Source organism: Carettochelys insculpta, chromosome 10, assembly GCF_033958435.1.
Source record: "Carettochelys insculpta isolate YL-2023 chromosome 10, ASM3395843v1, whole genome shotgun sequence".
In the NCBI taxonomy this organism is placed as follows: Eukaryota; Metazoa; Chordata; order Testudines; family Carettochelyidae; genus Carettochelys; species Carettochelys insculpta.
The window spans coordinates 48,696,444-48,763,656 of NC_134146.1; the positions used below are offsets into that span (position 1 = coordinate 48,696,444).

Sequence of the window (67,213 nt, forward strand, 5' to 3'; positions counted from 1 at the left end):
GTGCACGTGTAGACGTAGCCAAGGTGAGAAAAGCTTGAAGGGAATACAAAGGGAATACAATATGTATCAAGCATGAAGCCAAGCAATAGGGGCTGCGGTCAGACACCCGGGGGTCCCGGCTTACCACCTGAGATGACTGCTGGAGTCATCTAAGACTGAAGGGGGGAGGATTGAGCCACAAATGAGAAAAGGGATTGGAGCCACTGTCGGGGAAGAAATAAGCTGTCCCATATTTCTCAGCGCACAGAGCTTTGCTGGCATGTTTTGTTCTGTGACTTACTTTGGTCTATTTATTGGCACCTGCAGCCGCTCCCAGCCTAATTTTTATAGCTAATGAACTCACTTCTGTCTATTACTAAACCCAGTGTAGCTAATTGTCATGGGGTGTGGGGGAAACGGCCGTGGCCCCCTCCTGTCATTGACGACGGGAGCGAAGAACTTACGCACTCTCTCTGGATAAGCTTGACACGTGGTGCGACGGGGCTATCTGGGGGTTCGGCCCCGCCGGGTCTGTGTCTTCCCAGAGCCGAGAGGCTCTCAGGGGCCGTGTTACTTTTGCGGGGGAGACCTGAGCATCTGGCGGGGGGAGGGGGTGCCCGGAAGCAGCTGTTTTCAACCCAGCAAGGAGCAGTGCTTTGAAGAGAGACACGGCTGCTATTAGGTCACAAGCTCCCGTGGGGACGACCCCTTGTGTGCTTCGCCAGGGGCCAGCGTCCAGGCACGTCCTGCTAGCGCTGGGCAGTGCCGCCTGGGAGAACGACTGGAATGTGTGTTCCCGGGGGCTGGCCTGGACCAGGCGGGGGGGAGCTGGGTGGGGAGGGGCACCTGGCATGATGCAACGTCTCCAGCCCCTATAAGCCTGGGCGTTCCATTCCAGCTGCGGGCAGGTGGCCAGCCAGCGGGAGGAGCCCTGCGGTACCCTTTCCCTCAGCCGTCAGAGCACCGCACCGAGCCATGGGGACACGGAGCCGGAGCCCACGGCCCGTCCTAGGGGGCTGGCTGTGGCTGCTGTACGGTAGGGGTGCGCGCACGGTGGCTCAGACAGGCGCGTGCCAGCGACTGTCCCCTCCCGGGAAGGGCTGTGGTTTTACATCCACTCTCCCCCCCCACCCCCACCCCACCGCCCTTCGCCAGAGGCCCAACGAGGCAGATGTGCCATCCTCAGCTGCCGGCTGGGGGAAACTGAGGCATGGCCAAGCACACAGGAATTAAGGCGGCGCCGTGTTTTGCAGGCGCTGGGCAGCCTCTGGCAGGGTTAAGCCCCCAAAGAGGGTGACAACCGGTTCGCCTTAAAGCCAGCGTTTGGTGCCAGGCGGGTGCCAGGTTTCCGGAGGCTCCGTGCATGCTTTGCTGTGTGCCAGGGACAGCTGGGGTGTTAGGCTGGGCTGGGAACATGCCATGGCCGTGGCCACCCAGCACCGCCACCTGATGAAGCCTGAGTTGGCAGCAGCAGAAATCAGCAGGGGTGGGGTGGGGGGGTTAAAAATGCCCCCAAACTATGCCTGTGATGCACGTCCCACCCCCACCTTGCAGGGTACAGGTGGTTACCCTGGGAACCCAGGTGTGCTGTGGTACTGGGCGGCAGGGTCAGGACTGAGCCGCTTGGCTTTTAATGGCTCTTTGCCTGATGTGGTCCTGCCTTTCTCCCCAGGAGCCTCCCTTGCAGGCCTCCCGTTATGGGCTGGCTCCCCTGGGACTGCCTGAGCCCAGCGTTGGCACTGACTGCTCAGAGGGGAGTCCATAGCCCACTGCAGGTCCCTAGAGATCCCCGGGCCCATGGCAGGTGCCTAGAGATTTGCCTGTAGTGGGTGTAGCACGGGAGGGTTCTCTGCCTGGTGTGTCCCATCTTGGCCCATTCAGGTGGCTGCTCACAGCTGGGAGACCCTTCCTGCATCCTGCCGGCTCTCCTGCCCACCCACATTTTCCACCTCCCTGACCTGGGGCCCCTCCCAGCCCCCACCCCAATCACCCCAGCTTTTGAGCCACCCTGTGCCCCCCTCTGCACTCTGCCTGGAGCAGGTGCCCTGGCGCGGGGGTAGAGGCAGGCCTGGGGGCTCCGCCAGACCTACAAGCAGGGGGGCACTCCTGCAAAGGAGTATCCAGCCCTGCCGCCAGCCACAGCCCCTTCAGGCTCAGCTCTTGCAGCAGGATGGGTCAGTGGAACAGCTGGGTAACACCCAGCCCAGCCCAGCCCACTGCTAATGCTCCAGGAGCGACTGGCTCCTCGCCCGCCCCTTGCAAGGCAGCTCCCGGCTAAGCCAGCTGGCCGAGAGCAGCGCCAAGCCCCCTGCCCACCCCCTCTGACAACGCCAAGCACCCATTTAAAACCAGGCTGGGACAAAGCGCCCCTGAGATGGAGTCACTGCCCCTTTTCAGCATGGGGTGGGGAAGGGTCTGTAGCCTGCCCACAAGCCCTCTGCGGGGGGGCGGGAGCTGCAGGTAGGTGCAGAGCTGGTGCAGCCGATGGGGGGCGGGGGCAAGGGGGCGCGACATCACAAGCTGCTCTGTGGCCATTGCCGGCTGGGACGTGGTTCCTGGGACTGTCCTGCTCAAGACACACCTGGATTGTCGGTGAGGCAGGGACTTGGAGAGTCCCCCAGCATAAGGCGGGGGGGCCAAGGGGGATGGGGCCACCTGAGTGTGCCACTTCGGGCCCCATCCCGTGAGTGAAGTTTATCCCCAGCTTTGGCTTGGGGGAAACGAGGCTGCCCAGGTGATCAGGCCCCTGTTCAGTTCCCTGTAAAGACATTGACCAACCAGCTCTCCTGTGCCACCAGAGCCAGCTCCCACTGTTCTGCTCTGGCAGGGAAACTGAGGCACCAGCCACCCGCGGTGGATGGCCGGTTTCCTCGCTGGCAGCGCCAGAGGCAGGAACTGAACCCCAGAGGTCAGGCAACCTGAGGAGGCTGCCAAAGTGGCTGCTTTGCTCAAAGCCAGGATCCCCCCAGCCCCCACCCGGCCGCCCAGGTGTCAGAGTGGCCATGCCAGGGGCTGGTTGCTCACAGAAGAAGGTGCCAGGCCAAGCTCATCTGTAATGACCCGGGGGGGGGGGCGGGGTTTGCACCAAAGCCTTCAAACAAAGGCACAAGTGTGACAGCAGCCCCTGGCCGAAGGAGAACCCCTCCTTGGTGGGGTCCTCCCCTGCCCTGGCTGCCTGGAGTCTAAGTTAATGGGCTCTGCTGCCTGCTCAGTGTCCCAGACACGGCTGCACAGAAAGGCTGGGAGGAATTTGCAAACCAGGCTGCACTGATGACCCTGCCTCGTTAGAGTGACTCCCCCTTTGCTTCCTTTCCGGCAGCCTGCGCAGGCCTGGGGCCCGGATCTGCCGCCCCCAAAAGGCAGCTCCCGCCGGCGGACTGGTCCACCCCTGGAGCCGGGTCTCCCTCAATGGCAGAGGGTGGTTGGCTCCCAGCTGCAGCAGCCACGGAGACAGCAGGCACCGGGGCAGCAGGCTCTGCCTCAGCCCTATCCGACGTGGCAGCAAGCACCCCAGGGGCCGTGCTTTCTGCAGAGAGCCCCGTTCCAAGCCGCCCAGCCGGTGCAGCCGGCGCCTCCTCACCGGCAGAGGTAGAGACGGCTACGTCGGTGCCAGCCCTGACTGTAAGTCCTGTCCCCGTGGTGGACGGGGAAACAGCAGCTCCCCCGATAGAGCCAGAAGCTGGAGCAGCCGAGGGCCTCCCAGAAGGAGCAGCCGTTTGGGCAAGCGCGACAAACCCTCCGGACAACGGGACGGGTGTCACGACGCCAGCCGCAGAAGCAGCAGCCGCGTTGGCTTGGTTCTACTCCAGGCCACCAGAGCCTCACCCAACCCGCTTCTCCCCATCCGGGCTGGAAGCAACAGGAGCCGGCCCTGGCATGTTCGCCAGCGTCACGACCACCTCGCCAGGGCCTGCAGCTACCCCAGGGCACTCGGCATCCTCCACCGTGTCCACAGGCGGCTCTCGTTCTCCAGCCTTTGGAGGGACCGAGCCAACTTCTGCAGCGTTGCTGTCTCCAGCTGCAGCTGCCCGCACCCCTCCCACCGAGGGCCCTGGTTCTGAGACCGACAGGCCAGGGCACAAGGGATCTCGTGCGCCCGATTCCCCTGGAGAGAGCCGCACAGGAGGGACACCTGCCTTGGCAGGTGGAATGTCCCCACCTGCCTTTGTTGCTTGGGGGGAAGAGGTGGGTTCCCCAGGGCCTGCAGAGACCAAGGGAGAGGGACTCGCTCCCAGGACATCCACTGGCATTACAGGCTCCGATCGCACGGCTCCGGCAAGCCAGGGGGTCATTGCCCCTACGGGTGTGTCAGGGTCAACCGCAAACGAGGAGCCCCCAGGGTCTGCGGTGGAGCCAAGCAGCCGGACACATCCCTGGCGCACAGACGCAGAACGGAGTCCGGCTGCCACAGAGGCCCCAGCCGCAGGACATACAGGGCCTTGGTCCAGGGCTAACAGTTCCCCGGAACCTGGCCCCGAGATGGCCACACCAGCGTGGCCAGGAGACCCGCTCCCCTCACCCAGGACCTCCGGCTTAGAGACGGAGAATGCAGGATTCTCCTTGGCTGGGTCCTCTGCTGGTTCTCCTCAGCCCCCCTCTGCAGGGACTGCAGCACCCACTGCTCCCAGGGCAGGTATGGACGGAGCAGCCCTGGCCCCGCCGGCCGCAGGCCCAGCAGGAGCGCACCTCTCTGGAGGTTTTGTGGGCGGGTACGTGGCTCCCTCCTTGGCAGAGCTAGAGAGGGAGGCGGCCACAGCCCCCCCTGCTGACACCCAGCAGGGAGCAGGCCCCTCTCCCCGGGGTGCAGAGCTGAGCCCGGCGGCCATGGCTGAGCTGCCCACGGGAGACCCCGGAGTGATGGCTAGAGCGTCACCTCAGCCCTCCTGGGCCCAGGAGACAGGCCTTCCGCCTACCCTCTCCAGAAAGGGTGGGGAGGCGGCTGGGCCACTCGCCACGGCACATGGAGAAACCCCCCATCCCAGCCCCAATGTCCCAAGCGCAGCGAGTCCCTCACGCCCCGTCCCAGAGCCGAGTCCCGGAACCGCAGTAGCTCTGCCTGCCGGAGAAGCAGCCGCTTTGGCCAGGGCTGTGGCAGCCCCTCAAGTGCCCCTCAGCGAGGGGACTGTGGCGGGAAGAGGGGCTCCTTCAGGCGGGACCTCCCCGTCTGCCTTTGCAGCTGCCAGTGTGGCCCCGGCTGAGCTGGGCAATGCCGGCCAGGCCACAAGTCACTTGCCCGGTGCTCTGGGCTCTCCCCGGCCAGCTCCTGCGAGAGAGGCGGCTGTGGCCAAAGAGGGAACGTTCACGTCTGTCTTCGCAGGGTCAGGGGACCCAGCCTCTCTCCCCTCCATCTCTGACTCTGCCCCTCCATCTTCAGTGGGCGACAGCCTGCTCCCCACGCCTGCCGCCGCAGCAGGGCGAGGGGACGCGGCTGGTTCCACACCCACCGCCCACAAGGAAACGGCAACATCGCCTGCCAACACCATGCCTGAAACAAGACCCTCGCCCGCCCCGGCCAAGGCAAGTCCAGCCGGCCGGGCAGAGCTGTCCCCGGGAGAAAGAGGAGCCGTGGCCGGTGCTCGGACCACCCTGTATTCATCCCCAGGGGCTGTGGAAGCAACAGGCCTACACGCCCCAGCAGGAGACACATCCCCAGCTGCCATGGCCTCTCCCTGGGAAACCACTGCTGGGCCCTCTGCGGCACAGACTGAGCAGCTGGGATCTCCGACGACCTCCTTTTTGGGGTCCCCATCGCCATCGCCACAGACAGTGTCCAGGCCAGCTGGGACGGTGAACGCCGCAGCCTTCCCTGCCAGCAACTCAGCTGTCCCCAGAGCATCAAGAGGACCACTAACTACACCTGGCGTGGCCTCCTCTTCTGCTCCCTCTGTCCTGGGCTCCAGCTCCCCTTCCCTCCACTGGGAGAAGGGCCTAACGCCACCACAGCAGGGAGCTAACGTGGGTTCAGCTGATGCATCACACAAGTCTCCTGCCACAACTTCGGGGCCCTCCGGTGGATGGGCAGAGACCCCGGCTCCCCTCGCTGGACTAACAGGTATGTCCCAAGTGGTAGCGAGTGTCCTGAGATGGGACTGTGGCTGACACAGTCCTTTCTGGGGACTGCCACCATCCCACGGTGCTCAGCTCAGTCCCACCGGCTCTGTGAGCTGGGCTGGGGTCCCCCAGGCTCTGATTTGGGGCATGCTGCGGGGCCTGTTTGCTGGGACGAGGAGGGCAGGTGTCATGGTGGCCTGGTGGAAGCCATGTTGGTTTTACGGAGGCCTGTTATGAAGGGTTGCTCCGGGCAGTCTGCGAACGCCTTGGTTTCGAAACGAACGTGATGATCTCAGCCCTTGCAACGGGAACCTCGTGACATGTCGCTAGTCTGTGGTGTGTTGGCCCAGCCCCACCACACAATGACCAAGGGCCCACCAGGACTTTGTTGGCCAGCGCAGGCCTGGGAGAAGAGCTGATCTCTGACTTTGCAACCCAGCCTGTCCCATCTGCAGCTGGCAGCGGGAACAGAGCGTAGCAGAGGCCAGTCAGGCGCTCCACTCTCTGGCCACATGTCAGGCAGTCCAACAGTTAACGTGGACCATTTGTGGCTGTCATGAGTGGCAGAGGTGGTTAAAAATCCCACCTGTGAAATAAACGTCCAGGTGAGCCGTGCCTGATTCCTGCTCCCAGCAGACCTCTCTCCCGAAATACCGCTCTGGTTGTGTCAACGGCCCTTCGGTCCCATACCGGAGCTGGGGCTGAGCAGGGAGAACAATTTATTCCTCCCATGCATGGGAAACATTAGCAGGAACATGGAGCTGTGCCTCTTCTTGGGATGGGTGAGATTAATGGGTCTGGGGCCAACAACCTGGGGTGGGGGCTGGGTTTGACTCCATGGGGGGGCGGGGCCTGGGGAGAATGGGTGGAGCTAGAGCTTGCCTGCCCCAGCTGGCCGTTCACCCACCACCCATGGCAGCCGGCCCGTGCGCGCGGGGCACATCTCAGACACGCTGAGCGAGCCTCGGATGCCGCCTTTCAGCCTGAGCGTGAGTCGGTGGAGCACAGCTCTGCGGTTCCCATTTCATTTCACAAACTGGCACCAGCCGGTCGCCCTAGTGCTTGGCCTGCTCACCTGCCTCTGTCCGCGCCGGCGCCCCACCTTGGCAGACAGCCCAACCCGGTGCTTGTTTCGGCCCTAGGGCTGCGCGAGCTGTGGCTGTACAGCCTGGCTAGTCACGAGCGTGTGAAGTACCCAGCGAGGTGCCTGGCCTGGCTCCGCATGCAGCACGAGCCAGCGCGCTGGAACAAGGACTGGCCCGCGTGCCCCTGTTCCCTGGCCTCCGGAGCACTGGATCCACGCTTCCGACAGAGCAGAGGTGAGGCGTGCTGATGGGGCCAGGCTGGCGGGGCCGTTAGATCCAGCCCTCGCCTCTCCCTGGGGCTCTGGGCTCGCTTCTCCAGAATGGCGCTGAGCCAACGGCTTAGCCACGGTCCCCTTCATCCGCACAATGCCCCTGGGGCGGGCGGGCAAGCGTTGCTCGGTGGCGCTGTCCACAGCGGGGAGACTGAGGTGCTGCAGGGTCCATGACCCTGCTGCCCATGGTGCTCGGAGACACGTCAAAGCCAGGCCCTGCCAGCCTGGTGCCCAGCCCCTCATGGGTCCCTTGGCACGGGAATTGCCCCAGTGCTCAGCTGCCTGCATTGCACCTGGCGCCAACCTCAGCTGCCCTCTGGGTTTTACCCATTATTGTGGGCTGGGGACTCCCACCCCCAGCTGCCTTTGCTGCTGGCGTGTGGGCAGATGTGGGAACAGGGGACCCAGGGGCTTTTCGGGGTCCCCAGGGCCTGCGGCAGCTCCATGCACAATGCCCACTGATGGGGTGCGTGTCTGAGGCCGCAGCCCCCCATGAGCAAGGAGCCCCATTGCATGGCGGGCAGGCAGGCCCGGAGGAGCTGTGTGAGAACTGGCTCTCGAGACACCTGAGCCAAAGCCCTCGGAAATCGGGGGTGGGGGACATTTCCCGGCCTTCGCTGGCCTTTGCAGCAGGCTGCAGCTGGGGCCTTCGGCACTGCCTGGCTCCAGGACCCGTCCGTGCCCTGAAATGGAACGGTGGCTCCATGCAGGTCCGGCGGGCGTGACCGTTCTGTACGCAGCCTCCCCGAAGCAGCACGGCACTGGGGTGCGCTGCCTCTACAACAGTCGGGAGGAGCTTGTCAAAGGGTGGCAGGACAGAGCCTGGAAGGCCTCCGGCCAGCGGTCCCCATCCCACGGTAAGGACGGCCCAGGGGGTTTGGCAGCTTCCCCTGCCCACCGTATGACGGGCCAGTGCCCTGGGGCCTGTGCCAGGGAAAGGAGGCGCTTTCCTGGCGTCCGGAGCCATGAGCCCAGGTGACGCCTGGCCGGTGTGAGTCCCACCCTGCGAATGGCTGGTGGCCCCAAGCGGTTAGTGACCCTTTGGGAAAAGCCTGGGTCTGCCGTGGCCGCCCTGCTCGCGCCCTGCCAGTTAGCCTCACGCAGCCGCAGCTCTGGATCCATGGGCTCACACTGTCACCCAGCGAGGGCTCAGCCTGGGCCGGCAAAATGCCCCTCTAGTGCCAAGGGGGCAGGAGTTCCCCTCCCCAGCCAAGCACACACCCCCCTGCCCCTTGCAAGGTTCGTGAGTTGTTTCACCCCCACTGCACTTCACTTTCGCCCTGGCCCTGGGGGGAGCCGGCCATGGGCCTGTCAGCCGCCCCGAGAGCGCTGGGGGGTTCAGGGCACCCAGGGCTGGCAGTCGGCTGGGTTGTACCCGTTCTGTCTGTAACACAGCGCTGTACCTGCCATCCCCAGACCCTGCGCTGGCGCTGTACGCCTGGTGCTGTGGGCAGCCGGGCAGCCCCCAGCTCTGTGCTCGGTACAGCCCGAAGAGACCCGAGATCAGCTGCGCTGGCTCCCGGCTGCCAAAGCCAGGTGAGCGTGGGGCACTGAGGAGCTGGGCCGAACCTGCGCGTTACCGGTCTGGGCGGGCTGATTGTCAGGGCCCCATTTGCCAAGTAACAGCCCCAGACACCAGGCTGGGGCACGTTCTGCCGCCATCAGGTTGCTAGTTTCACCACTTTAAGCTAGGGGCCACTGCATGCCTGGCCTTGCAGCCCCCCACCAGGGACTGTTGGCCTCTGGAGCTGGGCGGCCCCCATGGATCTTAGGGGCCATAGGGCCCTGCTTGTGCCTGGGTCTTTGGGCAGACATGGGCCAGGGCAGCGGTGGGGGGCGAAGGGGCTCTGACCAGCCCTGGACCTCGGCTCTGCATCGTGCCTGTCCGTGCTCAGTGCTTCTGGCCGCGGTGGGGCTGGGGAGGCTAGACTGGGGTGGGGGGTCACTGATGGGCGCCGGCACTGCCTGTCTTGGCACCGGCTCTGCTTTTGCCTGCATGGAGCATCACTCGTCCAGGCTGCGGGCTCCCTCGTCGGCAGTGCCAAGTGGCGGCTGCTAGTGCTGGGGTGGGGGTAATGCACTGGGCTGTCGCCTCACTTCGCTGTTGCTCTTGCTTGGCACCACCAGGGCCGTCCTCCGCGGAGGCAGAGAGCGACTCGGAGGAAGGAAGAGGTGAGCCGGCACTGGGCCAGGCCGGGCTTCGTGCTCCTGCTGCTGCTTTGGGCCTGTGCCCTGGGCCCCCAGCTCGCCAGCCGGCACAGCAGCTTGCAGGGCTGGGCGCCGCGGGCAGAGCTGGGGGAGCTGGAGCACAGGGTGTGCTAGTGCAAGTGTGTGTGTGTGAGAGCGAGCGAGCGCATGAGCACTTTGTGTGGCTTGTAGCTGTGCTGCCCCCTTTGGGGTTCCCTTCTAGCCTCGGTTCCTGGCAGCTCTGCCAGCCCTGGGCTCTGCCAGTTGTGGCCTGGGGCGAAGGCCCTGAACTCCAGTAGGTGGGAGGTGCTACCTGGGCGGCTCCAGGACCAGTTCATTCGGGCCCTGTGTTCTCCACGGGCAGGGAGCCAGAACCAACCGCTCTGCTGGTATTGTGTGACCCCCATTCCCCCCCCCCCCCCCGGGACACGTGTCACTGGTCACACACACATGGGCCACGGCTGCCTCTACAGCGTGGAACCTGGCCAGGCTGTGCCTGGCACGAGCCGGCCCAAGCTTAGCCCACGTGGGCTGTTCTGCAAGCCTCGGGCAACCAGCCCCCCCATGCCCGGCTCCGGGGCAGGCCTTGCTGTGAATGATGCCCAGCCCGGGCTGCTGCTTCGTCAGCAGACCCCTGAGGCTGTGTTTGTGCATTACAGACTGAGGCGCCAGCTACTCCTGGGCCGGCCTCGCCCCTCCAGGTCCTGCGCTGCTCAATGGCAGCAGGGAAGCAACTCCAGGACCCCCTCGTGGGCAGCAGAATGGAGCGGGTGGTCCTGATTCACACGGCTGGGGGGCTGCCATGCCGCGGGGCTTCGCAAGAGGGGCAAAAACCACGTCCTGGGAGCAAATAAAGGCTTGGAAGAGACTGGGCATGGTGGTGCATGCGCCTGCAGGGGGTCGAGGCACAGCCGGGCCGACCCGGCAGCTGTGGGGCACTTACCATTTAAACCCCAGAGCAGGCGACCAGCCAGGCCTGTCCTGTGACTGGGGAACACGCTGCACGGAGCTGGGCACAGAGCCGGGTTCTCTCCCAGGCCCGCAGCCCCTGCGCCCACTGCTTGGACAGGGGCTCTGCCCTCGTACCTGTAGTTTTGGCCCAACCCCATGGCTCAAGAAGCCGGGGGCCGGCTCAGAAAAGAGGCTGGGGTGGAAGTTCCTCTATCCATCCGGGGAAGGGCACGACGGGCTCTGCCAGGCGAGACTCCACCAAGCCGCCCGTGTCCTGGCTGCGGCTGGGGCCGAGGGCAGAAGCTGTGGGCCCACGCTGGGGGCAGTTTCTGCTGGCTGCCTGGTGAGGCCCTGATCCTCTATCCCAGCCGTGCCCACTCCTGCCAATCCCCACAGACACCCGCGCCCTGCGCCAACTAGCAGCAGAGCAGCCGGTGGCAGTGCAGAGCGGCCTGGCCTGGCGGTGATGGGCCCTGGCACACACAACCCTCGCCCCGGAGACAAGGCGGCCGAGCTCAGGACGTGCTGCCCCGTGGGTGGCTTCAGCAGCAGCGTTCGAGCCCCTTCCTAAGGCTGGAGCACCGGCCACTGGAGTTAGTGGTTGGCAGCTGCCTGAGGCCACCCATGGCCTGGGCTTCTCCGCTGGCTGGATCCACCCCCCACACCCACAGCCGGGCCAAGGCCCTGCCCCAGCCCTGCACTGCCCGCCTGCTCCCAATGGCAGAGGTTGGGGCTGATGGGTTGGTGCCTGGTGGGTTCCAGGTCATGGGCAGCTGAGAACGAATTCAGGCTCTGGCTGTGCTCAGGGTGGCCGCGTCCCTCAGCAGGAACCAGCCCCATGGCCCCTGCCCTGCTGGGGGTTGGGCCAGGCCGGCGCTGGCTGGCTCGTGGTCGTGCAGCGCCCAGGCCAACGAGCCCTGAGCTCAGCTGGCACCGCTGGACACGACCGGCGCTTGACACCGGCGGCTCAGACCGCCCGGCAGCGCAGCAAGAGGGCGGCTGGCTGGGAGGCCCATGGGCAGTAACAGCCCAGCCCTGGCCAAGCAGCAACCGGGCCGCCCGCCCTCGCGGCCCAGCTAAGCTCTGGCCCAGTGGGGTGAGGGCTCAGGACGCCCTGCAGTGGGGTGCCCCAGGCCCAGCCTGGCGCCATTCAGACCCAGCCGCGGCTCCCCACAAGCCACACCATGACTCCCAACTCCCCGCAGGGCCCCGGCAGAGGGAGCACCCACCCCGGGCTCTGTAACGCGGAAGGCACCGCATGACGCGGGTGGGAGCCAGGCACCCCCATCCGCAGCCATGAGCCAGGTGTGGCCGAGGCTGGTGCTGCTGGCACACAGCCAACTGGGGGGGGGGAACCCCGCTGGTCCCCTGCAGAGGCCTGGGGAGTGTAGAAGGCCCAGCCCCCCTGGGGCCGGGGGGCACTCACTCCCACTGGGGCGGAGGCACAGGCAGAAGTGGGGAGACCGCAGGCAGGAGGGGTGAGGGGGTTCCCCCCCCGCTCTGGCCTGGGGCCCTTAACCCACTACTGCTGCCCTGAGCCAGCACATGGCCCCGAGCTCTGCCCAGGGGCGGTGCCAAGCCAGCCTGCGGTGAACACTGACGCGCACCAACCCCACCCTGTCCAACCCGCCAGGCGTCCTAGGGCGGCCGAGGGGCACAGGCCCTATGGCCTCCCGTTCCCTGACAACTGCGGCCCATAACACGCTTCACAGACGCGTGCTGGGCCCCACCACTGGCCTCACTCCAGGAAGGGGGAGAGGAAACTGAGGCACACGGAGGGGCCAGGATGTGCCCGAGGTCAGGGACAGGCTGGGGAACGGAACTGGGTGTCTGGGGCCCTGGAGTGGGTGCAACCAGCTCAAGGGCCTTAATGGGGCAGCCCCAGGCACAGGTGGGAGCCGCTCAGCTGGAGCCCTGCAACGCAAGCCACAGACGGGCTGGGACACCCCACCAGCCACCCCCACACTGCGGCCGTGCATGTGGAGCCGGGGGACCGCCAGGGCAGAGCCCCCCCTGCAGGGAACAGTGGACGGCTGCCATAATGGGCTCAGGCGCAGACCTGTGCCCTCTCCCCCGCCTGGGGCACTGCCCCCAATGGTGCCCATCAACATTGCCCCAGCCATGCGCCACCGGTGCCCATCTTCCTCCGCCTGGGGGCGCTGCCCCCCATGGGGCCCAGGAACACAGCCCAGCCCTCTGCCCCCGGTGCCCATGGGGGGCTGCCCCCCCGCTCTTCCTTCCAGCCATGCCCCTAGCCACTGCCCCGCCCCTCCAGCCCCTCTCCCCTTCTTGGGCAGTGCCCCTGGGCTCTGCCCCTCCCTGTGCCCTTGGGCACTGCCCCATGTCAGGTGTGATGCAGGGGGAACTGGGCTGTGCCAGGCCCTGCTGTGAGCTGTGCCCCGGGCGCCAGGAGGGGCTCGCTCAGCAGCACGCGGAGGGCAGAGACGGGCACAGGCTGGGTAGATGCTGGACGACGGGCTGCAGGGGATGCCTGCGCCCTCCTCTTCCCAGCCCTTCCCCACTCCAGATGCCTGCCAGGCCCTGCGCCCCGCGCTGCAGCTCTCGGCAACACGGGGGCAGCAGACACGACTCCGACCCTCCGGCACCTGGCCCTGTGCAGCACGGCTGGCGGGAGAGGCGGGTCCCTGGAGGGCGCCCTGCGGCGAGAACGGGGAAGGGACAGCGCTGGGCTGGGACAAGCGGGCGCCCCGGCACCGGAGCCCCCGCGTGGGCTGAGCGCCGGACGCAGGCAGGGGAGCACACACAGGCGCCTCCAGCTCCGCTCCCATAGAATGTTTCTCTATATATTAAAATTGCGTCTCTCTTTACAAAACACTGCCAGGGGGGCGCCCCGCGTGGCCAGCCTGACCCCGCAGCTGGGCCCGCTCCCGCCGCTTCGCCTTCCCGCCGTCACCGCCTGCGGGAGCAAAGGGAGAGGTCAGCGGGGGCCCGATCCTGAGGCAGCAGGCCCGCCGGGTGCCAAGGGATCGGGCCCTCTGCAACTGGCTCGGGCGGCTGCCCGGCTAGTCCTTCCCTGGGAGCTGCGACTGCCCCACCCCCTGGGCCTCTGGGGCAGCCGCTCTGCTAGCCGCTGGAGCAGGGTCTGCACAGCTCCTAGGGAAAGGCTCCTGCAGGCTGCTGGGGCAGAGCCTGGCGTGAGCCCCTGCTCCTCCCCTGGCCTTGCGCCCACAGGGCCAGCCAGCCCTGCCCTACCCCCCATCCATCCCCGCAGGGCCGCGCCTGGCCAGGGTTGGGCGTCAGGCTCCGGGGCCCACTCAGCTCATGGCTGCCAGGCCAGGGCTGACTCCACATGGGGCGTCTGCACCCGGGCGGGGGCTGGCCCTGCCAGATGATGGCTGTGGGCTCCTGCAGAGGTCCCCAGGCAGCCCCGTGATGGGGGGTGGCAGCTCTTGTGGGGCCCAGAGGTCAGGCCCAAGGGGGGATACCCAAGACCGGCGCCGAGGGGGGCGTACTTCTGCCTGGCTGTGCTGGAGGAGTCCAACAGGTGGCAGCTGGCCTGCTCCAGGTTCCAGTCAAACATCTCCAGCACCTTGTGGCACTCCAGCCTGGTCTTCAGCCCCAGGCAGAAGAGCTGCTCCACCTGCAGGCCACAGCAGCTCAGTGAGTCGGGGGCCCAGGCTGGCTCCCACCATCCCCCGGGAGGTTCTGAGGGGCAGACAGGGCTGGGGGGCCTGGGCTGATGGTACCTGGGTCGGGTGGGAGGGGCGAGTCCTCAGCTCTGCTCCAGGGCCCACTGGTACCACGTGCCCACACAGGTGGCACTCCAGGCTCAGGCAGTCCCAGCAGCCAGGACGCCGGTTCTGGTGCCCACCCCACACCCACAGCCTGGCTCGGCTGTGCCAGCCCCTGGCAGAGGATACTGGAGTGCTGCGGGGTGGGGAGGGAACCTGGTGCTGTGGCCACTACCTTAAGGTACTGGATGGCCCGCTGGACGCTCCAGCTGTGGTTCTGCAGGGCCGCCTGGCACTCCTCCGTGGTCACGCCGTGCACCGTCTCCTGCACCTGTGGCAGAGCCCTGCCATGAGTGCTGGGCCTGGCTGCCTGGCACTGCCGGGGGGCTGGGGGAGCAGCGGGGGGTGGGGTTCACAGCCCACTGAGCTGTGGACAGCTGGGAGCTCTGCAGCATGCCAAGGGCAGGGCAGGACGGGCAGCGGGTGGGCAGGCAGCCCTGGGGCAGCTCATTTCTCTCCCTGCTGGCTCTGAGGCAGCCCGGGGCCACGTGCTTGGCCTGCGCAGGCAGGTTTCACATGCTGTGGCTGGAGGGACCGTCAGCCACCCGCGCAGACTTGCTGGGAGGCAGCGCCACAGCCACCCCACTTACGGATGGGGAAACTGAGGCACGGGGGGGAGCAAATTGCCTCCTTTGACTCAGTGCCAGGAGGACCCAGGAGTCCTGAGCCCTGGCCACCTGCAGTGACTGGTGGGTGCCCAGCTGGGTCAGCAGGGAGTGGGGTGGTGTCCTCAACCTGTGGCTCCCTGTTCCCGCCCCCCGCCACTCCCCATTAGGCCCCAGAAGCAAGAGGCTGCAATCTCACACGGGCCCAGCAGGCGGCGCCCCAGGTCTTCAAAGTCAGTGGCCTTTACACCTTGGGCTGCCCCAGGGCCCCACTTCCTGGGGAACTTGCCAGAGCTGGGGCCTGGCCATGGGGCTAAGGGGGGGACCTGGGGCTGCAGCAGGCAAAGGCAGGGCAGCGTGCTCCCTACGGCGTGCGGAGGGAAGGGCTCGAGTCGTCCCCTGCTCCCGGCAGCCCCCAACATGCGTCTGGCTCTGGTGCGGATCTGCTCTCTGCCCCTAAGAGCTGCCCCCACCCCATCCATGCCATGGGGAGCTCCGCTCCACCCCCTAGGTGGCTGCACTGTAGGCCCCAGCACACTGGCTAGGGAGATGCCCCCCTCGCGGGCGGGGCAGGACACCCCCAGCGTGCCCCCAGTTGGGGGCGCACAACACAGCAGACCCCGTTCAGGGTACAGCAGAACCAAGGCTGACAGCGGTGGGCCATGGGTGGCACAGGGCACTGCCGAGCATTCATAGCGCCAGGGAGCGACCCCGCCTATCCAACGCCTGCCCCGGGGCTCCTGCCCACGCCCAGATCCCCCCCAGGCCCGACTGGGGAAACAAGGCGCAGACGCAGCCCCAGGACGCCAGCGGAACCCAGGAGTCCTGGCGGCCAGCCCCTCCCGCCAGCTCAGTGGAGCCGACAGGACCCAGCCCTGCCAGCTACAGGGGTGCCTGGGTCAGGGCTGTCTCTGTTGCCCTCCTGCTCCCTACCCCAGGTGCTCTGCCCTAGGATGGGCTCGGGGGGGCGGCTGGGTCCGTGGGTGCTGGGCCCAGAGGGGCTGAGTGGGGTAGCTGGCACGGAGCTCAGCTCAAGGGCAGAGCCCCTGTAGGGTGGGGGGGCGCTAGCCGCAGGGGGTAGCCCGGACCCCTCTCTCAGTACCCCTGGCACCCCAGGCACATGGAGGCAGGTGGCTCTTAGCGGCATGGCCCTGTGGGGCCAAGGCCGTTTCACCAGCTACCCCCAGGCAAGGCGGCCTCCCCCTTCGCTGGGCAGAGGGAGCCACACAGCCAGCTCGAACTCAACACAACGGAGTTAGGCCTGGCGTGCCGGGTGGGGGGAGCTGTGGAACCGGCCCGCGGGGCACCGGGAGGGTCCATCCAAGCAGCATGGGCCTTGTGGGTGCACTGCCCCACAGGAGTGGGACAGGCTGGGTCGGATGCTAGCACCGGCCAAAGGGGCTGGAGTTTGGGTCCCACTGAGTGTGTTGGGCACAGGGTCCCCACCTGGCCAGCACCACCCAGACTGTGCTGTACAGGACTCCCCCATGCAAGGGACTCAGCCTGTTCTCACCCACTTCACTTGCCTGCTAGGCCTGCGCAGAGTGGGGAAACTGAGGCACGAGGCCAGGCCACGCCCCAGGTGAGGCTGCAATCTGCCTGAGGCGTGAGCTCTGCTGGGCTAGGCCAGGCCAACCCGTAACTGCGGCAATGACCCATGTGGCTCCCAGGCTGTGCCCCAGTTGCCCCCCTCCCCGCCGCCCGAGGAGCCACTCACCAGCCGCACTTTCTCGGCGGCCCGGCAGCCTTCGGCGCCCTCGTAGCCCGTCTTCTGGAGGGTGCCGGGAGCCCGGAGGGTGCCAGCGCTGCCGCTGGCGGCCGAGCCGTCGGGGGACTGCACCATGGGCCGCACGGTGGCGGTGCTGACCACGCGGGGTGCCGGCTCCTCCTTGAAGAACTTCTCGTACTTGTCCAGGTAGGCGGGGCGCTCGGGCAGCAGGTAGTAGTGGGTGCTGCTGACCTTGCGCCCGTCCCGCACGATGGGCAGGATGCAGGGCCCCTTGGTGCCCTCCTGCTCCTGCGCCAGGACGAGCTTGGGCGTAGCGTACTTGGGGTCAGAGGCAAAGCTCTGGGTGGTGGGCATGGCCTTGCCCGGCGAGGTGGACAAGCAGCAGCCCAGGGCCAGCGGGGAGCAGAGCCCGGTCCTCTGCTGCGGGGAGCCCACCGGCAGCGCCATGGGGCTGGGGGTCCGGGAGGTGGGCTGGGACAAGGGGTCTCGGGGCGGGAGCTGGGGCGGCCGGTCCTCCTCGCCCCCCGAGGCTGGGGACAGCTCCCCCGAGCGGCGCCCGGCCTCGCTGCGGCGCAGGGGCCGGGGCGGGATGGGCACGCGGGGCGGGACCTGTGGCTTGGCCTCGCCGGGACCCCGAGGCACGTGCAGCCGCTCCATGCACTCCTGCTGCAGCGCCTGGAAGATCTGGGTGGTCTGCGCCGGGCTGGGCTGCACGGCCCCGCGGGGCGGCAGGAAGAGGTTGTCCTCCAGCGGCGGCGCCGCGCCCCGGCCGGCCCGGCCGCCCGCCTCGGCGCCGGTGATGGCGCACACCTCGAAGTCGGCCTCGTCCTGAGCCACGTCGTCGTAGGCCGGCGGGGGGGGCAGCGGCCGCGCGTCCCAGTCCACCACCGGCGTGGGGTGCAGGGGCCGGGGCAGAGCCCGCGTGGGGCTCTGCGGCGGCGTCTTGTCCAGCAGGGAGCAGGCCTCCATGGCCAGCCTGGCGAGAGAGGGGGCGCCCGGCTCCCCGACCGGCGAGGGGGTGGCGGGGGGCGGCTCGTCCCCGAAATCGATGAGGGGCGCCTCGCTGCAGGACTGGTCCCCGGCCCGGCCCGGCTGCCGCTCGCCCACCTTGGTGCCCGACACCCAGGCCGCCGGCTTGGCCAGCTTCAGCCCCTTCGGGGGGACCGGCTTCCTCAGGCACAGCCGCTTGAGGCCAGCCGACAGTGGCTCGTCCCCCTCGCTGACCGGGTCGTAGGAGGGCTCTGGAATGCAGAGCCGGGGAGCTCAGCACCACTGGGCGACCCCCAGGCAGTGCCCCGCCCCACCCGGAGCCCTGGGGAGACCAGCACCCCCAATCCCCAGGGCCCTCCCCAGCCGGGCCCACCCGTGCCTGCTGGGGCGGGTAACACTCGCGCCCGACCCCCAGCCCCTGCGACCCCCTCCTGGTCTCCCCTCTCCTCCCCGCCCCCCAGCTCCCCGGTACCCGTCAGTCCCGACCCACGGCCCCTCCTGCGCGCAGCCTGCCGAGTCGACACGGATGATACGGACAGCCGCTGGCATTCAGCGGCTCACTCCTGACCTGGGCAGGATGTGACCCCCGGCCCCTGCTGTGTCCCTTGGCCCCGGTTAAGGGCTGCCAGGCTGACGTGAGCCCCGCTTTGCCCTAGAGGTCCGGGGGGTACTCAGCGCCTGCACCGCATGCGTCCAACGCCCCCGCCCGAGGCCTGGGCTCTGCTCCTGGCCTGGCCAGATCTCACCGCAGCCCCTGCCCATCCAGCAGCCCCTCACCGGCTCAGTGGAGCAGAGTCCAGCCCAGTCACAGCCTGCCAGGGAGCCGGGGCTCAGTCACCGGCAGGTGGGAGGGAGCCCCAAGGGCTGGCACCAGGGGAGCCTGGGCGCGGGGCAGCAGAGCGCTCACCCTGGGAGACCAGCCCACGCCCGCCAGGCGCGATGGAGGTGAGCGGCTCTGCCGAGGGCGGGGGGCGCCGGCTCAGGGCAATGCCAGGGGCACAGAGCCGCCCTCACTGGGGCTGGCTCTGCCAAGGCCCAGCACTGATCAGGGCAGGAGCCTGAACTCACTTGGGCCCCTTGATGGCATGGGGGAGGCACCTGAGCAGGGTCTGCCCTCTCTGTTCCCTCGGGCGTCTGACTGTGTGTGGGGGGCTGGCTGGCAACATGGCCCCCAGCGCCCCAGGGTGACCGGCAGCCCCTGGCACTGACGGTGTCTGTGTGCGGGGCTGGCTGGCAACATGGCCCCTGGTGCCCCAGGGTGACCGGCAGCCCCTGGCACTGACGGTGTCTGTGTGCAGGGACGGCTGGCAACGTGGTCCCTGGTGCCCCGGGGTGACCGGCAGCCCCTGGCACTGACGGTGTCTGTGTGCGGGGCTGGCTGGCAACATGGCCCCTGGTGCCCCAGGGTGGCTGGCAGCCCCTGGCACTGACGGTGTCTGTGTGCAGGGACGGCTGGCAACGCGGTCCCTGGTGCCCCGGGGTGGCCGGCAGCCCCTGGCACTGATGGTGTCTGTGTGCAGGGACGGCTGGCAACGCGGTCCCTGGTACCCCGGGGTGACCGGCAGCCCCTGGCACTGATGGTGTCTGTGTGCAGGGACGGCTGGCAACGCGGTCCCTGGTGCCCCGGGGTGACCGGCAGCCCCTGGCACTGATGGTGTCTGTGTGCAGGGACGGCTGGCAACGCGGTCCCTGGTGCCCCAGGGTGACCGGCAGCCCCTGGCACTGATGGTGTCTGTGTGCAGGGACGGCTGGCAACGCGGTCCCTGGTGCCCCGGGGTGACCGGCAGCCCCTGGCACTGACGGTGTCTGTGTGCAGGGACGGCTGGCAACGCGGTCCCTGGTGCCCCAGGGTGGCTGGCAGCCCCTGGCACTGACGGTGTCTGTGTGCAGGGACGGCTGGCAACATGGCCCCTGGTGCCCCAGGGTGGCCGGCAGCCCCTGGCACTGATGGTGTCTGTGTGCAGGGACGGCTGGCAACGCGGTCCCTGGTGCCCCGGGGTGGCCGGCAGCCCCTGGCACTGACGGTGTCTGTGTGCAGGGATGGCTGGCAACGCGGTCCCTGGTGCCCCAGGGTGGCCGGCAGCCCCTGGCACTGATGGTGTCTGTGTGCAGGGACGGCTGGCAACGCGGTCCCTGGTGCCCCGGGGTGGCCGGCAGCCCCTGGCACTGATGGTGTCTGTGTGCAGGGATGGCTGGCAACGCGGTCCCTGGTGCCCCAGGGTGACCGGCAGCCCCTGGCACTGATGGTGTCTGTGTGCAGGGACGGCTGGCAACGCGGTCCCTGGTGCCCCGGGGTGGCCGGCAGCCCCTGGCACTGACGGTGTCTGTGTGCAGGGATGGCTGGCAACGCGGTCCCTGGTGCCCCGGGGTGACCGGCAGCCCCTGGCACTGATGGTGTCTGTGTGCAGGGATGGCTGGCAACGCGGTCCCTGGTGCCCCGGGGTGACCGGCAGCCCCTGGCACTGACGGTGTCTGTGTGCAGGGACGGCTGGCAACGCGGTCCCTGGTGCCCCGGGGTGGCCGGCAGCCCCTGGCACTGACGGTGTCTGTGTGCAGGGATGGCTGGCAACGCGGTCCCTGGTGCCCCGGGGTGGCCGGCAGCCCCTGGCACTGATGGTGTCTGTGTGCAGGGACGGCTGGCAACGCGGTCCCTGGTGCCCCGGGGTGGCCGGCAGCCCCTGGCACTGACGGTGTCTGTGTGCAGGGACGGCTGGCAACGCGGTCCCTGGTGCCCCGGGGTGGCCGGCAGCCCCTGGCACTGACGGTGTCTGTGTGCAGGGACGGCTGGCAACGCGGTCCCTGGTGCCCCGGGGTGGCCGGCAGGCCCTGGCCCTGGCGTCTCGCTGTGGGGAGCCAGCGGCTCCCAACCCCCAGCAGCAAGCTCCCCGCGCAGCCGGCCCGGCAGAGAGGAGACAGGAGAGGAGGAGGCAGAAGCAGAGGCTGACTTACTGGTAAGGAGCAGGCTGGGCTGTGGCGGCCGAGGCGGTGGCTCCCCTGCAGGAGAGGAAAGGCCCCAGAGGCGAGAGGAGGGTTAGTGGGCCAAGCGCAGAGCTCAGTAGCAGGGAGTGCAGCAGGAGGTGCTGCCGGGCCCCAGGGCAGCAGAGTGGAGCTGGCCCAGCTAACGCCGGGTTTCTCCCACACGTCCCAGGTCAGAGGCCAGCTAGGCCAGAGCCCCACTGTGCCGCCTGGTGGTGGGGGGCAGCGGGCATGGGCCACCGCCGAGTCTCCACCCCCTACTCTCAGGCCCCCTGGAAGAGCTGGGCCTACGCATCAGAAGCCTGTCCCAGCACTGCAGCAACACGGGGGTCCCAGGGTCCCCACGGCTGCAGCAGCCTCTGCAGGGCAGGGCCACCCCACAGGCCAGGAAGCTGAAGCCAGGTCCCACTGCAGAGCAGGGCAGGAGGGGCTGCGCCGTGGGCCAGGCCCAGGGGCCGGCATGCGACCAGCCTGGTCAAGGTGCAGAGCGGCCTGTGCAGACCGCATGTCCCAGCAGGCACCAGTGCTGGGGCGGGCAGGAGCCGGGACCCTCAGCGGCACCGCACGCTGGGGCTGGTGGTTTGGAGCCGGGAGGACAGCAGCGCAGCTTACTTCTCGCTCGGCCCGGGAGCTGGGTGGGTCTGGCTGAGCTCAGGTCCACACCTAGCAGGTCAGGAGGGTCCATGGGGTTTCCCAAGTAAAGCCTGCAGGGAGAGAAGATGCAGGCAGCTCAGCAGCACGCCCCAGGCCAGGGGCTCGCCCGGCTGGCACCGGGGGGAGCCTGGCACCCGGACACAAGGCACTGTCCCTCTGGACTCAGGCACAGCGGCCGACAGGCTGGGCCCCTGAGCACGGGAGAGCCACGTGGCAGGGCTGGGGGGAGGCTGCAGGGGTCACCCCTAGAGCGGTCCCAGAGACTAGCACAGCCTGTTCGCCTCTCCCAGAGAGCGAACGCCATCTCTGCCAGCCCTGCCACTCCCAGGTACTGACTGTGGCTGCCCCTCAGCACCGCTGCTCCACAGTGGCAAGCAGTCCTTGTCCAGGGGCAAGGCCGAGCACAGGCAGGGGACTGCTAAGGGATGTGACCAAGGTCACACATTGTGTCAGTGGCAGAGGAAGACACCAAGGTGAGGTCCCCTGATCAGGGGCCACTTGGCTTTTCCTGGGGGCAGGGCTGTACACTCGGCTCCCGCAGGCTGCATGCCGGGTGGCACCGAGGGGCCGTGTTCTCGGGGGATTTCACACTGCCCTGGTCCCACTCAGCCCATTTCCAGGGACCCCAAGTTTCCCCCACCCTGTGCTGGCTGGACCGGGCCGATCCCCCAGGAGCAGCCCAGGGCCGGGTGCAGGGCAAGGTGGTGCCTGGAGATGGCAGAGTGGGGCTGGGTGCTCCCTGGGTGAGCCAGGCCAAGCAGGGTGTGATGGGAAAGCGGGAGGGAGGGATCCGGGCGTAGGTTCACTCTCCCTGGGGCTGCGCAGCCTGGATGCCACGGCCCTGCGCTCTGCACCCAGGCAGCGCAGCACGGGGCTGGGCCGGGCCAGGCCGGCCGTGGGAAAGGCTTGGGCGAGATGCAGAGCGTGATAAGGAGAAGCAGCAGAGAAGGGAGCTCTGTGCCAGAGGGCAGCCAGGCAGGGGCTGCGGACAGGGCACTGGCAGGGCTGCGTGAGGGGGCCAGGGTTGTGCAGGGGCTGTTTGTGGTACTGAGGCACCAGCAAAGCCGGTTTGACAGGGGCTGTGGGTCAGCAGTGAGGGGCACCGGCAGGGCAGGGCTGGTTGTGAGGCTCAGAGAGCCAGAGCAGCAGGGTGGGAGGACAAGGGCCAGGATGAGCCTCTGACTTTACACCCTGGGCACCGATTCCCCAGATGATCAGATCTCAGCGGGATGTACCAAGCAAGCTCCGTTCGAGCCCCAGAAGTGGCTTCCCTCCTCCGGGCCGCATGTGGGGACAGGGGCTTTCATGGACACCCAGCTCTGAGCTGACCTCTCCCGGGAGCTGAGCAAGGACAGGAAACCTCACGGACCAGGTCTGGAAACCCGGGAGCCACCGCACGGGGGGCACGTAATGGAAGCTGAACTGAAACGTACGCTGTGAACACGCACAAGCAGCTGGGGGAACCTCCCTGCTCCCTGAAGTGCAGCCACCCCTGGGGTGGAGCGAGACAGCGGTTTAACAGCTCAGAGCAACACCCGGGGGTTTGGGTCCTGCCCCATTAAGGGGAAAGAGGGTCCATCGCAGACAGGTACCCCCAGCACTAATATGATGCTGTGACCCCAGACTCAGCTGACGAACTCCGGCGAGCCCCAGGGGTTAAGGTGGCTGGAAGGGCAGAGAGCCCGCTAAGGCCGGGGACTGGCACCTGGTGCCGAACTGCAGGCCCGGCTGCCCCAGGGCTGGCGTGCCAGTGCACCAGGGGGCGGGGGCAGGTCAGCTACGCACAAACACCTCGTTAGCGTGAAGGGGGGGTTAGACTTTTCGCTCGGCCCTGCAGCTGCGTGGGTCTAGCTATGTCCCCACGTCCCCCCGGAGGGTGGGGGACTCCCCCTCCCGGCTGCCACGGGGAGCAGGGCCATGGCACAGCAGCGGGCAAAGGCCTTACTCGTCGATCTTGTCGGGGAAGCCCCAGCAGTGCTGGGGGTTGGTGTCTCCATGGCCGGTGTGGATGAAGCTGTTTTTCAGCGGCTGGCTGATGTCCTGGGCTGACAGCCCTGCCACCGAGGTCACCGTGTTTCGGGGGAACTGCCCCACCTTCAGGGTCCGCTTGTTCTGACCTCGCCACCAGTAATTCTCCGCCCTGAGGAGCAAGGAGGCCTGTGTAACTGAAAGCGCCCAGCCCCAGCCAACAACCCCAGCAGGACTTGGGCACCACAGGGTGAGCCCTGGGGGAACCCCCTTGGCACACCCCGGCTGCATGACGCCCTGTTCCCCTCCCAGGGCCGAACCAGGAGTCCTGGTGCCCAGTCCCACGCACGCTCCCTTGTCCCAAACTCACGGGATCGCGCATCCAGGCCTGCGCGCAGGCCACAGCCCAGGCAGGGGGTGTAACTGGCCCATCACCGGCCCCGGCAGGGCGGTGTAACTGGCCCATCACCGGCCCCGGCAGGGGGATGTAACCCAGCCCGTCACCCGCCCGGGCAGGGGGATGTAACCCGGCCTGTCACCGGCCTAGGCAGGGGATGTAACCCGGCCTGTCACCGGCCCACGCAGGGGGGCGTAACCCGGCCTGTCACCGGCCCAGGCAGGGGGGCATAACCCGGCCCGTCACCGGCCCAGGCAGGGGGCGTAACCTGGCCCGTCACTGGCCCCAGAGCACTGCCGGGCAGAGGGGTGTGGGGCAGGGCAGCACCCAGAGAGGCAGAACTGGCTGGAAACGACTAGCCAGGACCCCGAGTGACAGACTGGGTGGGGGAGCCTGTCCTGGGGCAGCCCCACCCCCACCCCGCTGGGGACCGTGAGTGGCGGCGAGCGTGTGGCGGTTCGGGCCCCAGCTGTTTCCCTCTAATGGCCATGGGTGCCGCTTGGGACAAAGCCCCTGCTCAGGTGGCAGCAGCGCCCCTTAGTATCTGTGCCCGCCCAGCCTACCCTGGCACGCGGCGAGGAGTTCCCCAGCTCCGCTCCGCTGCAGGGGGACGAAATCGGCCCAGGCCAAAGGGCAGCAATGGCCCTGGCCGGCAGCGGCACCAGATCCTGGTGGCCTGGATGCCAGCACCGCACCAGGCCTAGAGCTTAGCACCCCAACCCGGTGCCCAGCACCCCAACGCTCAGCCCCCCGCCCAGCACCCCAACCCCTCAGCCCCCCGCCCAGCACCCGAATTCCCAGCTTTGCCCACCCACTGGGGCTGGGACTGGGGCACCTGTGACTGGCTGGGACCCCCTACTGACACGTGCGGTCAGTGCGGCTCGGGGAGCCCTGCCATAGGTGATAAAGCAGGTGCTGGGGCTGACCTGCTGTGGCGCGGCCCTGGCAAGGGGGCAGCCCGACATGCCGGAGGAAATGCTGGAGGCCGGTTTGGGGGGCAGCTGAAGGCACCTAAACCACCACAGAGGGAGAACTACGCGCCGCAGAAGGCGCAGGGGCAGGGCCCAGCAGTGAAATGCGGCCAGCTCTGGGGCGGAAGGCGAGAGCTGCTGATCCTGGGACACAAGGCTGCGCTGCTGGGTGGCAGGGGGTTAGGCCAGGGGCTGGGCTGACACCCGAATGCCCCAGGAATTGCTGGGGCACACCATGGGGCCTGCCCTCAAGCTGCTGCCCTAGGACCACACGGGGGCACCGGCTCCCAGGGGAGAGCCCCCCACTAGCCCCCCAACCTGCTCCACAGATCCCAGCCCCTGCCCACCCCCCCACCGCTCAGCACCCCCGACTGAGCCTGCTCCCCGCAGTGCAGAGCCCCCAGTGCCACGGAGCAGCCTGGATCAGAGCAACGTGCCCTTCAGAGCCCCACACCTGACAGCGCCCCTAGTGCCATGGGCACAGCGCCCCTGAGTGAGCCGCCTGCTGCACTGCAGTGTCCCCTGGGCCCAGCACTAACCCCCAGCGCCCAGCACCGACCTCCTAGTGCTCAGCACCGACCCCCCAGCACCCAGCACCGACCCCTAGTGCCAAGCACCGACCCCCTAGTGCCCAGCACCAATCCCCAGGGCCCAGCACCGACCCCCTAGCACTCAGCACTGACCCCTTGTGCCCAGCACCGATCCCCAGTGCCCAGCACCGACCCCCCAGTGCCCAGCACCAATCCCCAGCGCCCAGCACCGACCCCCCAGCGCCCAGCACCGACCCCCTAGTGCCCAGCACCGACCCCCTAGTGCCCAGTACCAATTCCCAGGGCCCAGCACCGACCCCCTAGCACTCAGCACTGACCCCCAGTGCCCAGCACCGACCCCCCAGTGCCCAGCACCGACCTCCTAGTGCTCAGCACCAATCCCCAGCGCCCAGCACCGACCCCCTAGTGCCCAGCACCAATCCCCAGGGCCCAGCACCGACCCCCTAGCACTCAGCACTGACCCCTTGTGCCCAGCACCGATCCCCAGTGCCCAGCACCGACCCCCTTGTGCCCAGCACCGATCCCCAGTGCCCAGCACCGACCCCCCAGCACCCAGCACCGACCCCCTTGTGCCCAGCACCGATCCCCAGCGCCCAGCACCGACCCCCCAGCGCCCAGCACCGACCCCCTAGTGCTCAGCACCAATCCCCAGCGCCCAGCACCGACCCCTAGTGCCCAGCACCAATCCCCAGTGCCCAGCACCGACCCCCTAGCACTCAGCACTGACCCCTTGTGCTCAGCACCGATCCCCAGTGCCCAGCACCGACCCCCCAGCGCCCAGCACCGACCTCCTAGTGCTCAGCACCAATCCCCAGCGCCCAGCACCAACCCCTAGTGCCCAGCACCAATCCCCAGTGCCCAGCACCGACCCCTCGTGCTCAGCACTGACCCACTAGCGCTCAGCACCGACCCCTAGTGCCCAGCACCGACCCCTAGCGCTCAGCACCGATCCCCAGTGCCCAGTACTGATCCCCAGGGCCCAGCACCGACCCCTAGCGCCCAGCACCGACCCCCAGCACTCAGCACCGACCCCTAGCGCTCAGCACCGATCCCCAGTGCCCAGTACTGACCCCTAATGCTCAGCACCAACCCCTTGTGCTCAGCACCGATCCCCAGCGCCCAGCACCGACCCCAAGCGCCCAACAATGACCCCCAGCGCTCAGCACCGACCCCCTAGTGCTCAGCACCAACCCCCAGTGCCCAGCACCGACCCCCAGCGCCCAGCACCAGACTTAGTGCCCAGCACCGATTCCAAGCACTCAGCGCTGACCCCCAGTGCCCAGTACCGACCCCCTATTGCCCAGCCCTGCCCAGGTCACCAACCTCGCCCTGCTGGTGCCCCTGCCCCTCCGGTGAGAGTCCCAGGAGAGGCCTCAGCCCTGGCCGGCAAGAGGGGTATCAGCAGTGACCAGGGCTAGGCCCCCCCCGGCTGTGGAGGGCGGGGGAACCGGGCTCCCTGCCCAGCCGGCTGAGCCCTCGCTTTTCTGGGAACTACCTGTGACTCACGGCAGGCCCAGCTCAACCCTTTCCTGTTTACCGGCGGCCCTGCCTCCCGGCCCAGCCCCGGCCCTGCGCTGGGGCCCAGGATATTGCTCAGCGCCAGGCCCCCCGAGTGAGCTGCTAGCCCCAGTGCCACCTCCTTTGCCTGGGGAAGCTCCCCCCCCCACCCGGCCCAGGCCCCTGTGCGCACCCGCCAGCTCCACCCCGCTCCCCCAGGGGACAGGGACCCCCTCTTCTCTAGCACCCCACCTCGGCCTGTCTAGCCCAGAGCGGCGCCAGGTCCGCAGCCCTTCACATTTACCCCTGGGGGTGGGGCTGAGGACTGCGCACTGACCCACCCAAAGGAGAGAATCTCCCGGGCTTTAAGGTAGGTCCTGCTATATTTACAGAGGGAGCTAGTTCCCTAGGTGGGTTGTAGCCAGGAGCAAAGGAGTGTAAAGAAGGTCTGACTGTACACACAACCCTCCAGGGCGTGTGGGAACCATTCCCCTGCGGGACAGAGCCGGTCTGAGAACAGACAAAACTCGTCACACAGCTCACTGGCCTTCTCCCTGTCGGCTGGCAGCTGCTGACCTTTGTACAGCCCAGAATGCCCCGGGGGAGGCCAGCGGGCGGAGGGGCAGTCACTGTCCCATTGCAGACAGGGAAACTGAGGCGCAATGCAGGTAAATGGCTTGTCTAAAAGTCACCCAGCAAGCTAGCAGCAGAGGCAGGACTAGGACTCCAGAGTCCTGGGTCCCAGCTCTGCGCACACCCCCAACCTCCTCCTGCTGCGCTGGGCCAGCTTTCCGCCAGCCAGCTCCCACGCCAGCCCTCTCCCCGGCACAGCCTGCCCAGCCTGGCCCAAAGCTCCCGTGGTCACAGCAGCAAAGCGCAAACCCCAACTGCTGGGGACAGGACGGTGCCACCACCTGCTGCCAGCCGGGCTCCCCAGCCGCTCAGTGATCCCGCAGCCAGAGCAGCGTCCAGCGAGTGGCACTGCAGAGATGCTTCTCCTCCCTGTGTAACCGCTTCACCCCTCCTGCGGCCTCCTCTCAGGGGAAACTGAGGCAAGCGCCAGGGGCCTCCACCCCGCCCGCTCCCCAAGGATCACTGCAATGATAACCCCGGCCCTGGCCAGCCTGTGTTTCACCTGGGGCATGTCGGGTCTCCCGGGGAGGAGGCGGGGGCTGGAGCAGCTCCTCACGGTGAGCAGGCGGGTGGCCAAGCCCTGCGCCGGGGCTGCCGCGCAGCCGGCGAGTACGGAATCCAGCTCCGGCAGCCGGTGTGGCTCAGCCCAGCCCAGCCCAGCCCGTGATGCAACCAGGGCTGTGCACACACAGACTCTGTGTTAACTACACCCCCCGCCACGGCTCCGCTACCGAATCCCTCCCTGCGTTTATCCGCTGGCCCTCGAGCAAGACACGGTCCCGCCTGAGGCAGCCCCAGGACGACCAGCATGGCCCCCACCGCAGAGGCAGGCGCTGGCACCGGCTTGCGGGCTGTAGGGCTGGTGAGAGGAGCAAGCTGGGGGGGCACAGACTTGGATTTGGGGGGTGCCGGGAGGATTCTGTCTATGTCCCCCGGAGCGGGTGCTAAGCCCATGCGGCGCGTACCCCCCGAAGCTGGCGGGACAGCCCCAGTTAGCCATGCCCCGGGCTGCTCCCTGTCTGCCACTCGGGGGGTCTCCACCCGCTCTGGAGCAGGAGCCCCTGCCATCTAGGTGAGCCCCCTTCCTTTAGCACTCTGACCCCCAAGCTGAGACCCCTGCAGCCCTCCCCCAGCCTGCCCCCAAGCCCTGGGAGCTCCGTCGGGGGCCACCTGGCCTCGGCAGTGCCAGACTCCCAGCAGGAGACCCTAGAGATGGGGGTCTTTCCACCCTTACCCCTTGAGCACAGGGCAGCCGGAGGCAGCAAAGCAGCAAGGCAGACGGGAAGCTCCTGGGGGCTGAGAGATCCCAGCTCTGCCTAGGTCACTCGCATGGTTCCGTGCCTCAGTTTACCCACCGATAAGCCGCCGGCTCAGTGCGCAGGAGGCTGAGGAAGGGGCAGCTGTTCTCTCCCCGGTGCTTAGCTCTGGGAAGCTGTCCCAGCGCAGCCCCGGCCCGGCTTCCTGCTCCAGGCGCTCGGATGAGCGTGGGCAGCAGGCGCGGCCGTGGGGGCGGGGGCAGGCGTGCCGGCGGTGCACAATCGAGGGCAAACTAACAAGTGTGACAGCAGCCGGGGATGTGACTCATCCTGGCTGGAGGCCGGAGAAAGGCGGAGCCGCCGCTTGCACCGTGGGGGGTGGGAACAGCCTCCCCCTAAGGCCAAGCCCTCAACGTCGCAGCAGAGAGACGGGCCCGGGGCTGCCCAGCGCAGGCGCTAAGCAGGGGCTCGCAGGCAGGCGGCACTGCCCGCCGGGTAGGGAGTGCAGCAGGGCACTGGAAGGCAGGACTCCTGGGTTCCACTCCCAGTTCAGCCACGGACTCGCGGGTGACTGTGGGTGTAACCCATGGCCTCACTGTGCCTCAGTTTCCCCACTCGTGACAGAGGGAGGAGCCTCACACCAGCTCTGCCATTGCCCCCAGCCCCGACCTGCAGCCCCTGGGCTCCCACTGCTCTGCTATCGCCTGCAGCCCCTGGGCTCCCCCAGCCCTGCCATCGCCCCCAGCCCCGACCTGCAGCCCCTGGGCTCCCACTGCTCTGCCATCACCCCCCAGCCCACAAGCTCCTCCCAACTCTGTACCACTCCACAGTCCCAACCCATAGGCTGCCTGTGACTCCAGCCCCCTAGTGCTTGAGCAGACCTGACCTGTCCCGGCAGCTGGCACTGCACGGCCGCGCCCCCAGGACTTTGCTGGGCCCCATTCCCGGGTGGCACAGTCGAGGGCAGAAACCGAGTCTGTGCAGTGACAGGCCAGGACCCCCCCCACCCCCACCGCCAGCAATCAGTGCGTGGAGGGAGGGGGTGTGGGGAGTGGGCAGGGGAGGGGCCAGCCTGGCTCAGGGGGAGGGGCCGGCGGTGGCCCCGCCCCAGGGCTCTCTGGACCCTACCTGCCCTCGATGACCGTGATGACGTCGTTCATCTGAATGTGCAGCTTCTCTGGCTCTTCCACGTCCTGCAGGGCCCTCATGTCCGTGGGCTGGGCCTGGCGGGCGAGCGCGGGGGTGAGGGGAGGGCTGGCAGCACCGGGGCGACCCCCCCACGCCAGGCCTGTCCCGCCCCCGGCACAGCTCCCAGCGGACGCGGGCGGAGCAGAGCGGTGCTGGCTGGGCCCCGGGCTGGGCCTGCTGGGATAGGCCAGACACCCCGACTCGGCGGCCCTCGGTGGCCAGGAACTCGCAGGGCTGCAGCCAGGCAGCACGTGCGGCCAGAATCCAGCCGGGGGGGGGGGGCAGCCCCCTGCTCTCACCACCAGGCTGCTCGCCCCCGCCAGCGCCCCACTGAGCAGAGGAGGAACGTCCCCGGCTGCGCACAGAATGCTCCCTGCCAAAGGCCCACGGGCGCCCGCCAGCAGCCGCCTCCCGTCCCTTCCCAGCTCCGGCTGATGGCCCGGGCACAGCCTGGCCACGACATGCGCCATTCCCCTCACCCGGTGACCCCCGGGGCCCTCACTGCCCCCAGCCCCGCAGAGCCTGGGGCCTGGCAGGAAGGGGCGGAGATGGGGGAGCACACGGGGCGCCTTCCAGCCAGCCCCACAGGCCCAGGGGCCTCCCTCTGCACCTCAGCCCAGGCCCCCGCGAGGCCCCAGACTCCCAGGAACCCAATGGGGCCGGACGCTGAGGTCCTGGGATGGGATTTGCAGGCGCTCAGTGCCTGGCGCAGAGCCCCCGGGTGGCACAGGAGGGCAGGGACCCGCCCAGGCCCAGGCCAGGTCCCCCCGGCCCTACCTCCAGCAGGAAGTCGCGCAGGGCCACAAAGGTGGGCCGGTCCTCAGGCTTGTGGGCCCAGCACTGCAGCATGACGTTGTAGACGTCCTGGGGGCAGTCCTCCGGCCGCGGCAGCCGCTCACCCTCCTTGTCGATCTTGTGCAGGATCTGTGGGTGGCCAGCAGGTGCCAGGTGAGGCTCCGGGCAGGGAAGGTGGGGCTGGAGGGGATCACACCTGGGCAGCCTGGGGCGGGGGGCGACTCCCCTTCCCAGAGAGCCCAGGCCCAGGCCATGCAGCACGGGGCCCCCTTTGGTACCTGGCTGCCGCTGAGGCCGACCCACGGCTCCTGGCCGTAGGTGAACATCTCCCACAGGGTGACCCCGAACATCCAGGTGTCGCTGGCGTGCGAGAAGGTCCGAGTCTTCAGGCTCTCTGGGGCACACCTGCATGGAGACGGGCCGAGTTACAGACGCCCCCGGCCCAGCGGAACGGGCCCCCCGCCATCACAGCCATGCAGCTGCCTCCCACGACGGCCGCTTCCCCTCTCTGGGCGGCCCCGGGCAGGCCGCACCCCGCTGCCCCCTCCGGCGCTGCCGGCCCGCACAAGGGCCGTCTGGGCGGCCCGCTGGAGGCAGGGGGGGGCTTGGGGGGCACGGCTCCCCCCAGGCACTGAGCCGCTGCTCGGCACGCGCGGGCGGGCGGATGCTGCCGGGGAGACGCTCACCAGGCGAAGGGCACCTTGCGGTGCTCCTGCATGACGTAGTGGTCGTCGTTCTTGGGCAGCGCCCGCATGAGCCCGAAGTCGCCGATCTTGACCAGGTGGTCGGAGGCCAGCAGGATGTTGCGGGCAGCCAGGTCGCGGTGGATGAAGCGCTTGGACTCCAGGTAGGCCATGCCCTTGGCGATCTGCACAGCGTAGCTGCACAGCGTGGAGATGAGGAAATGGCCCTGGTTCTTCCGCAGCCGGTCCAGCAGGGAGCCCAGAGGGGCCAGCTCCGTCACCTGGCGATGGGGAGGGGAAAAGTCAGTGCCAGCCACGCGCCAGGCCTGGGCCCTGTCCCTGCCCCACGGGGCTCTGCGCCCCCACGGCCATGCGCCAGCCCTGGGCCCCGTCCCACACAGGGGAGCCATCTCTCAGAGGTGGTGCCCCCAGGGCATGGGGGTGACCGTCCCCAAGCGCTGCACTCACCATCTTCATGGGCGGAGAGAGCACCACGCCGTAGAGGCGGATAAGGTTGCGGTGGTCCAGGGAGTGCATGGCGTTCACCTCCCGGATGAAGTCGTCCAGCGCCTCGGGCTGGCTCAGCACGTCCGTCTTGAGACACTTCACGGCTACACTGAGCTGCCGGGAGACAGGCCAGTGAGGGCCCCACGGCAGCTCCTGGCCCCAGGTCGCCCCCTCCAGGCGGGCACCACCACACCGCACCCTGCGGTTATCTGTGCATTCACACGGCCTCCTGCCATGCCCAGCTAACGGCCTGGCACCTGGCTCGATGGGCACCAGCCCAGTGCAGCCTTGGGCTGGGAGAGCTACTCCCAGCTGGGGGGTCGGCAGTGCTGGGACCCCAGACCCATGAAACTGACTCAGCACCGACAGGGAAACCGACCAGGCTGCCGGGGAACTCCGGACCCACCCGCGCCCCCCCGCCGGTCCTGGCCTCTCACCGTCTTGCCGGTGGGCGTGCCCCACTCGCCGCGCCGCACCACGCCGAAGGAGCCGTCCCCCAGCTTCTCGAAGAGCGTCAGGTCCCGCTCGCTGATCAGGCAGGTCAGGGCCTGCTGCCCCTCCTCGGCCGGCGACGGGCTGGGCAGCGTGGGGAGGGGGGCCTGGGGTGGGAACTCCGCCTCGGGCCGCTTCCCGCTGAACACCTGGACAGACAGACAGACAGGCTGGGTCAGGGGCAGCTGGGAGTGGGGGGACGGGAGGAGACACCAGCCAAGCCCTGGTGTTTCCACCAGCATCAAGTGCCCCTGAACACACTTCTGCCTCTGCCCCTCACCTCTGGCAGGGCGGAGCTCGTGGGGGGAGGAGGGGTTAGGGCAGCACAATCTAGTGGTCACAGCAGAAGAGCAAGAGCTGGACTCCTGGGTTCTACCCCCAGCTCTGCCTCCGTGCCTCAGTTTCCCCCAACAGCAGCACCGACTTGTCTCTGCGACAGGCGTCGAGGGCCAGCCTGTGGATGCAGCTGCAGGGGGAGCAGGGGGCAGCTGGTGCAGGGGCAGTACCAGCCCAGAGGGGTCAGGCCCCAGGGCAGGGCCAGCACCTTCAGTGGGACAGGCCGGCCCAGAGGGAGAGGACAGCCAGCCCCGCAGGGCACACCCAGCCTTGTGGCTGCGGTCGAGCAGCAGGTCCGGCCAAGCTGCAAAGAGCCCCAGGGCAGCAGCGCGCCGAGGCCCCCAGCGGAGGCTAGGAGCGCGGCGCGACTCCATGCGCTTCTGCCCTGGGCAGCGGTTTTCTGGCGCCCCGTGCCCAGGAATCCACAGCGGCACCGGCTGCCACTGCTCTGCGCCCCAGTGCCGCTGCCTCCGGGATGGAGCAGAAAGCAGCTGCAGGACAGCACCCCGCAAAGCAACCCGCCCGTCTGGGATGGGACCAGGCGGCCTGGACATCAGCCAGGAGCGGCGCTGGTGGGGGTGTGGTGCCCCAGCAGGGGGCACTCCCCTGCCGGGGTCAGTGCTGAGGTGGTACTGGGGGCTGCGGCGTGCGGGGCGCGTGACTCCACAGAGGACGCTGCTGCCCCCAAGCCCAGCCCCTGGGGGTGCGGGGAGGACAAGCCCCACCGGGTGCCCTGGCTGCGGCAGGCCCCCAGCACTGATTTCCCCGGGAGGTTCAGAAGAAGGCGGCTGCTCTGAGCTGCCTGTCCTCAGCTGCCCAAGTGCTGCCAGAAGCCCCACCCCAGAGGCGGCCGCATTTCGCTGCAGACAGCCTGCGCTACTGCCAAACGGGTTCCAGGTCAGCGCTTATCCTGGGCCCGATTCCAGACTCCTGGCTCCGGCCAGCCCCAGAACAGCTCCTCCCTCAGGCCTCCTCGGCTGACCCTGCTGCGTACTCCTCTGGCCGGTGCCCATCGGCTCGGCTCCAGAGACAGCAGAGACCGTGTGGCACGGCGCTGGGGGTAGGGACGCGTGGGGGAGAACAGAAGCTGAGGGCAGGCAGGCAGCGTGCCTGCCCAGATGCCCACCTCACTCAGGCAGGAGCGTGGCCAGGCCCCCAAATCTCATGGGGCTGGTCCCAGAACGCGCCCCCACATGGCTGGGGCTGCAGATAACGCTCCAGGGCGCCAGTGTGCACAGCAATGGGCAGTGGTGCTCAGCACAGCTGACTAATTAACACTTAATTGGCTCCTTAGGGCACAGACAGATCCCCGGGGAAGGAACTTCCTGCCTGCTCCTTGGGCAGAGCTGCACCCGGCTGCTGCGGCGGATGGCCAGAGCCAGCCAGGCCCTGAGCTGAGCCCCTGCCCTGCAGCGTGCCTGGCACCTCGGGGGGCACCCGCTGGAGCCCTTGGGCCCAGCCCCTGCCATCCCTGACTCGCAATGCCGGACTGTGCGGTCGCAGCCAGTGTCTCCCAGCACCAACGCCAGGGCTGGAAGAGCTCCCAGTGTGGGCCGTGCAGCGGGGGGCGGGGGGGTTGTCATGCAGCCCAGCCCCCTCCTCCCACGAAGGAAACCCCCCTGGGGGTGCAGAAACAGAACTACATTTCCCAGCAGCCTCTGTGCCGCCCACTTCCCCAGCTCCCCTCTGGGGACTGGGCAGAGCCCGGCTCGGGCGAGGGAGGCAGCAGGTGGTCCGGCTGCCCCCGGGCCAGCCCCCAGCCCCCCCTGCCCTGCGCCCAGCAGGCGGCGTGGTGCACCTGGGGTGCGCCGGGGCTGCTCGGCGCCTCCCCCTCCGCAGGCCTTACCTTGCTCACCCACGACTTGCGCTTGCACATGGCTTTCCGGCGCTTCACAGCCTCCCACAGCCGCCGCTGGCCTGCCGGGAAAGGGAGAGGCACGGTGCTCGCCCCACTTCCGCCGCCCGCTGCGGGGCAGGTCCCCCCGCCCCGCCCTGGCCAGCCACGCCCCAGGCCCCGCTGGAGGGGCGCGAACCCTGCCGCCTCCCCGGTGCGGGGCAGAGCGAGGGGCGGGGAGGTGCCCCAGGTTGGGCCGGGTGGGCGGCGTCAGTGGGCGAGGGAGCTCGGACGCACCTGGCCGCCCCATGCCGATCTTCTCCAGGTCCTCATTTTTGACGTACTCGAAGTGCGAGAGGCGGGTGATGTTGAGGTCGTCGCGGAGGCGCAGGAAATACTGCTGCAGCTGCAGCTCGGCCAGCAGCTCCAGCAGCCAGTCCGTGCCCTCCTCCGCCTGCATGCTACAGGGCAGCGTCTGTGGGGACCAGCCAGGGTCGGTTAGGGGGCAGCCTGGCCCCTCCGCCAGCCGCTGCCTGTGCCCCATCTTCCCGCGCCCCCCAGGGTCCTCCCTGTCACCGCAGGGCTGCCGAGGGCGAGGCAGAGCTCCCAGCGGGGAAAGCGGCTGGGCCGGACAGGCAGAGGGGATCTGTGAGTCATGCGTGGCCTGCAGAGGTACTGGGCTCCCTGCTGCCCACGGGGGCTGGATGGGGCGCTGGGAGGGAGGCTGCTGGCGGCTCTGCTGGGGAGCACTGCCAGCTGGCCCCCTCCCCACTTGGCAGGGCAGGGGCAGAAAGGAGCCCCTTTCCCCTAGGTCTGAGCCGCAGCTGGCCTCTCGGCTCTGCCCCCAGGCGCTGAGCCAGCAGGCCGAGTGAGGCCTGCCCTCCTGCCAGCCCCACGGGCCAGGGCCCAGGCAGCACGCGGGAGACTGGGTGATTTCGCTGCAGAACGGATTCCCACAGTGCACGGCAGACTGGGGGCTTCCAGGCCACGGCCCTGCAGTGCCCAGCGCAACCCCCACCGGCCCTGGGCACGAGAGAGGCAGCTCCGTGCCCCCCAGGTGCCCCACGCCTGCCAGCCAGGCAACAGCTCACTGCTCCCGCCCTGCCCCAGGCCGCAGCCTGGGATCCCCTGCCCCTGCTCCAACGGGGGGCACAGCAGTGCATGCTGGGAGCGCCTGCAGCCCCCTGCCCCATGGGCCCGCGCAGCCCTGGCTCGGTGTGGTGGGAGGGCCAGCCCAGTGGGGCTGCCAGGGCTGGGGCGGGAGCAGGGCGTCAGCCAGGCCAGCCGCTGGTCTGTGCCCCTGGCTGTGCCTGGGAGCCGGGCTGAACTGCTGACCTGTGGCCCATGGGGTCAGGGGGCTCAGTGGGCAGCGTGAGCAGGGGAGTGTTTGTGCCATCCCCACAGTTGCATGGTGCCCACAGGCCTCCCACCCCCTCCCACCACTGCAGCAGCAAAGCGCCCGAGTCCACAGCCCAGAGAGGCACAGCTGTGCTTGGCCACGGTGCCAGGCACTCGCCCTGCCGCCAGCTGGGCACCACAGCACCGCGCAGCGCCCACTGGCCGTCAGGCCCCTGGGGCGACCTCTGGGCCAGCTGTGGTACCCCCCAGCTCCGGGCTGCGGGGGTACTGAGCTCCCGAAGGCGGAACCCCCGGTCTGGATGTTCCCTGGTTGGAGAGTGAACCCCGGCAGGTGAACTCTGTCACCCAGTGCGGATGTCCAACCCCCGCCCCGCCCGCTGTCACCCCACACCCCCGGACATCTGCTCCGGACACAGCCCAGCAAACTGCCCCAGCCACAGGGGCTGCCCCGCCCCGCCCCGCCCTGGGGGGGGAAGGTGCCAGGCTGGGCAGCTGCAGGAGCGAGTGGGGATGGGTGATGGAAAAGGCAGGGAGCCCTTTGCGCCCCACACCGATGGGGCCTGCCAGCCCCAGAGCTCGGCTGCCCTGCAGTCACCATGCTGGGCCCAGCCTCTCCGTGATTGACACCTCAGTGCAGGGCCCAGCCCGCAGCTGCGCCTCCCTGCTCACCCGCCCAGCAGTCCGCTCGGCCGGGGGCACACCCCCAGCCACCCACGGAGCCTCTGCCCCAGCCGGGCTCCCTCACCCGCCTGCGCCCGCTCCAGATGCACCTCAGCGTCTCCAGCGGGCGCTTCCCCCCCGTGCCAGATCCCCTGGCCAGGCTGCCCCGTGGACACTCCAACCCCGCCAGCTCCAGGCTCCTCCATGCACCCCGGCCCACTCAGCCCACCGGCAGAACCCCCGCGGGCACCGGCCTGGCTGGGTCTGCACAGGGCCTGGCGCCACGCCCCACGTTCCCACCCTCCGTCGGGTGCCTGAACCTTGCCCCCCGCCACTCTGCCCTGGGACCCTCCCAGCACTGTCCGCAGCACCTCCAACATGGGGGGGTCACGCCTGGCCCATGCGGGGCCCCTAACTCTCCCCACACACACCCTCTGCAGAGCTAGCCCTGGGCTGGGCTGTGTCCCCTGAGCTCTTGGGTTACAGCCGACAATGGAAACTCCCCGCAGTCCAGTCTGGTCTAAAAATACAGAGAGTGGGCGCGGCCGGCAGGCAGCCGGGCCAGGGGGTCCAGCCCCCGGGGGCCGGGCGGGCAGTCACCACCACTGCCAAGCTGCAGCAGAGGTGTGAGAGACGCACAGAGCGGGCAGCGCCCAGGCTGCAGCTGGGGGGTGCCTCAGCCCTGCGCCTGCGTCCGAGCAGGAGGGCCAGGCAGTGCCGTGTGCCCCGGCAGGGCCGGGGCAGGGGCTGGAAGCAGAGCGGACACGGCGGGGGACTCGCGCTCAACTTACGCGATAGACCCGGAAGCGCGCCAGGAACGGGCAGGAGCGACGCAGCTCCCGGAAGCGATGCATCTCTCCTCCGCCAGGCTGGGGGCCGCTGGGAACGGGGAGCCCCTCGCCGCGGGGGCGGGCGGAGCAGGTGAGAAGGGCCCTTCCGGGATTACCACCAGGGCCACGGGCCTAACACGGCTGCCCCCGGGCCCTGCGGCACGCCGGAGTGCCGGGCTGGCCGCGGGGTCCTGCCGGCCTGGCGACGCAGTCAAAGGATCCTGCCCAGCGAGGGGAGCCTCACGCAGGACTCTCCATGCCTGTCCTCGGTCGGCCCCTCAGGGCACCGCTGTGGCAGCAGCCTGCTCTCCCTGCACTATGCCAGGGGGTGGCAGCCTGCCAGGGCCCCCGGCCACACATGCTCGGCTGTGCTGGGAGGGGCCGGTCCTCTGTAAGACCCCAACGGCGGCTCAGTAACGGGGGGCGGCTGGTCGGAGTGCAGCGGCACGGCGCGCCCGAGGCTGACGGCCGTGAGCCATCGCCCCCTCGCCGCCCCTCAGCTGGGCTTCCAGAGCTCCTCTGGCCCACAGAGCCCAGCCTCGGCTCCGGGGCCTGCTGCCCGCCGCGGCGAGAGGCCGTTCCTGCTTCCGCGGGCCGGACGCGGCAGGGCTCGTGTGTGTGTTTGCCTTGAGCCCACCCCCTCACTCCGCTCCGGTCCATGGTGGCTGGCTCCCGCCCTCTCCCCGGCCGCCAGCTTGGCTGGAACAGAGACTCGATGGTATTCGCAGGGAACGCTTTTTGAGCGGCAGCCAAGAGGTCAGATTTAACTGCAGGCTGGAGAGGCTGTTTCCGGTGGGGCTCTGGGTTTCACACAGCTCCTCTGACTCCTGCACTCCCGCTTAGCCCTCTGGCACGGCAGCCTGACTTCAGGCCTCCCCCGTGCGTCTCCCCGCAACCGCCCGCCCCCCCACCATGCACGCCGCCTGCACCGGGGGCAGGGACCCCTCGCCACGACCTGGATATCCGAGCTGCGGCGTTGGCGCTCCTCAGAGGGTTTATTTTCGTTCGCTTGGGCTGGGCTCTGTCCCACAGCTGTGATCCCTGCTAGCCAGAAGCCAAGATGCCTGGGAGTCAGGACTCCTTGGTTCTATTTCTGTCTCTGCCTTGGCCTTGGGAAAGGCTGTGTGCCTCAGTTTCCCCACTGGGAGACAGCTATGTGTTCCTCCAAGGAAAGGCCGCCAGGGGCCCAGATGCCCTAGTGATGGGCATATATGAACCACTGTTAAAGACAGCCCATGTCGACGTGGGAATACTTCCACCAGGCGTCACAGAGATCTGCCCAGTGCAGCCTCGTGCACAGGACTCCTGGCGGGACGGAGCCTGTGTCTGCTTGCTGGGTGCATGGGGTACTGGACAGTACTGCCCCACCCAATGGTGCCCCCACTGTCTGCGGCCAGGGCTCTGCAGCACCCAGCTCAGCTGCCCCTGCCTGACTGCCGGCTCCTGCAGGAGGAAGCAGATAAGCCCGTCTGGCTGAGCAGGAAAGGGCCTTTGCCACCAGTGCCCATTAGCCAAGCGTAATGTCCCCCCACACCTCCGGCCCCGCAGGCTGCTCAGGTCCCCTCCCTGTCTCAGTTCCCCTCTGGGGATCAGGGCACACGTCTGCCTTCCGGGAGGGAGCTGGCCAGATCCTGGTCTCCGCTCACTCCAATGGGAGCAGGTTGGCGCACAGGAGCTGAGGGGCGCTTTGAGCTCCCAGGCTGAACAGAGCACGTGCTGACAACTGCCCAGAAGCTTCTCTCCCCCGCCCGGCCCCCGAGCAGCTCTCCCAGGCCAAGCCCTGAGGCCAGGCTGCCCAAGCCCCCTTTGTGCCCGCACACAAGCTGCCAGAGCCCTGCCCGGCGGCGGGTCCGAGCCCTGACGGATTGCAATGCGGTGGCAGAGCCAGCAGCCGCTGCGTGGCCCAGTGGGGATGTTAGCACAGCTGAGAGCCCTGGGCGACGGGGCCAGGGCACTCCCATGCAGGCTGAGAACCCCGAGTCCCCGGAGCCGCTGTACAATGCTGGTTGCCCCCACCGGGACGGGAGGGAGGCCGGCGCTGGGCAGGACCAGGGCCTTCCCCTTAATGCATGCAGAGAACCAGGCAGCAATCAGGCTAGCGTGCCTTCATCTTCCCCACTGCACCCCCCGAGCTGCCCTGCTCCACCTCCAGGCACACAGCATCACGCAGCCCATCCACAGCCCCTGCCAGCTGGGCTGGGGCAGAGCTCCACGTTCAGCCCCAGGCAGGTCCCCGCTTCCCTGAATCAGAGGCCCTGGGGCCCCCTTCCAGCCCTGCCTGGGAACCAGGCCAGGTCACACCAGGGACTGTCTCCTGCTTCCTCGTCCTCAGCTGCATGCAGGGCCATTTCCTGTGCTCCCCCCACGCACCTGCCAGATGGCTGCAGGGGATTGTCCCCGGTCCAAGCTGGGGGAGCAGGGCTGGCCTGGCTCCCTAACACTGCGGCCTTGTCTCGCCCGAGGTTCCAGGCGGTCCCATGAGAGAACAGCTGGCTGAGGGCGCAGCCCACAGCTCCATGGAGATCGCCGGAGCCGTGAGAGAGAAACGCCCGGACCGAGTCCAGTCCCAGGCGGCCCCGTCCTTGCGCCTCAGAGCCCACGCACCCCACAGGGCCTCTGCGCCACAGGGGCCAGGGGACTGGCTGCTTCCTGACCTAGTGGTACGGGCGGTAGAGGGGGGACAGTGTGGCCCACCCACAACACCCCAAATCAAACACCCGGCAGGAGACCCCTCAACCTGCATCTTCAGAGTACAAGGTCAGTGGCACAGCACCCCGGCACTGCACGGGGCCAGCCCTGACTGACGGGAGAGAGCCCCCCAGTGAGCCCCCCGCCCTGCAGCACAGCACCCCGGCACTGCACGGGGCCAGCCCTGACTGAGGGGAGAGAGCCCCGCAGTGAGCCCCCCGCCCTGCAGCACTGCACCCCGGCACTGCACAGGGCTGGCACTGACTGAGGGGGGAGAGACCCCCAGTGAGCCCCCCGCCCTGCAGCACTGCACCCCGGCACTGCACAGGGCTGGCACTGACTGAGGGGAGAGAGCCCCGCAGTGAGCCCCCCACCCTGCAGCACTGCACCCCGGCACTGCACGGGGCCGGCACTGACTGAGGGGAGACAGCCCCGCAGTGAGCCCCCCGCCCTGCAGCACTGCACCCCGGCACTGCACAGGGGTGGCACTGACTGAGGGGAGACAGCCCCGCAGTGAGCCCCCCGCCCTGCAGCACTGCACCCTGGCACTGCACGGGGCCAGCACTGAGGAGACAGCGCCCCCTGCTGACTCCCCATTAACTCCCTGGTCTTCAAATAGGACCACGCTCGGGCGCCGGGGCCAGCACTAAGCGAGCGCACTCCTGGCTGCATCGCTGCTCCCAGCAGCCCCTACTGGCAGAGCCCCCAGCCCCTGGCAGGACCAGACCCCCACTCCACACTCCTCCCCCTGCCGGCAGCGGGTCACACCCCGGGTGCTTTGCACACACCAGGCTCAGGGTTTGCAGCTCCCCCAACCCTAGCGCACGAGCGGTGGGCACCCGAGAACTGCCCGGGGCCGCCCAGCCAACCGCAGCCCTTGCCCGTCTCCCCGGGCAATGGGGCCGACAAGCCGGGGCGGTGGGGCTGGCCCTTGGGGGAGCCGTGGGAAGGCGCTGGGAGCCCGCGGCACTCGCCGGCCTGGCTTGCGTGCGCACGGGGGGCGGGCGCGTGACGGCAGAGGCACTGGGCTCCCTCGCGCTGGGCCTGGGTTTCAAAGCCGCTAGTCCCCACCAGACGCTAAGAGCAGGAGCGGACGGTACTCAGCCCCGCCCCCTGCTCTCCACCCCCCAGCCATGGGGAAGGGCGGCCCCAGCTGCTCTGGCCTCGGCCCCAGGGCTCTGCGGCTGGCCCCAGCAGCGTGGGGGTGGGGCAGAGGAGCAGGGTGATGGCTGAGGCCCCCCAGACTCATTGCACTTGTGCCCAGACAGGAGCGGCTCAGCAGCCCAGCGCCTGGCCGCATGCCCTCTTCCGGGAGAGGGAGGCGTCCCCCAGGCGGGGCCACAGGCTGATGCTGCCAGGTGCTGAGCGCTTCCTCCGTCCCAGCTGCAACGGGAGGTGCAGAGCCCGGAGATCTGCAGCAGCCGTGTGGGTGGGGAGGGCAGCCGCCCGCTGCCCCTATGGCACAGCACCAGCAGCCGCGGCCATGGCTCATTGGCATGCAGGCCCAGGCAGCACTGCAGAGAGGGGCGCGTGCTCCTGCCACAGCACAGCCAGGCCAGGCCCATGTGCAGGGGGGGCCCCCGGGCAAGGCCAGCCACGCTGCTGGTGCAAAGGGGGCTGGGACGCGGCTGACATGGTGGGGGGCAGGCCAGAGGCTCCCAGATGCCCCACACCCCCAGGCACAGCAGATACTCTCTGCCTGCAAGCCCTGGTGCGCCGGCAGCCCGGCACAACCCCCTGCAGCTCTGGGGCTCCAGCCTGCATGCAGCGGGCAGGGCCCCCACCCCGCTCTCCCACAGCTCCCAAGCTGCCTGCCTCTGCCCCCAGGGACCACCTGTGCCCATCCTCCCACCGGGCCCAGCCCGCAGGTGGAGATGCCACCCCCCCGCATGCCTGGCCTGCTCCCCACCTCTTACAGCTGGTGCCCCCATGGCCGATCCTCCCCCCGCAAACAGCCGGTGCCCCGTGTTCTGCCCTGCTCCCCTCACAAGCAGTGCCTCGCACCCTGCCCCCCCTCACAACTGGCACCCCGCATCCTGCCCTGCTCCCCGCCACCCACAGCCAGCACCCCCACCACCTGCCTAACCCCCCCACAGTCAGTACCCCACATTCTGCCCTGCTCCCTGCCCCTCAGAGCCAGCACCCCTTGTTCTGCTCTGCTCCATGCACTTCACAGCCAGCACCCCCACATCCTGCCCTGCTCCGTGCACTTCACAGCCAGCACCCCCACCACCTGCCTCATCCCCCCCACAGCCAGCACCCCCACATCCTGCCCCCCCTCAACTGGTACCCCCACTACTGGTGCCTCCCTGCCCTATCCGGCCCCCCCACACAGCCGGCACCTCCTTGTTCTGCCCTGCGCCCCCACATCCTGCCCTGCTCCATGCACTTCACAGCCAGCACCCCCACATCCTGCCCCACTCCCCCCAACAGCCAGCGCCCCCACGACGTGCCCCATTCCCCGCCATCATTCGCCCACCTCACGCCACCGCCTCTGAGCACCAAGCGCCCTACATGCACCCTTCCCACCACACTCTCACCCCTCCACACAGTGCGACCCCCCAATGTGCCACCCCTCCCTCCAGCCCCCGTTTCCTCTCCAGCAGGAAGGCTGGTGGGTCGGTTCCCTGCCTGGCTGAGGGGAGGTGGCGCCAGCTTTGAAGAGCACAGACTGCTGGAGGGGGTGCTGCCCTTCCTTATTCCAGAGGCCTCCTGGCCCCTCCAGCCAGCCCTGTAAGAACTCGGCCCCCAGCCTCCTAGTGACGCGTTTAGCTTCACAACCCCTGGGGAGTAGAGCGCTGCAGACGGGGAAACCGAGGCACGGGGCGGTGGCGACTGACTGCGATGGGCGGCTTGGCGGGGTAACCACCCCGCTGTGTGCGGCGCTGGGCTCGGTGCAGGCAGCTGCTCAGGCCTAGTGACGGCCCAGCGGCAGGAACAGAACCAGGCGTTCTGGCTCCCAGGCCCCAAGCCGCGCTCACCCTTCCAGCCCTGCTACCAGCGCCGCAAGCCCCCGGGCAGCCCCTCCATCCGTGCTTTCTCTGCCCACGCTTCAGCCTCACGGCGCTGCCTGTCAGCTGGAGCCAGGAGCCCGGCCCAGCTTAATCCGACATGGACATGCAAAGGAAGAGCCCCTGGTCAGCGCTACCGGCCTGTGGCAGCCAGTGGCAAGGGAGGGGCACCCAGGCATGCTCACAGCCTGGCCATGGCTTTGCTGCCACCACTGCTGGGGCTCCCCTTTGGGCCCCACTCTCCGAAATGCCCCGAGCCCCAGTTCTGGGGAGCCGGGCTGGAGCAGAGGGAGGTGAGCAACTGCTGCTCCAGCCCTGGGTGCTGCCGACTGCTTCCAAAAATACCGGCCTAAGAGCTTTGCCTCTACACAGCCTCCTCCAACCACTAGGCAAAACTCCCTCGGTAGGTGGCCAGGCCAGCTGCTTTAGAACGTGCCAAAAGAAGGCTGCTCCTGGCTGGCCTGGAGCAAATACAAGGGGATGGGAGGGGGAGTTGGAATCGGCCAGCTGCGGGTGTGCTCTCCGCACCCCACAGGGCTGATTGCCCCTGGCTGGCACCTCCCAGAAAGCGCAGATGGTGTCCAGGCCTGCAGCACTTTCTGCACTTCAGCCAGGCCAGGGCCAGGCGCCTGTGGCCAGGGGAACGGAAAAGACGCTCCTTCCTCTGCACCTGCCTAGAGCTCCTTGCCATGGCCCGTGGGCACAGACTGGATCCCTGGGCCAGGGCCACCCTGGGGCTACCCAGACCCGCCTATCGCTGACACAGCGGAGCCCTGGCCTGGGTCCGTGTCTGCAGAGGCAGAGAGCTCGTGGCTGGGCCGCCTGCTACCTTGGCCCCACCCCAGGAAGGATGTGGGGTCTTGTGACTGCAGCTCCCAACCCCCTGGCTCTGAGAACCGCCCCCCTCCCCATGCCCGCCTGGCCCAGCAGGGCATCCACCGCCCTTGGGGGACGCGGCACCTCGCGGCACTGCCCCGGGCCTGCGTTCCCAGGGGTGTGACGGAGCAGAAGAGAGTCAGCACACTCAGGCCAGGTTCCCTGCAGCGGGGGGCAGCCCCCAGCACTGCCCTGGGCACACACGGGGGCTGGGGGGCCAGGACCAGCAATGAGCGCGTCCCCCCATGCTGTGAACGGAGATGGGCCACAACTGGCGGGCTGCCCTTGCCCTGTGCTGCCCCCCAGTGACCTGCCACGCTGCCCGCCCCGGCCTGGACCCTGCCGCACTCGGTCCCTTCCCGGGCCACACGCAAGCCAGAGGATGCTCCGTCCCCGGCTCGGCTGGGCCGGCTGCAGACCCACCCATCCCCTTGCAAGGCCACTAGAAAACCAGGTCCCAGGCCAGCTCCCCACACGCTGCCCGCTCCTGGGCCGGCCCCTCCCGCTGCCCCACGGCTGGACCCCTGCACCCCGCGCCCTGCCAGCTCCCTCCCTCCCAACCCGCAGCAACCTGCCCCCCAGCTCCCTGCCCCGCCGTGCCCCCCTGCAGACGGGAACCCCACAGGCGCAGGGGCGAGGGGGGGTGAGGCGGCGGGCAATGCAGGGGGGCAGCGGGGCGGCAGGCGGGGGGTGGGGGGGCAGCTCCCCGCCTCGCCGTGCCCCACAGGCCGCCCGGTGCCTCAGTTTCCCCCGGTACCCGCAGCCCCCCCACCCCCGATGGGCGCGCGCAGCCCCCGGCCCCACTGACCCTCTGGCCCGGCGCGATCGCCCCCGGGCCGCCGCCGCCTCCCTCCGCCTCCTGCCGGCCGCGGCCCAGGCGCTGGTAGGCGGCCGCGTCCCCCATGGCCGGCGCTGCGGGGGGGGGCGGGGGGGGGCGCAGGGGCGGGCCTCGCGCTGCGTCCGCAACCCCCCCCCCCGTCCGCAACATGGCGGCCGCGCCCCCCGCCCCCACCCGTCTCCGGCCGCCCCCGAGCGCGGGACAGGCCCGGGTGAACCCTCCCCCCGCCGCGCCGCGCTGCGCTTCACGGCCCCCCCCCTCCCCCGCCGGTACCCAGCCCATCCCCCCCCCTCCCGCCGGTACCCAGCCCGGCCCGGCCCATCCCCCCCCCGCCGGTACCCGCCCCCCGAGCGCGGGACAGGCCCGGGTGAACCCTCCCCCCGCCGCGCTGCGCTGCACGGGCCCCCCCCCCGCCGGTATCCATCCCCCCCGGCCCCCCCCGCCAGTACCCAGCCTGGCCCGGTCCAGCCCCCCCCCCCCGCCCCCGTATAGGTGGGACCTGCTGCCCAGCTCCCCCTACCCGTGCCAGCGGCAGTGCAGATCCTGGGGAGGGACGTGGGGACCCCCCGTGGAAGCCCCTCCCAAGCCCCTGCCCCGACCCTGCTGTCCCCCGAGCCACTGCAGCGCCCCCCGCCCTCAGTACCGCCCAGCCAGGGCCAGGCAGGCAATGGCCGGGAAGGGGACCTGCCCCCTGGGGTGCGCACCCCACCGGGGTCCTGCCCAGCTCCCCTCGGCCTGCGAGGGGCCCTGCCTCGGGGCCAGGCGGGCAGGGTCAGGCCCGCGGCGCCCATGGGCGTGAGGCCCTGCCCAGGTCCCCCCGGAGCAGGAGATTCCTCCTGACCCCTGGCCGCGGAGCTGCTGCTGCCCTGACCCCTGCGCTTGGAGCCCTTTTAAATTGCCCCAGCTGGGGCAGGGGGAGTGGCACAAGTAGGCCCCCCCTTTCCTCCGGTCTGCCCCCACCTGCCTCCCCCCGAGGCCTGCCAGTGACCCCCTGCCAGGGGAGGAAGGTGGCTTGGCCCTCCCAATCCCGGCTTGGCCAGAGGAAGTTGCTCACAAGCTCTCCCCACCCCTGGGGTTCCCCTCTGCATGGCCCCCAGCAGCCCCAGCCTGGCCAGTGACTCCCGCCCTGTGGGGTCGGGGGTCTCCGCTACACCCCGCTGCTCGCCTCGCTGTCCGCATCAGGGCAGCCCGCAGCCCCATACGGTACTGCCCCCCGGGGGCCTTGGGAGGTGGCTGCCCAGCCCCACGGAGCTCCAGGGCCAGTGCAGCAGGTCATATCTGGGGGCCCCTGTGCTGGCACAGCCACAGCTCTGGAGTCGGGCTGCCCCTCCCCAAGAGCCAGGCTCAGGGCCTTCCCTCTGCACACCACCCCGGGGCGCCCCAGCCTAGGACATGGCTGGGCCGTCAGCGGCCTGGGCCCTCCCCGACTCCCACAGGGCTGAGCTCACCGCAGCGCCGGAGCCAGGCAGGAGCCGGGGGCTGTGCCGAGCTGGTAAGGCACATCCTGCCTGCACACGCATGTCACCGCCCTGGCATGCCAGGCAGCCGTGACTTACCCGTGTGCTATGCCAGCTCTGACCTGCGGGCAGGCGGGCGGAGATGGGCCCAGTGCCCGCCCAGCTGCAGGTGGGGGCTTCAATCACACACAGGGCGAACCTGACCCCCAGCCCCTCCCTGGGGACAGAGGGTAGCTCAGCCCTGGTGGCCAAGCCCCTGGGGGCCGGTGCCCCAGAGGGGAGCCCAGCCGTCGCAACACACAGCTACCGCCTGCCCCATGGGCCCATTCCCTGCCGGCCAGGCCTCAGCCCCCAGCTTCATGCACAGCGGGGTCCTGGGGGGGGGGGGGGACTGGGATAAACTCCGCCCCCTCAGGGCCTCTGCTCCCCAGCACACAGGGTAGCGCACCCGCAGGTTCTAGCCCTTGTCCCATTCCGACTTCACTCGCATCCCCGGCACGGGGCGGCGCAATCACCCCCGGCCTACCAGGCCAGACCCCCATGGCTGGGCACTGCCTCTCACCTGCCTCCCGCCGGGCTGCTCCCAGGGCTCCATGGCACAGCCGCCCGGTGTGTGTTTACAGGCTGCCACTTGGGGTGGCCGGTCGGTCACATGGCCGTGAGCTCACAGCCTAGCGGCCGTTTGTTCCCGGGGCAGGGCCGAGCAGTTTCAGGGACACTCCCCGGGAGCCGCTCTGCCCCGAGCTGCTGGTTGGGTCATCTCCCAGCAAGCGACACCCACGAGCCCGCGGGCGAGTCAGGGAGGTGGCAGCAAAGGGCCTCTGACCTGGGCCTCCCGGCTGACTCCAGCATACAGGGACAAAGGGGAGCTGTGCAGACAACAAGGCCCCTTCACCCGCTGCAACATGGGGCCGACCCCCTGCAAGGGGCCTGCAAGCTCCCCGCCCGGCCCAGGAGGGCACACTGACCGGCTCCATGATACAGCGAGGGCAGGCAGCACAGCCCTGGCTCCGGCAGCCCCCTGCATCCAGCCCTAGGGGGCACCCCATTGACCCATTCTGCCCCTGCCCCCAGCCCCCTCAGAGTGGGGCCTCCCCATGGCACAGCAGACTTGCCCCCCAAACCCAGAGCCTCTCCCCCAGAGCCTATATGGGGCACAGTCCCCATGGCACTGTCTGCCCCACAGCATGAGGACAGCCCCCCCGGCACTGCTGAGCGGCTCAGGAGGCAGCAGGGGGGCCCTGCTCCTATGTTAGAGCCCCCCCCACCCCAGCACTGCAGGTTGGAAACTAACTCATACCGCCCCCTCGGCATATGGAGAGGGAACTGGACCCTCCACCTGCCACGGGCCTCAGGCTGTTACCCCAGCTGAAAGCCAAGGACCTGGGCATGCCAGATCGAGTGGCCCCCTGCCAGCCGGGTCCCCACGGCTGCCCCCTGACTGCGTTACCAGTGCAGTGATTAACAGGGCACCAGGCTGCTGCCCACAGGCACTGGAAGAGCCAGGACAGCCCAGCCATGGGGAGCGCCTGCAGTGAGGGTAGGATGGGTGGGAAGGAGGGCCAGGGGAGCAGGTGCGAGGGCACGCACGCTGGGTGGAAGGGGGCATTGCATGGGGCTAGACGGAGCCCTGAGCTTAGCTCTGTGCCCAGCGGGCAGGGCCCAGGCCCGTCTCCACTGAGCCGTGTGCTAGGAAATCCCAGTGCCACAGCTCAGCAGCTCTGGCTATGCCCACCTGGGAGCTGTGGCACATGTAGGGCCCAACCCACACCCTTCCCTCCCCTCTCCTCCCCCCAAGTGCCAGGCAGCCCAGCCACTGCCCAATACCCCTTCCACTCCCTGCCCACCAGCAGGGCACACCGACCCCCTAGCTGTGCTCTGGCTGGCTCCAGGGACTGGGAACTCGGCGGGGGGGGGAGTTATGCAGCTGCAGGGGTGCCCTGGTCCCGATCAACTTCCCTTTTTGCCAGTGGCGACTGCAGAGCGGCATGGAGGCCCTGAAGACAGTCCCCCTACGTGGCACAGGGTTCCTCGATGGTTGGGCTGGGTGAGAGAAATTTTCCCTACTGTCCCTGTCCTCTGCAGAGGGCACTGGTTCCCAACATCACCCACCCAGCTCCAGTCCCATGCAAGAGGGAGCGAGAATGTGCAACGCTGCCCTCTCCTGGATGGAATCAGTATTGCCCAATGCCATGTCACAAGCCCTGTACTGCAAGTGGCGAGTCTCCCTGTGTTTGGACAGCAGAGGGGCAGCGTCCAGGGCACGCAGTGGCAGCCATGGAGCTGACCTGACTTTGGGGGGGGCTTCAAGTGGCAGCCAAGCCTGTGAACCAACACACAGCTCCCAGAGAAGTGACCCGGGGAGACAGGCAGCAGAGCCCAGCCCAGATCCTGATCCATTACCCTGAACCCCTCCAGCTCTGGCCCAGGGTGTGCAAGTTCTCCTGTGGGGGGCACGGGAAGGGAGGCAGCACCGGGACTTACCTGAGCCTGGCGTGCTGCTCCGTCTGGCCCTCCTGGCCCTGCCCCGGGAGAGGGGGCTCCTTGGATTTCGGGGGAGGAAAGAGCGTTTCCAGCCTTCCCCAGGGCTGTGTGGCGCTGCGGGCCAAGTCCTAGGGTGCCGCTGACCCCAGCCCCTCCACTGGTGGGGTGCAAGATCGAGGGGGTCCCAGCACAAGCCAGCGCCTGGCCCAGTGCCCCACCAGTGCGCCCATGGAGGGCGGGGGCCTGGCTGCTTCAGCTCCTGACTCGGCCGTTCTCTGCCTGCGGAGAGCAAAGGGGTCCCAGCATCAGGGCACAGTGCCGGGCTGCACAGGGCAGACTACCGCCAGAGCCACCAGGGGGCAGCACAGAGTCGCGACCGCACAGCTACACACCAAAGGGTCCCCCCAGGGCCAGCCTAGCCAGGTACCCCCCCGACACCCCCCGGGGAAACCACCCCCCAGGGGAGGTGCCGCCCTCCCCAGATCCAGGCCCTGCCAGCTGCACCCCACAGGCCCTGCAGAGATTGGCAAGCTCCTTGCAGCTGGTCCAGGCAAACCCAGAGGTGCTAATGTACCGCGCTGGTCAGAGCTGGGCCCAAGGTCCCCCTTTGTATGGCCCCAAGACAGCGCCCCAGAGCCCCCTGCCCTGGGCGCGAGGCTGCCCTGGCAGTACCTGAGGGAAGGGCGTGGCACCTGCCCTCCGCGGACAGCCCAGCCTCCAGCAACCGCCTCTGGCACCACCTCTGGGAGGGCCAGCCGGGCCCCGCTGTGGGCACTGGCCAGGGAGGGGGCGGGCACTTGGCTGCCTGGGGGAGGCTGCACAGGGCTCCCTGGCTCAGCCGCCAGCCACAAACATCCCTACGCCCGCTCCCAGGGCCAGCGAGTCAATGAGCTCATTGTCTGGGGGCAGAGCTGGGCTCTGGCATTTGCCCTTGACTGGGGAGGGGCTCCCCCAAGGCCGGTTCCTCCCCTTCCTCCGGGGCTCTACAGAGCCCCTCTGGCTCAGGGTCTGGCCAGACTGGGATGGCCTGTCCCTGCTCCCAGCACCGGAGGAGCTCACCTGTGTGGAACACGCTCCGGGAGCCCTGCCAGGGCACAGCCAGCCCACCGCTGCCACCTCGGGGAGAGCCTGGCATGGCCTGGCAGCCAAGGGCCAACAGCTCTGGTTAGGGGGAGAGAGGGTCTACTCCCCACTCCCAGCTCTGCTGGTGCTCCTCACTCCCCACCCACAGCCCCAGCCAGCCCAGCCTTGCCCCCCAGCTCTGCTACTGGTGTCCCCACTCCCGACCCACAGCCCTGGCCAGCCCAGCCCTGGTCCCCCAGCTCTGCTGGTGGTGTCCCCACTCCCGACCCACAGCCCCAGCCAGCCCAGCCTTGCCCCCCAGCTCTGCTGCTGGTGTCCCCACTCCCGACCCACAGCCCTGGCCAGCCCAGCCCTGGTCCCCCAGCTCTGCTGGTGGTGTCCCCACTCCCGACCCACAGCCCTGGCCAACACAGCCCTGGTCCCCCAGCTCTGCTGGTGCCCCTCAGTCTCGACCCACAGCCCTGGCCAACCCAGCCCTGGCCTCCCAGCTCTGCTGCTGGTGCCCCTCACTCCTGACCCACAGCCCCAGCCAATGCAGCTCTGCCCCTGCCAGCTCTGCTACTGGTGCCCCTCACTCCTGACCCACAGCCCCAGTCAGCCCAGCCCTGGTACTGGTGCCCCTCACTCCCGACCCACAGCCCCAGCCAGCCAGCCCTGCCCCCACCCGTGCTACTGGTTTTCCCAGAACCTTACTGGGAAGCCTAACGCCTTCCTCTGCGGCCAGAGCAAAGAGCAGCCACTGTCCACCTGGAAAGCAGGGAATGACCTATTCCCACCCCATCCACACCTCTGTACAGCCGCGTCCCAGCTGGCTGCTAAGGACGAGCTCCGTCCTACGGCCGCCCATTGCCCCCGCTAAAGAGAAGAGACACCGAGGTCTCCACTGCTGAGGCGGTGGGAGCCCCATCCTATGCCCTCGTCCTCACTGTCCTACCCTCTGTCTGGCTTGTAATTGTGTCCATCTGCGGGACAGTGCGCGCCAGGTGTAAAGCGGCTGAGGAGGTGGGGATGGATGGGGGTGAGAATTCTGTTGCAAGGGGCAACCAGCGGCTAGTGAAATTATACTCAAGCCCAAGCCAAGGTTGAGGACCAGCTAAGCAGGACTCAAGCTTCACGAGGGGACCTGGGGTCCCAGAAGGCAGGGAAAAAGGAGAAGCAAGAGCTGGGAGAAGAACTACCCCCTCGGGCCCTGCCTGAGGCCAGAGGGGCCAGAACTCCTCTGCGGGATGGGGAGGTGCAGAAACCAGCACCCAGAGGCGGCCTGGCCAACAGGGGAGGGCTGCTGGCTGCTGGCAGGATGGGTGAGCAGGAGGCCGAGCGCTTAGCCTGTGTTCTGCGCGCTGGGTAACCGCCAGCAGATAGCGAGTTAGACCCTTACTGCCTACGGCTTCGCCAGCGGCCCAGCCCCTGCAGAGCCGCAGGGACCGGCGCCCCAAGTGCTCCGAACTGGGGAGGGCGGGCGTGTGCCGGAGGAGTGGGCGGGTGAGACAGAGCCTGGGCCAGAAGCCTGCGCGAGGTCTGCAGGCCCAGGCAGGCTCAGCCTCTCCCGCTTCTGCTGGGGCTCAGCCGTTGCACCAGTTACTGCTGAGGTCCCTTCCCTCCCCTGCTGCTGGGTCCTCTGGCCCAGGTCCAGAAGAAGGAAAACTCCCCCTGCCACCGCCAGCCCCAGGCAGCTCACCAGGCCCCACGCTCCGAGCCCGGCTGAGTGCCAGGCCACGGCCCCGCCTGCCCCCCGGGGAGCAGCCTGCCCAGCGACTGGCAGCGGTGGGAACTGAGCAGGTGGGCAGGCAGGCCCTGAGCTGGGCAGAGCCGCCCCAGTGGGCAGGGCAGCGTCATGCAGGAGCCAGGAGCTGGGCGCCGGGAGGCAGAGAGCCCAGGGGACCACAGCCAGCACCCGGCGGCAGCTGCACGGCTGGGGCTGCTGAGACCGGGTAGGCTCAGCCCAGGTTCCACGGGGAGGTCTGTGCCTGCTGGGCTGGGACCCACTGCCCGGGGCTGGTGCGCCCCTGGCAGCAGGAGCAGGGCCCCCGGAACCCGGCCCCAGGGGAAGGAACTGAAGCTGCAGAGGGGGCGGTGACAGGCACCGGCTCCCGCACATCTGCTCAGCAGCTGGGGCTCTTAAAGGGACAGTGCCAGCGTAACCCCAGCCAGCCAGGCCCACGTGACGTGGGTCCCAAGCTGGACCAGCCGTGCCATGGAGGGGGCGGGGGCACCGCCATAGGCCCTTCAGGGCAGCCAGAGACCAAGGACAGCAGGGCTCTGGCTGCTGGGGATGACCCCGATGGCTACTGAACCTGCACTCCACCTGCCCCCCATGCAGCACATTTGGGCCCCGGGGCTCTGCCCAGGGCAGGGTCCACAGCCTCAGGCCAGGCCAAGCCCCACAGGGTGCAGGTGCCTGGGGGGAGCATGCAGGAGGCTGGGGGCAGAGGGCACCAGACAGATGAGGCATGGGCGGGGTGGGCTGCAGCCCAGCCCAAGAGACTCTGGGCCCCTCCGGCCGAGAGAAGCCCACGGTGGTGGGGGACTCACCCTGAGGCTGGGTCCAGAGGCGCAGCCCCACCCTGCCAGGGACTCGCTCCCCTGCAGCTCCGAGAGGCACATTCCCACCCGCCAGAGCAAGGGCCTTAGGGCAGCTCCCCTGTGGGCCAGGGGGCAGCCCGGGCCTGGGGCTCCTGCCTGGCTCCAGGAAGCTGGGAAACTCCCCAGCCTGACTCTTGCAGCTTCCCTCGGTGCCCAGAGAAGTACAGACCTGCCCGATGGTTCTGCAGAGCCAGCCAGCCCCACAGCGCTGCTTCCTGCCTGCACCACAGCTGCCTGGCACCCAGCCACCGTACGTGGGCTGGGGAGCGTGCCCGGCAGGGCAGGGGTGTGCCACACGTGGGCACGAAGGGGATGATTCCAGCCCCCAACAGCTGCTCTCGCACCATCCCCCAATGTGTTGGAGACACAAAACACCCGGCAGGTCCTGTCTAGTGTGTCTCCCCGGCCTCACCTGAGCCCTCAGCACTCCCAAGGCCCACGTGCTCCCTGCTGGGTGGAGCCAGGGGCTGCAGGACAGTCCCCAGCACAGGGGTGGCAAGGAACCTGCTCAGGGGCACGGAGAGCCCAGGCCCAGCTTTCCCTGTGGTCAGCTGTGGCCTCCCTTCCCAGGCCAGCAGCACAGCAGGCCTAGGGGAGCTCACAGGGCAGGGGGGTCTGGTGACCTCACCGCCAGCACAGTCGGGGGTCGCTCCCTTCATCTCGCAGGTGCCCCATCAACCAGCCTGGGCCAGACCCGTCCCAAGGCCGCAATATCCCACCGCCTGGCACAGCGAGCGTGGGAGTGGCTTGGGGCTGTCAGCCCAGGTAATCACAGGCTAGCGACCGTGGCTGGCTGGCCCCTACCACTGGCTGCCAACAGGGAGTGCCCCACTGGGGGACACTTCCAGCACCCCGACAAGCTGAGCGCGCAGGGTGGGAAAGCGATTCCCTCTACTGTCCGAGTGACAGAGGGGACTCCCCCAGGCAGACTGCACTACGGGGCACAGGACACTTGGATGCAGCTGCTGCGGGGGCAGAGCCCCCACTCAGGGACCTCAGGGGTGCCGCAGGGGCAGGGAGGCTGGGAACACAGGAGCAGAATGCTGGGGAAGGCGGTGTGCCGATGGAAGGGCCGCCCCCCCGCCGGAACGCAGCCCCAGGCCGCCCTGCCCCCAGCCAGGCCTGCCTCACTTCCCACTCGCTCCAGGGAGAAGGGCCCCTTTGTCTCGGCTCCGGCCCCGGACACAGCCACAAAAGAGCTTTCTGCAGCCACAGCCTGCGAAGGGCGGTGGGGCAGAGAGGGAGACCCGGAGCACTGGGCGGGGGGAGGGAGCCCCCAGCCTGGCTTCAGGAGAGCCACCCCCGGAGGTCCCCGCGTGGCTGTTGGCAGCGATGGTCACAGCCTAGGTCCTGAAGCACTCCCCGACCGCTCAGGACTCACCCTGTTCTCCTCAGCAAGACATCTGGCCCTGGTCACTGCCAGGCACCCAGCGTGGCCATCCTGCACGGGCGGAGCACCTTCGACCCCCCGCGTGACGTCACTCAGGAGCAAGGGCTCTTGGCACGGCCGGGCGGGGAGGGAGGACGAGATGGCTGTGGAGTTGGTCGGGGTGCATGACAAGCCCACCTTTCCCCCGGCAGTCAGACTGCCCAGGCGCCCGGCGTTTGCCAGGCCGGCCAGAGCACCGAGCTGCTGGGGGGCGGGAGGAGGAGAACAGGCTGCTGGGGCAAGGCTGCACGAGGGGGCAGCATTCCTGACCGCCGCTAGCTCCAAAGCTACAGGTGAGCAACCCCCATGCTCTAGCTCACTGCACTAGCCGACATTGGCAATCCGGTTCCCCCACCGCAGGCTCCGTCTGTGCGGAGCAGAGCCACTGCCGGTCGTTTCCCGGAGCCACCCCGTGGCATCTCGCGCCGTGCTCAGCTTCGGGGAACGGCGACCGGACTCCACCGAACCAAACCCAACCTGAGCAGCAGGGTCCCCCCTTGCTTGTGGGGAGGAGTCAGACTCAGCAGACGGGCTGCGTAGCAGGGACCAGAGGCTCCCCCAGCCACACCTGCAGTGGTGTGTGGCTGGGGTAGTGCAGAGCAGGCCTTGCAGAAAGCACTGTACTGGCCTGCTCCCACGAGACAAAACTAGTTAGTTCCATCCTCTCTTGCTGGTCAGCACCCCTTCTTGGTGGGGAATTGGTGGGCCCCAGCCTCCGGCTCCACACACACAGACCAGGCCTCTCTGCTTTCACGGCTGGGGGGGCAGTTCGCTCTGCACCCAGCCCCAAAGCCACTGTCCCCAACGTTTCAATTCACACCAAGAGCTGGCGAGGGACAGTTCACTCTGCACCCAGCCCCACAAGGCCCCTCAGAGCCTTTGAGGGAACCCCCCTCCCTCCTGAGGGCTCTGCTGGGAGCAGGACCCTGGATAGAGGAGCTCCAGGAAGGCAGAGCCAGCAGCCCACCAGAGTAGCACCCCGGCCCAGCAGCAGCTGAGCGGCCCAGCCAGAGGCACCCGCTCCCAAGGAGGGAAAAATCCCAGAGACAAGCAGTGCACCAGGATGGGTCCAGGTCAGTCAGACACAGTACCGCTGGGTGGCAGGGAGGGAGGGCTGGGCCGGCCAGGAGAGGCGGCTGGAGGTGCGGGCCACTGTATTTTGAGTCCCAGCGCTGGCGTCGAGATCAGCACGCTAAGAATGAGAGCTCTTGGGAGCAAGTGGGAACAGCAGAGCCTGGCAGGGGAGAGCGCCCCAGATCTGAGGCGCCCCAAGGGACGGGCCCCACTCCAACTGCGGGTCTGAACACCCCGAGGTCCAGGGAGCAGATCCCAGGCCAATCCTGCAGCCGGCACCCCCGGACGACCCAGCTCCCGGCTGTCTGCTCCAGCCAGGCGCCGGCGCGGTGGGGAGAGGCAATTAACACTTGTCCTGGGCCTGGTACGCAGCCCTGTGCGGCAGGAAGGCTCGGACGTTTGCAGGCGAGCAAGCCCAACCTCTGAGCGCTTGAGGCTTCAGCGAGGGCAGGGCTGGGGAGGGAACCCAGAAGCACAAGTCCCCCAGGCACCTCGGGATCCAGCCAACTCTGCCAGAGGAGAAACACTCACAGGGTTTCCGCACTGCAGTGAAGCGTGGAAGCAGCTCCCCATCGGACTGGTACCCAAGGAGCAGCAAGCCAGGCCTGCCCACGGCCCCACCCAGCCAAGGATTAGCAGGAACAGGGGAGGGAGGGGAAGAGAAATTCTGTTTTGGGATATGCTGAGAGCATCTTATTGGGAGCCTGTTCCACAGCCTGCGCGTCCGGACACGCGACAGCACCGCCGCCCCACATTCGGGCCCCAGTCCCTTGGCTGCTGGACCATTCTGGGCCCCACCAGCCCAAGTCCTCTGTACTCAGCAGGGCCTGCTGCTGCTCATTCCAGACCAGGCAACATGCTATTTGAGAGTCTCTGAGGTAGGGATGTAAAATCCCATTTAATTAGTTAACTGGTTAAATGTTAATTGATTAAATGGGGCAGGGGGGTTCCCCTGCCCCAGATGGGGGCTGCTGCAGCCAGGCTGGTGAGCAGTTTTTCCGCTAACATTTGCCATCCATGGGCAGAATAAATTTTGTTATGTGCACCAAGGCCTGTCCAGATGTGCACAACCAATAGAAACACAGGCTGTGAGCTGCGGGCGCTCTGCTAATCAGCTGAGCAGCACCTGACTCTCTCCTGGGGGGCTGCACTCCTCAGGCGTGGGACCTGCACCTGTGAGTGTAGGCCCACAGGGGTGGGCACACACAGGCTGAACGGCAGAGCTCAGCTTTCAGGGAACTCAGCTGGCGAGCCCCCGCTGTCTCTGCTCCCAGGCCCTCCGTGGACGAGGGCTGCTCCAGCCACACTGGAGTGCCCCCTGCCCGTGGCTGGAGCAACCCACCAGTGAACAGTAACCAGGTTACCCTGCTAAACATTAACATCCCAACTCCCAGGGCGCTGCAGGGAGAGAGCAGCAGGCCTTAGAGCGATCGGGAGGAGGCCAGTTCCAGCCAGCCCTTCCATAGAGCAGTGCGTGGCAGGGCTTCTGCCTACCGCACAGGGAGGGCAGCTCCGCCAGGCTCAGGCAGTGCTGGGGAGAAGCGGAGCTAGCCAGCAGAAGGAGCACGCAGCAGCCCAGAGATGAGATAGGAGGGAGCCTCACACCAGTACCAAAGGCAATTCAGGCTGGGGCTGGGATTAACCCTTTCCCTGAAGCTGCAAGGGGCCCTGGAGCAGCTTCCCATGACACATCCTCTCCACCAGCTACCAGCTGCGCTCTGAGCAAGAGGGAGCCAGTGGCTTGTCCCAGGGCCGCAGGCGGGCCCAGCTAGCAGTCTCAGCAGAAGTTAACGTTTTGATTTTTGAAAGGGTCTTTAGTCTCTGCGGCCCAAGTCCGAGCTGGACGCAGCATCACCTGCCTGAGTCTGCAGACAGACAGCTCCTGTGCCTTGAGTGCAGCTCAGGGCTTTGCCAGACAGGGGCAGCCTGAAATTTACCGAGCTCTAGTCAGTTTCACACCTGCTGTTGGGATACCCCAGGACAAGGATGAGATTGCACAAATCCTCACCACTCAGGCTGCTGCGAGGCAAGCAGGACTGAGCAGCAGATGCCCGCACTGGAGTTACTGTACCCACGGGGGAAGAGGACTTCGGCGACGGCGGCTGCACGAGGGGTGGGATTAAGAGGACTCTCCCTTCCAGCTGCCCAGGTGGGGCTGGGAGTGTTTCGGACTTGTCAAACTGCCACTAGCCAGGGGCTGCTAGAAAGGAGGAGCCCCAAGCAGATGCCAGGATCAGCCCCTGGCAGGACTCTCCGCAGCCACTCCTGCCCCAGGGATGATGTACAGGAGTGGGAGGGTGGCTGAGCTGCTCAATGGGTCCAACTGGTGGCCCCATTATGACTGACTTCCGCTGGCTTGGTGCCCGGCAGCCCTCCCACGCCCTGGGCAGGCACAGCAGGATGGAGGAAGGAAGCTAGCGCAGGTTTCCTGCATGGGCTCAGCACAGGTGCAGTGGTTCAGTTACACCATATTGATTCCAGCCAAGCCCCCCAACGGGCGACACTGGGGCTACTGTGCCTGCCCGCCAACAGGGATCCTGCGCAATGCCTAGGCTGTGGCAGCTCTGGGCTGCTTCCTGGTTAAGCCTTTCCACCTCAGCAGCTGCAGGCCACAAGATGCCACTCACTGTAACTGGGAGAAGAAAATTCAGCTTTGCCCCTTTCCCCGCAGACAAAGGAGACAAACTACAAAGACACCAGCAAAAGGAACCATGCTCGAGGCGCCACTGAGTGGCACACCACAGCCTCTCACAACTCTGCAGCAGCGTCACTGCTCCCTGTCACCTGACCAAAAGGAGAATTCAGCAGTATAGGGCTTATGATACACATAAGAGCCATCCTGACACCTCCAGTACAGGCCAGTGCTACACCCAGACACGCTAGCTGTTCATTCTGCCATTACTTGCCCGTGCTGAGAACTAACCCAGACACTTCCCATCAGCACAAGACACCCTGAGCCACGTCAGCAGTGATGAGAACACAAAAGCTTAGCAGTCCCCTTACCCGTCCGTTTCTATCGCCAGTTCCTTCCCTCCAGACTCCCCATCCTCTCTTGCTGCTGCTGTAACTCCCAGGCTGGTGACAGCGCTGCCACTCTATCCTCAGGGCCGCCTCCTTCCTCTGGTGCTGTGCACACAAGCTGCCAGGCTGGACGGGTTATAAACCCACTGCGCAGGAAAGTCACTGCTATGCTTATATTCCAGGAATGCTAAGCTGGTAGCAATGCTGCTACACTGGATGCTGCCAGGCTCATTCACAGCATTGCGGCTGCACTCTGCCCGGCTCACTGCATGTTGCCAGGATCACTGCAAGGGAAAGTCACTGCTGTGGTTATATTCCAGGCGGGCTAAGCTGGTAGTGATGCTGATGCACTGAACGCTGCCAGGCTCAGGCACAATGCTTTGGCTGTACGCTGCCAACTCACTGCATGGGAAAGTCACTGCTGTGGCTATATTTCAGGAAGGTCAAACTGGTAGCAATGCTGCTGCACTGGATGCTGCCAGGTTCACTCACTGCACTAGGGCTGCACACTGCCAAACTCACTGCATGGGAAAGTCACTGCTGTGGTTATATTCCAGGAAGGCTAAGCTGGTAGTGATGCTGCTGCACTGGATGCTGCCAGGCTCATGCACTGTGCTGTGGCTGCACACTGCCAGGCTCACTGCACGGTCAAGTCACTGCTGCGGTTATATTCCAGGAAGGCTAAGCTGGTAGCGATGCCATCAGGTTCACAATGTGTCTATGCACTGCCAAGCACACTGCATTGGAAAGTCACTGTCATCATTATATTCCAGGATGCCACCAGGATCACTGCACAGCACTGTGGCTGCACACCGTCAGACTCACTGCACGGGAAAGTCACTGCTGTGGTTATATTCCAGGAAGGCTAAGCTGATAGCAATGCTGCTAGGCACACTGCACAGTGCTGTGGCTGTGCACTGCCAGGCTCACCGCACTGGCAAGTCACTGCTGTGGATACATTCCAGGAAGGCTAAGCTGGTAGCCATGCGGGATGTTGCCAGGCTCATGCAGAGTTCTGTTGCAATGCACTGCCAGGCTCACTGTGTGCTAAAGGCATTGCTGCTTCCGCTATTCTCCAAGCGAGTAAAATGCTGCTGCTACACACTGGCAGATTCACTGCGTGCTGCGGCTGTTCTTGGTGTCCATGATCAGGCTCCCTGCACGCAGTTTTGCAGTGCCAAACTTCTTGCACAGTGATAGGGCAGTGCTGCTGTTTGGCGCCTGGGTTCAATGCACGATGACGGTGTTGCTGCTATGCTCCCAGCCAGCCAGACTGGCAGAGATGCTACAGCTCTGGCTCCTCCTACTGGTACTTCCTGGCTCTGGACACGCTGCATGCAAGGGACATCCAGGGCTGCTGGGGACAGTGACTGCACTGCACTGCCGCACTCCGAGATGCGGGTGGTGTCAGTGCTGAAGCCACCCTGCTGAGCTCACCAGCTGGCACTGGTACTCCACAGACAGCACTAAGCTCCGGGGCTTGCGCCTCTCCCGCCCTACACCTGTGCTGCTCGCCGTCTGCCCTCCCTGCGCTGCGGCTGCTGCGCACCCACGGCCCCCCCTGTTTCCTGCACACCTGGGCTCAGCCACTCTGGTTCGTGAGGCTGCTCTTGCACACCAGGCCTGAGTGCCTCCTCCTGCACGCCCAGCCCCAGCACCTCCTCCTGTTGGCCTGGCCTCAGGCCTCCTTCCTCCTGCAGGCCCCTGACCACCCCTCCTTCCTCCTGCTGGCCCCACTGCACGCCTGGGCTTGCTTCCCCTTCCCCTTCCCCTTCCCCTTCAGGCTGGTGCTGTGCCCTGGGGCCAACTGCCCACTCTTGGGGGGCTCCCAGGCTCACTCCCTGCTCCTGGGGGGCTCCCAGGCTCACTCCCTGCTCCTGGGGGGCTCCCAGGCTCACCCCTTGCTCCTGGGGGGCTCCCAGGCTCACCCCTTGCTCCTGGGGGGCTCCCAGGCTCACCCCTTGCTCCTGCACCCCTGTGATCTCTGTCCCCTCTTCCTGAAGTTGCTGCTTTACTGCTAGGCTCCCCTCTGCTACCCGATGCTCCTCCTGTAACCCCAGCCTCACCCCCCCTGGTACCCGTACCCGCACTCCTGGTCTCACCCTCCCTGCCACCCGTGCCCGTACTCCCGGCCTTGTTCCTCTGGCCACCCGCAGCCCTGGCCTCACACCCCCTCCAACCAGCTTCTCCCTCACTGCCCCCCGCTGCTCCCGCACCCCTGGCCTCTCCCCCACTGGCCCCCGCTGCTCCCGCACCCCTGGCCTCTCCCTCACTGCCCCCCACTGCTCCCGCACCCCTGGCCTCTCCCCCACTGGCCCCCGCTGCTCCCGCACCCCTGGCCTCTCCCTCACTGCCCCCCACTGCTCCCGCACCCCTGGCCTCTCCCCCACTGCCCCCCGCTGCGCCCGCACCCCTGGCCTCTCCCTCACTGCACCCCGCTGCTCCCGCACCCCTGGTCTCTCCCTCACTGCCGCCCGCTGCTCCCGCACCCCTGGCCTCTCTCCAACTGCCCCCCGCTGCTCCCGCACTAGCCCTTGCTGCTCCCACACCCCTGGTCTCTCCCTCACTGCCCCCCGCTGCTCCCGCACCCCTGGCCTCTCTCCAACTGCCCCCCGCTGCTCCCGCACTGGCCCTTGCTGCTCCCACACCCCTGGTCTCTCCCCCACTGCCCCCCGCTGCTGCCACACTCCTGGCCGAGGCTCTCCAGTCACTGACTGCTCTTGCACCACTAGCTCCCCCCCCACTGCCAGCCAATGTTCCCACACGCCCGGCTTCACCTCTCTAGCCACCCACTGCTCCCGCACCCCGGTCCAGGGCTCCCCCAACCCCGGCCTGGCTGCTCCGGCTTCCAGATACTGTTCCCGCACGCCCAGAAGCGCCCCCGACTCCTGCACCCCTGGGCTCACCCCTGACTCCTGCACGGCCGGGCTCAGCCCCCCGCACTCCTGCACGGCCCGACCCAGCCCCAATTCCTGGCAGTGCCGCTGCTGGCCCCCGCGCACCCCCTGCCCCCTGATGGTGCAGCTGCTGCGCCCCTACCCCTACCCCAACCCCAACCCCAACCCCAACCCCCACACCCTCCCCCGGCTGCCCCGCCCCGGAGCCGCCGCTGGCCCCGCCCCCGGGGCCCCCGACCTCACCGCTGCCCCACCCGCTCCGCGCTCCCTGCTGGCGCCGCCCTGGCGCCCCGGGAGCCCCAGGCCGCCGCCGCCGCTGCTGCTGCTCCGCAGCCGCCCGCCCCGGCTCGCAGCTGGCTCCGCCCCCTCGAGCTGCGCGCGCCCGCCCCACGGGCCCGCGCTTAAAGGGGCAGGAGCCGCACCCGACTCGAGTCCCAGGCAGCGAGGGGTGCACGGAGCCGGGGGGGGGAATGGCCGGGCAGAGAGCTGGGGATGGGTGGGGGATGGGCGGGCAGAGGGCTGGGGATGGGAGGGCAGAGATGGGTGGGGGATGGGCAGGCAGAGGACTGGGGATGGGCGGGGGGATGGCGGGCGGAGGGCTGTGGGTGGGGGGATGGGCGGGCGGAGGGCTGGGGATTTGAGGATAGAGATGGGTGGGGGATGGGCGGGCAGAGGGCTGGGGATGGGTGGGGGGATGGGCGGGCGGAGGGCTGGGGATGGGTGGGGGGATGGCGGGCGGAGGGCTGGGGATGGGAGGATAGAGATGGGTGGGCAGAGGGCTGTGGGTGGGTGCATGGGGGATGGGCAGGCAGAGGACTGGGGATGGGCGGGCAGAGATGGGTGGGGGATGGACAGGCAGAGGGCTGTGGGTTGGTGGGGGATGGGTGCGGGGTAGGAGGGCAGAGGCCTGGGGCTGGATGTATGGATGGCTGTGGGACAAGCTTGCCCAGCCAGTGGGTTTCGCTCCTGGCTCTGCCCACGGACGACGGCTGAGGGGTTCACCAAAAGCATCTGGGAAAGTTTCAGACCCAGACCAAACATTTGTTTTTGGAGTCAATCAAAAACGCAGGAAGAAGGGAGCGGTGGCGGCAGGCGGGCTGGCAGGGCTAGCTCTCTGGTACCGCTCAGGAAGAAGGCAGCGGTGGCGGCAGGCGGGCTGGCAGGGCTAGCTCTCTGGTACCGCTCAGGAAGAAGGCAGCGGTGGCGGCAGGCGGGCTGGCAGGGCTAGCTCTCTGGTACCGCTCAGGAAGAAGGCAGCGGTGGCGGCAGGTGGGCTGGCAGGGCTAGCTCTCTGGTACCGCTCAGGAAGAAGGCAGCGGTGGCGGCAGGCGGGCTGGCAGGGCTAGCTCTCTGGTACCGCTCAGGAAGAAGGCAGCGGTGGCGGCAGGCGGGCTGGCAGGGCTAGCTCTCTGGTACCGCTCAGGAAGAAGGCAGCGGTGGCGGCAGGCGGGCTGGCAGGGCTAGCTCTCTGGTACCGCTCAGGAAGAAGGGAGCATTGGCGGCAGGCGGGCTAGCAGGGCTAGCTCTCTGGTACCGCTCAGGAAGAAGGGAGCGGTGGCGGCAGGCGGGCTGGCAGGGCTAGCTCTCTGGTACCGCTCAGGAAGAAGGGAGCGGTGGCGGCAGGCGGGCTAGCAGGGCTAGCTCTCTGGTACCACTCAGGAAGAAGGCAGCGGTGGCGGCAGGCGGGCTGGCAGGGCTAGCTCTCTGGTACCGCTCAGGAAGAAGGCAGCGGTGGCGGCAGGTGGGCTAGCAGGGCTAGCTCTCTGGTACCGCTCAGGAAGAAGGCAGCGGTGGCGGCAGGTGGGCTGGCAGGGCTAGCTCTCTGGTACCGCTCAGGAAGAAGGGAGCGGTGGCGGCAGGTGGGCTAGCAGGGCTAGCTCTCTGGTACCGCTCAGGAAGAAGGCAGCGGTGGCGGCAGGCGGGCTAGCAGGGCTAGCTCTCTGGTACCGCTCAGGAAGAAGGCAGCGGTGGCTGCAGGCGGGCTAGCAGGGCTAGCTCTCTGGTACCGCTCAGGAAGAAGGGAGCATTGGCGGCAGGCGGGCTAGCAGGGCTAGCTCTCTGGTACCGCTCAGGAAGAAGGGAGCGGTGGCGGCAGGCGGGCTGGCAGGGCTAGCTCTCTGGTACCGCTCAGGAAGAAGGGAGCGGTGGCGGCAGGCGGGCTAGCAGGGCTAGCTCTCTGGTACCGCTCAGGAAGAAGGCAGCGGTGGCGGCAGGCGGGCTGGCAGGGCTAGCTCTCTGGTACCGCTCAGGAAGAAGGCAGCGGTGGCGGCAGGCGGGCTGGCAGGGCTAGCTCTCTGGTACCACTCAGGAAGAAGGCAGCGGTGGCGGCAGGCGGGCTGGCAGGGCTAGCTCTCTGGTACCGCTCAGGAAGAAGGGAGCGGTGGCGGCAGGCGGGCTGGCAGGGCTAGCTCTCTGGTACCGCTCAGGAAGAAGGCAGCGGTGGCGGCAGGCGGGCTGGCAGGGCTAGCTCTCTGGTACCGCTCAGGAAGAAGGGAGCATTGGCGGCAGGTGGGCTGGCAGGGCTAGCTCTCTGGTACCGCTCAGGAAGAAGGCAGCGGTGGCGGCAGGTGGGCTGGCAGGGCTAGCTCTCTGGTACCGCTCAGGAAGAAGGGAGCGGTGGCGGCAGGCGGGCTAGCAGGGCTAGCTCTCTGGTACCGCTCAGGAAGAAGGGAGCATTGGCGGCAGGTGGGCTGGCAGGGCTAGCTCTCTGGTACCGCTCAGGAAGAAGGCAGCGGTGGCGGCAGGTGGGCTGGCAGGGCTAGCTCTCTGGTACCGCTCAGGAAGAAGGGAGCATTGGCAGCAGGCGGGCTAGCAGGGCTAGCTCTCTGGTACCGCTCAGGAAGAAGGCAGCGGTGGCGGCAGGCGGGCTAGCAGGGCTAGCTCTCTGGTACCGCTCAGGAAGAAGGGTGCTCTCGAAAGCATCACTTCCTTTCGAAGGAACCCCATCAATGCAGTCTGTGTGCATTTCAAAAACAGCATGGGCAACGTGGTGAGTGGCTGTCATTGTGCAAACAAGGCGCTGAATATTCACATCAGTGCCTCATTAGCATTGTCAATCCCCTGTATTTACATGTGCCTTCCAAAAGGGAGGGGCAGTGTAGACACGGCCAGAGGGGGTCAGACTCTGCCTGAGCCATGGGAATGGGTATGGTTCTTGCATTGAAAGGGTTAGGCCTCAGCCCCCAGACAGTGTGTAACAGAGGATTATGTGCAGGTAACACTATGGTCAGTCTTACGTCCCTCCAGAGCTGTTTCCTGCCCTGTTGTTTTGGAGAGCACATCTCAGCCTTCCTGGTCTACTCTGGTTAAATAGCACTGGGCTGGACCAGCAGCACCAGGCCTATAGGTCTCCGTGTAGCCCAGAGACACGGCTCCCCTGTCCCTCATCAAGTGTGTCACCCTGTGCCTCTGGTTTACACACTTCCTTCTTCATGCGAGGAAGGCTGATCAGAGACCAGGGGCCTGGGTTCTCAGCATGCCTGTGTGAGCTCAAGCCAGCTGCTTAGTCTCTCATTTCTGCCCCCTGTGAAACGTGGCTGCCACAGCCTCTCTTCCCTCTTGGGCTGACAAACCTTGAGGCGGCAGGCAGCAGGGTGAGTCCCTCACACACGCAGCCAGGGTACAGCGCCTACCATAGAGCTTCAGTCCGGGTTGGCTCGATGACCTGATAAGAGTCATGGACCACAACAATTGGAAGGGACCAAGAGGTCATGGAGTCCACTCCCCTGCCCTTGCGGCAGAGCCAAATACCATCTAGACCACCCCCAATAGATGTCTGTCTAACCTGCTCTTAAACATCTCCAGCGATGGAGATTCCACAACCTCCCCAGGCAATTTACTCCAGTGTAGTTTTAACTTGTCTCATCTAAAACTCCCTTGCTGCAGTTTAAGCCCATTGCTTCTTGTCCTGTCCTCAGAGGCCCAGGAGAACAATTTTTCTCCTGCCTCTTTGTGGTACTTGAAAGTTGCTATTATGTCCCCTGTCAGTCTTCTCTCTTTTCCAAAATGAACAAGCCCAGTTCTTTCAGTCTTCCCTCTCAGCTCATTTTCTAGACCTTTAATCCTTTTTGTTGCTTTTCTCTGGACCTTCTTCAATTGGTCCATGTCTTTCTGGAAATGTGGTGCCCAGAAGTGGACACAATACTCAGCTGAGGCCTCATTGGCACAGAGCTGAGACCTTAGACCTGAGTACAAAGCCAATTCAGAGGCAGGCACTGTTTGGAGTTTGTGCTGATCATTTCAGGCAAACTTTCAATGGGCTCTGTAACCTCCCTATTCCCATCCTCTGCTGCTGGCAGATGCCAGCACTTTGTTTTGACATGTTCTGAGCACCTTCCAACCTTTCACTCACAAAGGCACTTCAGCTGCAGACATGACATGGGGCAGAAATCTTCTCAAGCAGAATCCACATTAGTCATCCTGCCTTTGCCAAGAGAGCCTGGTACAACTGGCCTGTCATTTTGAAGCCAGCACATTTGTTGAAAATGGCGTAGCTACAAGCCCCTATCCCAGGGTTTCTTCTCCAGGACTTGGCTTTTGCCTCTGCAAACTGGGATGTTGGCTGCCTTCAATAAACAAAACCTCAGCAGTAAGCAACCAGGCTCCATTCATTGGCTTGCTAATGTTACATCACCTGCTTTGGCCAGCAGCCTAAGGCCTTACAACCTTGAGTGAGGATGTCAGTCTGCTTCACATGCTCAAGACTAGCATGAAACTGTTAAGGAATGGATGCAGCCCGATTTGCTTTGTGGGGCAATAGGGCATTAGGAATTGTCCAGCTCTTAGAACCAGGTCAGTCCTGCCTGCTCCATGGACAAACTGTGCAGGTGAGAGCAGCACCCACCTGGCTAGCGATGCAGAACTGGGAGCTTGAGGGCACAGCACCTTTCAGCCAACAGCTGGTGCTATGTCTACAAAGGCTCAGAAGATAACTGTCCCTCTGGCTTAAGGGAACTCTTACAGAAAAGCTGCAGCTTTCAGGGGCAGCCTTGGCCAGAACTAGTGCTTCTAACATTTGTGGTGTGACTGTTAGACTGGCTGCCCTTCTGTTCCCACACAACTTCAGCAGCAACTATGCAACTGCTCAGGCTGAAGGGCCATCATGCAAGTATTTTTGCAACCAAGCAGCTGCAGATGACAATGATCACCACACAAGCCCACAGGCCATCAGCCAACTGTGGGCTGCAGCTTAGGGGATTTCTGCTCGCAACCAAACCAGCTGTCAAATAGCTGAGCCTCAGATAGCAGCAACACAGTCTTGGACCCACTGCTAGCCTCTTGTTGGACCTGCTCAGACCACGTCCTTGCTTATGTAGCGCACGTGGTTGGCACAGCTCAGGCAGAGGTACAAGGCCAGAAACAGGTTTGCCACATGGAGAACTTCCTACCAGCTCTCAGTCCATCCCTGGAGAACTGCTAGAGTTCCTAGTGTAGCCCATGAGCCTCAGGTCACCCCCATTTCATCCCAGCCACTGAGATATCCCTCAAAGTTTTACCAGCGGTGCTGTGTTGAATAGGCTTGGGGTTTTCTAGCAACACAGCTCTGGTAGTAAGAGGCCTAGTGTAGATACAATTGCAGAGGTATAGCTCATGCCTTGTATGTGGTAACTGCTTGCAGAAAGGGGACAGTCAGTATAACTGCCCTGGCAAAACCTCCTTGTGTAGGCAGGTGAGGCTGAGGAGACAACTTGCCTCCAGGTCTTGCCCCTCCCAACTGAAACTTAGGCAGGTGGCCAGGTTCCTAGGTGCTGGTGGGATGGCTGGCAGCTCTTGGAGGCTGGCTTTGAGGGGGAGAATTGAAACCCAAACATACTAAGCACTCTGCTAGAGTTAGACCCTCAGGAGTGGCCATGTTAGTCTGTAGCCTCACAAATCACAAGCAGTCCTGTAGCACCTCTGAGACCAACAAATGTATTAGGTCCTGAGCATTTGTAGGTAAAGCCACCACCTGGATGAAGGAGAAAAACAGGCTCCAGAGTTGGTGCAGAAGGAGGGAGGAGAAAAGAGGCACTAGGGGGACCAGTTAATGAAGCAGAGGAGACACCTGCACAGGACTTGGTTTACACATTTGCCACCTCGAACCTAGGCCTGAACCCTTACCCATTACAAGGGCAACTACCCCACCTTTGATATTTGCAGAAGTGAGACACACCCAACTTAATTTGCTTCATGCTCCCCTCCAGGCCAGTTAATGGGTTAAGCTTAACAGACTTGGACATCTCAGTCCCACAGCTGCAGAAGGAGAGGCTGTCAGACATCAAGGACCAGTTTGAAGTCCCTGGGAGGTGTGGTGTTTCCAATATATGGAAAGAAATGAGGTAAGCCCTTAAGGAAGCTGGCCCTGGGAGACCAGACCCAGGCAGAAGGCCCTTGAGAAAGGGCAGAAGGTTGTAACCAGCAGGTGCACTTTCACAACTCAGTTATAGTCCATGTCTTTGAATCCACTGGGTAACAAGCTCAAGAAGGTTGCTTCTGCAGACAGTAGCAGGAGCCCCAGGAAAGGGAGGGCTGACATTTCTGCCATTAAGTTCTGCAAGCAGAAGGCCTTCTGCTAGCCATAGGACAGACTGGACCTCACCTGGACT

At 67.1% G+C, this 67,213-nt stretch overlaps 2 protein-coding genes across 8 annotated transcripts; one reads left to right on the forward strand and one right to left on the reverse strand.

Annotated features, from left to right (window-relative positions):
* The first annotated feature begins 859 nt into the window (after nt 1–859).
* On the forward strand, nt 860–10,442 carry LOC142018547 (uncharacterized). 3 transcript variants are annotated; one of them, XM_075004445.1, is made up of 7 exons: nt 860–1,015; nt 3,299–6,031; nt 7,173–7,349; nt 8,098–8,244; nt 8,804–8,923; nt 9,515–9,559; nt 10,234–10,442. In XM_075004445.1, exons 1-7 carry the CDS (start codon nt 955–957, stop codon nt 10,236–10,238), a joined length of 3,288 nt encoding a protein of 1,095 aa, XP_074860546.1. In that variant the 5' UTR covers nt 860–954; the 3' UTR covers nt 10,239–10,442. The 3 variants fall into 3 exon arrangements, with proteins under 3 accessions (XP_074860546.1, XP_074860547.1, XP_074860548.1); XM_075004446.1 differs by lacking the exon at nt 860–1,015 and having other exon boundaries at nt 3,299–4,612; nt 5,297–6,031; XM_075004447.1 differs by lacking the exon at nt 860–1,015 and having other exon boundaries at nt 3,299–4,612; nt 5,354–6,031.
* Nucleotides 10,443–13,303: 2,861 nt separating this feature from the next.
* Nucleotides 13,304–59,376, reverse strand: TNK2 (tyrosine kinase non receptor 2). 5 transcript variants are annotated; one of them, XM_075004157.1, is made up of 17 exons: nt 57,715–59,376; nt 48,543–48,821; nt 34,637–34,814; nt 34,352–34,422; nt 32,115–32,318; nt 31,639–31,791; nt 31,174–31,451; nt 30,766–30,892; nt 30,470–30,616; nt 29,633–29,727; nt 23,177–23,371; nt 21,190–21,281; nt 20,551–20,595; nt 16,600–17,852; nt 14,453–14,548; nt 13,999–14,126; nt 13,304–13,442 (listed from the first exon to the last, which is right to left on the reverse strand). In XM_075004157.1, exons 3-17 carry the CDS (start codon nt 34,797–34,799, stop codon nt 13,436–13,438), a joined length of 3,054 nt encoding a protein of 1,017 aa, XP_074860258.1. In that variant the 5' UTR covers nt 34,800–34,814; nt 48,543–48,821; nt 57,715–59,376; the 3' UTR covers nt 13,304–13,435. The 5 variants fall into 5 exon arrangements, with proteins under 5 accessions (XP_074860258.1, XP_074860260.1, XP_074860255.1 ...); XM_075004159.1 differs by lacking the exon at nt 48,543–48,821; XM_075004154.1 differs by lacking the exons at nt 48,543–48,821; nt 57,715–59,376 and adding an exon at nt 44,572–44,687.
* Between the last annotated feature and the right edge of the window lie 7,837 nt (nt 59,377–67,213).

Bases quoted from the DNA above. Each gene is read 5' to 3' on its own strand.
- LOC142018547 (XM_075004445.1), top strand. From the start codon at position 955: ATGGGGACACGGAGCCGGAGCCCACGGCCCGTCCTAGGGGGCTGGCTG. The intron at 1,016-3,298 runs GTAGGGGTGCGC...CCTTTCCGGCAG, and splicing joins CTGGCTGTGGCTGCTGTACG to CCTGCGCAGGCCTGGGGCCC. The intron at 7,350-8,097 runs GTGAGGCGTGCT...GGCTCCATGCAG, and splicing joins ACGCTTCCGACAGAGCAGAG to GTCCGGCGGGCGTGACCGTT.
- TNK2 (XM_075004154.1), bottom strand. From the start codon at position 44,667: ATGGGGGACGCGGCCGCCTACCAGCGCCTGGGCCGCGGCCGGCAGGAG. The intron at 34,423-34,636 runs GTGCGTCCGAGC...CTTTCCCGGCAG, and splicing joins GATCGGCATGGGGCGGCCAG to GCCAGCGGCGGCTGTGGGAG. The intron at 32,319-34,351 runs GTAAGGCCTGCG...CTGTCTGTCCAG, and splicing joins GCAAGTCGTGGGTGAGCAAG to GTGTTCAGCGGGAAGCGGCC.